The following is a 72,089-nucleotide window of genomic DNA, read 5'->3' as shown; positions in this document are numbered from 1 at the left end:
CCTTATGATTAAATTTCAGTTTTTACTGAACCTATGTCCCTAGGTTGTGACTTTCAAAAGTATTTCTTAACTTACTTGTCTTGGGTGAGAAAGGAAGGCTAGAGATAGCTGGAGTGGGAGAATGGCCTTCCCCTCTTTGGGACAGGGCTCTGGTACAGTCCTTTCTTCTGCACAGTAAACCTTTGTTGTGAAGAACACTCTGGGCATATTTAATTAAGGTTACTCTTCCTCTCCCCATGCCAGAGCCTCAAGGGCATGTTTCTCAGCTCTTCACACTGGGAGAATTTCTGGAAGTAAAATTCGTGAAAATGTGGGGGTGCCTTAAAATCCAAGGATTTTCTTACTGTCATGCTAGTTCATACTAAGGCTCCAGCAATTAGTCAAGATTACCATTTAGCTGTTTCTACTACCAGTTAATGGCCCATTGGCTTCTGCTCTAGGTAAAGAAATCTTGACTGTGACTATTTCCATTCACCTGTCTCTCAAGATTTTGAAATGGTGGTTTGCATTTTGACCTCAGTTATCTGATGGGTTCATGAAAAATTGTTGACTTTCAGTATACTCAGCTAAAAGGACAGGAGTTGTAAGGACAGGTGTGACAACTTCCAAAACTTTTACATTTTAGATCTGAAACTAGAATTCTCCGCATAGTTTTTCTGTAAATGGCTATATAGTCAATCTTTTCAGATTTGTATTCAGAGTCATATAGTCTATTTTGCAGCTGCTCAACTCTGTTGTAGTGCCAAAGCAACCAGAGATAATATGTAAATAAATGACTGTGGTGGTGATGTTCCAATAGAACTTTATTGACAAAAACAGGGAATTGGCTGGATTTGGCCTGAAAGGCATACTTTGCTGACCTCTGGTTTAAAGCATAGATGAAAAATCCTGAAAGCCAGAAATCAGTTGAGTCTAATTTGTTGAATGGATCAATAAGTGAATGAAGCAGTCTGCATGTTAAAAATGTCTTGAAGAGATTTGATGATGCTACAAATATGCTTATCTCTTAAAACTATCAAATAAGAAAGTTTCAATCACTGTATACACTTTTGCTGTTACAACCTTAGTCACAAGATTTACTATATGTACCCAATTTCAAATGGAAAGAGGAAAACGTTACTTCATTTTCTCTTGAATTTACATTTATTCTCTACTTTGCCAAAGAATAATATTTGGATCTAAATAATACAAAGCAAACAATGAGCTATTTCTCTTCATTACAATTCAAAAATGATAATTTTCCAATGCCTGAAGTAAGAAATGTAATAAAATCTTAAGCACTTGGGATTCAACTAAGTGTATCCTTAAATAAATCAGCACCTAACAAAATAAGAGGCCTTCACGGTGTTAAAGAATTAAAGCTTCACAGGATAAAAGAAGAAAACAGCAGTATCTAACCTCATGAATTTAAACTGTTTGAAGTAGAAGAGTTATGGGAGTGAAAAGCATAAATTTTAGCTACTATAATAACGTAACAGGTTTAAAGAATGAGTTAACCAATTTAGAATTTTCATTACCTAAGTTAAAACTGTCTAATGCCTACAGTAAAAATGCAATATTTTCAGGAAATTATTCATATAATGCATTTCCTAAAAACCCATAAGGTGAAGATGCTGCCCCATGAAATATGTAAAACAGTATTCCCAAACATTTCCCATTCTGAATCTACAAATTTCTCCTCAAATTGCAAATTAGGAACAGACAGAACTGATCTCCTCAGGTGAATAGTATTTAACTAAAATATTTTATGTAGGCAATGAATTTACTGTCTGCCAGCTTTTTAGACTTGGATCTCACTTTGATTTATTGTTCTCTGGCTTCTGGGAGCTAATCTGTCTTTCCTGAGATTGCCTAAATCCTCTCTTACTTATTCATTACTTCAACAATTAGTTCTAGTTAGTAACCTATATAAAGGCAGACGACAGTGTAAGTCAGCAAATGAATATCTGCTGTCTGTCTCACTGAGCCTGGGTGGTTCACTTCAATGACTACTGTCACTTTTTATCCAAGTTAGGGTAATAGAGGCACACAGGATAGCAGTAACTGAGTTTCAGAATTCAGTGTCTAGCAGACCAAAATTAGATATTTTGCCCTTTTATTTCAATGGCTTATCGTTTAAATTATGAAATTTTCAGTCTTGTACATTCTTGTTAAGAATAATCTTTATGGGCCACACGTGGTGGCTCACGCCTGTAATCCCAGCACTTTGAGAGGCCGAGGTGGGCGGGCGACATCAGGAGTTTGACACCAGCCTGACCAACATGGAGAAACCCTGTCTCTACTAAAAATACAAAATTAGCCTGACGTGGTGGCGCATGCCTGTAATCCTAGTTACTCAGGAGGCTGACGCAGGAGAATCACTTGAACCTGGGAGGTGGAGGTTGCCGTGATCCGAGATCATGCCATTGCACTCCAGCCTGGGCAACAAGAGCGAAATTCCGTCTCAAAAAACAAAGAATAATCTTTATTTAAATTATGTCTTTTTATTATTAATGTGAATGAGCTCTGCTTTCCCACTTCTTGTTGTAATTGTTTACTGCTGGTATGTAGGTAAGATTTTAAATGTATATCTAGAATTATTTTTATCAATAGTAAACTTTCATGTTAATTTTTATTGGTTTCCTCCATAGACAATCATTATTGGTGTCAATGGAACATGAAATGTATGGAGGAAGTGACAAGAGATGAAGTTGGACAGGATGTTGGATCCATAGCAGCCATGTTTTAATACATGACTCCATCTCCCTGGCCACAGTTGGTGAAACCATGTATAGATACTTTACAAATGCTGAGTCAGTTACTCTCTTTCTTGGGATTTTAGAATTGGAACAAACAGCAAAATATTCTCTGCCAGCATATACAGCTATAATATATAAACTACAGAGCCTTGTGGCAGTCATATCGAAAATAATATTCTGCAAAATGGAAAATAGAGGCAGACCTTCCGAGAAAAGAAAGGAGAAATAGGAAGCTCTGCCTTCTGTCCAGGTCTTTCCAAAGCTGACTACATTCCTATCCTTGAGCTCCAGGAAACACCTCTGTACCCTTAAAACATATTCCTCCATTTTGCTTACACCTGGTTTGATTTGGTTCTGTTACTTGTAACCAAAATAATCTAAGATAATATGCCTTATGATTATCACAGCATATTCACCAAACTCTACTATAATTATTTACCTCCCCATAGAAACTATTAAAAGATGTGACTATAATTTAATTTTTTACGTAGCCCTAGTATTGAGTCAGCACTAAATAAATTAACTGCAAAGCAGTGAAAGAGAAAAGCTTGTCTGAGTGGGAGACACAGCATGATAAAGCTTGCGACAACAGCCGTTCCTTCTCAAGTGGAAATGTTTCTTTATGAACTATTGTTTTCTTTTTATTATACTTTAAGTTCTGGGGTACATGTGCAGAACGTGCAGTTTTGTTACATAGGTATACACGTGCCATGGCAGTTTGCTGCACCCATCAACCCATCACCTACATTAGCTATTTCTCCTAATGCTATCCCTCCACTAGTCCCCCATCCCCTGACAGGCCCTGGTGTGTGATGTTCCCCTCCCTGTGTCCATGTGTTCTCATCTTTCAACTCCCATTTATGAGTGAGAACACGCATTGTTTGGTTTTCTGTTCTTGTGTTAGTCTGCTGAGAATGATGGCGTCCAGCTTCATCCATGTCCCTGCAAAGGACGTGAACTCATCCTTTTTTTATGGCTGCATAGTATTCCATGGTGTGTATGTGCCACATTTTCTTTATCCAGTCTGTCATTGATGGGCATTTGAGTTGATTCCAAGTCTTTGTCATTGTGAATAGTGCCACAGTAAACATACGTGTGCATGTGTCTTTATAGTAGAATGATTTATAATCGTTTGGGTATATACCCAGTAATGGGATTGCTGGGTCAAATGGTATTTCTGGTTCTAGATCATTGAGGAATCATGGCACTGTTTAAAAACAAGACAAAACAAACAAACAAAAAAACACTTAGAAGAGGTTTTCACAAATTGCATTTGATGGTTGCCCACTGGCTCAAGGTGGGAATAAGTGTTCAGTGCAAAACGGTTTCACAGTAGTTACATATTTTTTTAAATCCCCCTTTTTTTTTTTAATAGAGTTAGCAATTTTCTTTACAGTAATAGCACTCAGAGCATTTAATATGATATAGGTGCACTGCAGATCTTCAGGAAGGTGATAAAACAATCATGGTTTCCCAAACTCTTTGACCGTCTGATTCTTTTACCACAAAACTTCACAAAACTCAAGTCAACAATGACAAAACCTTCCAAACAACCCAAGTTTTCTAATGGACAAAGAACTTGAATAGACATTTCTCAAAAAAAATAAAAAGATACACACATGGCCAACAGACACATGAGAAAATGCTTAACATCACTAATCACAAAAATACAACAGTGAATACCACAACATACCCATTAGGATGGCTACTATTAAAAAGTAAATAGCAAAGAAGTGAATAAATTAGAATCGTTGCATACTGTTGGTAGGAAAGCAAAATGGTGTAGCTGCTACGGAAAACAGTATGGAAGTATCTCAAAAAAATTAAACACAGAATTACCAAATGATCCGGCAATTTCACTTCAATGCAATATTATTCAGCCTTAAAAATGAAGGAAGTTCTGCGACATTCTATAGCATGGAAGCATGGATAAACCTTGAATGCATTACGCTAAGTGAAATGAGCTAGTCACAGAAATGCTAATATTGTATTATTCCACTTATATGAAGTATCTAGAGTAGTAAAATTCATGAAGTCAGGAAATAGAACATAGTTGCCAGAGGCTGGGGGATAGGGGGAAATGGGGAGATGTTCTTTAATACATACGGGATTTTTGTTTTACAAGATGAGAAGAGTTCTGGAGATTGGTTACACAGTGATGAGAATATATTTAACACTATTGAACTGTACATGTAAAAAAAGGTTACAATAGTAAATTTGATGTTATGAGTAGTTTACCACAGTTGAAAATTAAAACAAACAAAAAAACAGTGTCCTCAGAAAAAATACTTATAGAAACAATGCCAAGACAATTCCCTGGTGTGTTGCTCCCAGAGTACATGCATGGAGGAGTAAAGCCACTCCTTCACTAAAAACAAGTGATGGTTAAGTTATTTTCTGTGCAATTTCTAGCATAGCAAATTGCAGTAATCAGTGTTACTTCTTACTTGAGAGTGGGTAAAAATCACCCAGTTACCTTTTATTTCCTGATGAATAACTATTAATGTTGTATTACTCTCTTGTCCTCTGCTTTCCACTTGAAATAGTGTCAGAGAATAAGGACGTGGAGAGAAGGTTCAGGGCTGATAAAAGCAACCATCTACCTCTACCTACTCCCCCAGTTTAGTAGCCTCAACACAAGATTAGTAGCCCCCAGAAGACCTCTAGGGGCAACTGTAGACTTCTAAGGATCTTTCCATAGCGGGTAAGGTGCTAACTACCAAGGTTTAGCGGGATTTATCTAATCTGAGAAAAGTCTTCTAAATTTACAAAGTTTCCTTTTGATTTCTGATCGTATAGCGTAAGAGACAATAAAAACTTAGTTGTAATCCTACCACTGCCACTTCCCAGCTTCCATTCCATCACATAATTTTTCAGTGTCTGTTGTCCTCTCTGAAACCTGGGGCCAGTATCAGAGCAGCCTTCTTGAAGCCACCCTGAAGAGTAATGAATAGAAATGAGTTATACATATAAAATGCTGTATAAATCTTTTAGCACCAGAGACTTGAGATGTTTTAAATACACAAAGGACAGACTAATAAGACTATCAATCCTGTCTCCAATGTATAGACATTTAGAAAGTGGGATACCATCCATCTCTGACTCTTAAAGCCTCAGTTTAAAAAACTCTATGATTTCCATCAATGTAGAGAAACGTGCCCTTTTGCCTTCCTTTCTAGAGCTAATATAATGAATTTTCCCGTATATACGAAGGTCATGTGAGATTACATTTTATCTACAATATAGCTATCTAGACTCATTATGAACAGTTTTCTTAATTCAGAGAGGGTTCGATTCTACATTCCTTTGCTAGCATTTGTCTACATTGGGGGCATCAAATTGAGTGAATATTAATGATGAGATTATTTGCATATTATATGGCTAACATACTGAAAAAAGAACAATTTTAAAAGAATCATGGGTGGCAGTTTTAAAACCTCAATGGGGTGCTGTTTTCAACTGTGGGTTTTTTGTTTTTTTTTTTTAAGAGTTTAGGTCTTGCTCTGTTTCTCTGGCTGGAGTGCAGTGGTGCAATCATAGCTCAATGGAGCTTTGAATTCTTTGGCTGAAGCAATGCTTCCACCTCAGCCTCCCAAGGAGCTGGGACAACAGGCCATGCCTGGCTAATGTTTTTATTCTTTGCAGAGACTGGGTCTTACTGTGTTGCCCAGGTGGTCTTGAACTACTAGCCTCAAGTGATCCTTCCACCTCAGCCTCCCAGAGCTCTGGGATTACAGGCATGAGCCACCACACTCAGTTGTATTGAGTTTTAATATTAAATAAGTTGGTCTTCATTGAGGACCCATTATTTTAAATTACATTTCACTGGGGGTTCTGAAAATATCCATAAGTTTGACTGTCAATTTGTTGTTGAAGTAGTAACTCTCAACTGTGCCCAATTCCATTTATGTGATTTTTCAAAACAATCTATTAGCTTTTATCCACCAAAATATGACTTGTAAATAAGAAATCCATGTTAAAGAGAAATGTGTGCTTAGGTACACACATTAAGATTAAGATCCTTTGGACAGAACCTTCTGCCATAGAGTTGTAAGAAAGAAAACCATTTAGTTAGAAGTCCTGAAACGAAAACAACCTGCATAGTCTATTAAAAGAAAGATGTGTTGGTCCGATCAGCTGGATCAACCATGCTGATGCAGTGCTTTGGTAATTTGTCTTCAATGTCCGGCACCATTTTTTTGAGGAAATAATGGGAAAAAGATACATGTCCGTGCAAGCCTAGTCCCTGTAGCAACATTGGTCCCACTCCAAATAAATCTTCCTCTCCACCTGCCATTCTCATGCTGCTCTGGATTCCTAGAGGAAATGTTTCAGCAGTTTAGGAACATAGGACAGCATTAGAGACATTTTTCTCTTCATTTTCCTTTATGAGCCTGAGAAACAGTGTTCCTACAACCTTCTTAGGTGTAAAAGAAATAATAAAGTAGACCAGCCTTCTTTATTTTTTAAACTGTATATCAAAATTGAGCTAATAAAACTCTTTCCAGAAGGAATACAGATTCCTGACTTTTCACTTTCCTTTTCTTTCTCGCAGTCCCCCTTTCCCCTGGGACTACTTTACTCAACATGAGATATGTGCAAAGGTACATCATATAGACAGAACACTGACTGCATTTAAGGAAGACACTTCAGAGAAGCCATCATTTTACAGATTACCAAACTTATCCTCAGTTATCAAGTAACTTCTCCAAGGCCAGGTTGAGCCAACTTCTCAATTGAATCAAATCCATTTGTTTCTGTATATTCATAAGCACATCCAACAAAGGCCACATAAAAACTTAAAACATTGTTAAATCCTCAGCTTCTTTATCAGAAAGACAGCTAGATACTCCCTTGTTGAACATTATCAGAGGCCATTTTGAGTGAAATATATCTTGTATTCTTTCCCCATCTCAGCATTACCACCCAGGTTGATGAAACTACCCAATCCCCAGTAATTTTTCTCATCAGTGACTATTCTTCAAAAGAGCAAGTCTTCTTGTTATAATTTCAAACCACAGATCTTATTAAAAGACCAGCTCCTTCTCTGCAGAGATGGATCAGGAGCAATAGCAGGTAAACTCTGACCTCTAGATCTGAAAGAAGAATTTCAGTGATAACTGTAAAAATATTTTCAGTTATTAATACATAAGAAAACACATCATTTGTATTTACGGATCATCACTGCCATTTATAGTTACGATGTTCTTCTCTCTAGTGATTTTTAACTGGAAAGGGGTAAATGGAAATGTGTAGACAAACACATTCCCAAGAAACCTTACTTCTGAGCCCGTACTTCTAAAGATTTTGCTGGGTAGTCTTGAAGACAAAAGTTTCTTTTATGAAAGGCAAAAAATCAACTTCAAAACTCAGGCATCAAATCATCAAGGGTTACTTCCTTCTCTTCTAACTTGATTAAACTTTTGGAGTCCCAGCAAAAGGCTTATCATGTCCCATTTGGCAAGAACTAGTCCCCTGTAATTACAGTTTGAAAGTGTTTTCTAGGCTTCATACATTTGTCCAGAAAATGGGCAGTTTAAGGAATCATAATAAGGCATCATTCAATGGGAAAAAGGACTTCACCTGAAATTCAAGCCTTCGTGGCTTTTCTCAGACATCTGGCTCTTTCTCACTTTTTGTGGTCAGGGCAAAATCAATTATTCAATGACCTGGGCATAGATATGGTTCTCTCTAGTTTCAAGGAGGGAAGAATGCCAGAACCACAAGCACTCACATGTGAAAGGCTGTGCTTGATGCGTTTATCATAGAAGTTGGATGATGTCTGAGGGCACAGATGCCAGGAGTTTTGTTTTGTTTTTTAATTTAATTATGCTATTAAAACCATTTTTCTTTCCATAAGCCCCTATACTGCCTTTGAAAATATTCATTCTCCTGAGTCATCCAAGAGGAGGGAGAACAGTATGAGCTTTGAGCTGAACAGAAGACTCTCCCTCCCCTGGCTGGTGGGAGGTGACTCTCTGAGTGCCTCATATGTTCAAACTTGAATTAATTCCACTCACACTGTACCCCCACAGGTAATGAAGACAAATAGTGCTGCAGTCTTTGGGTACAGTTTCACTGTTTACTTCTGGTAACAACCAAGCATATATTGCTCAGACTCTGGAAACTACAAAAATCATTTTGGAGAAGAAAATTTTGACTCTCCACCTCCTCGTTCTTTGCTACAGAGGAGAAAGAACACAGTAATAGTTAAGGCAGCTGAAACAAGAAAGGGTGCACAAAACCCGGATTCCCCCTTCATCTAACTTCAGACACCTTATTATGTAGAGTTAATTGCAACTGTTACTTATCAAGCATAGCAGATCCCCACACCTCCTCCCCATTCGTGTCTCCTCGGCCTTACTATTTCAGCACCCTACTCACTCCAGCATCTGCCTCTCTTTGCCTTTGGGCTTTCTTCAGCCTTAGGATCCTCACTGCTTCTATTCCCCTACACAAACAAGAGGCCAGGAATGCCAGGAAATAAATGCCTCCCCATGAGAACAGCCTTTGACCGATGACTGATGGAAGCTGGTATAAATACCTTAGTGCCCTTGTCCCTCAGGTGGGATAACTATTGTCCTACTCTGAGTCCCTCGGGTCCCCAGTGGAATTAAGCTCCAATTGACCACAGTAATAACAACACAATCTTTATTGGCTGGATTCCCTTTCTTCTTTTACTTCCCCACAACCTAAATAAAAGGCTCACGCTTGAATCTATGGCTATGGGTCTGTTTTTAAGGCACAAAGTGTTGAGGTGTGGACTTTAAAAGAAGAGGACGAGCTGTTTTGCTGGATGAGGTTCAGATACATACAGCCCATCCTTTTCTCTACACCTCCTCTGATAGATGTTAGCCTTTTGTAATAGCTTTTCCCCTTGTGGTTATACATACATAAAAGCTCATGAAACTTTAACCCTTATCACTTCTCCTCACTTCCCCCATAAAGCAGTGGGGCTGATAATCAAATCATGATTTCACACAGTTCCTGACTTCCAGAGCTCTTCAGGCTCCCCATTGCCAAGATCAGAGTGAAGATTTGGGGTTCCAGAGGACAAGTCCTTATCCATGCTGCCCCTAATTTAATGTCTCTCTCCCACCTTTCCAAGGGAGGTCCTGCTCACATTAGTGCCTCTTCCATGGACTGCTGACTTGCCTGGCTAGCTTTCTGCCCTGACATGAGATTGTTCCCTGCCTTGGATCTCTGTTTGGTTGTGGTGACCTCAAATCTTTCAATATTTTGCCCAGCGTGCCTCCTCATTATACCTGTAGCTCACTGGCTAAGGCCGTCTTCGTTATGAACAGAGATATTCTTAATAAGGTCTGTAACTTTTTCTGTTTTCTAAATTTATTTTTAATTGACAGATAAAATATTGTGTATTTACCATATCAATGCGACATTTTGAAGTATGTATACATTGTGAAATGATTGACTCTAACTAATTAGCATGTGGATTACTTCATGTAGTTATTTTGTGGCAAGAACACTTTATATTCACCCTCTTAGCATTTTTCAAGAAAATAATATATTGTTAAATTTAGTCACCATGTTGCACAATAGATTTCTTGAATTTATTCCTCCTATTTGACTGAAATTTTGTATGCTTTGACCAACATCTCCCCTAAGCACCATTCTGCTTTCTACTTTTATAAGATCAACTTTTTTAGATTCCATGTATGAGTGAGATCATGTGGTGTTTGTCTTTCTGTGTCTGGCTTATTTCATTTAACATAATATCCTCGAGGCTCATCCCTGTTGTTGCAAATGACAGGATTTCTTTCTTTTTTATGGCTGAATCGTATTCCACTGTGTCTATATACCATATTTTCTTTATCCATTCATCCAATGATGGGCACTTAGGTTGTTTACATATCTTGGCTTTTGTGAATAGTGCTGTGATAAAAGTAGAAATGCAGATATCTCTTCAGATGTCTGTAATCTTCTTTAAAATATTTCAGAATGAACTGTCTAATACAGTATTAGTTTTACTAGAAGGAACAATCAGTGATCCTAATCAGGAATCCATATCCCAGGAATGAGGAGGTAACAACAACAAAAAAAAGACGTAGCTGGGCATGGTGGCTCACACTTGTAATCCCTGTCCTTTGGGAGGCTGAGGCAGGTGGATTGAGTGAGCTCAGGATTTGAGACCAGCCTGGCCAACATTGCAAAACCCTGTCTCTCCAAAAAAACAAAACAAACAAACAAAAACAGGTATGGTGGTACACACCTATAGCTCCAACTACTTGGGAGGTAGGATGGCTTGAGCCTGGGAGACACAGGTTGCAGTGAGCCAAGATCACACCACTGTGCTCCAGCCTGGGCAGCAGAGTCAGACCCTGTCTCAAAAAAAAAAAAAAAAAAAAAGGAAAGAAAAGACACTCCAGAGATGACTGTTACAAATGTCTCTACTTTCTTTCTCTCCCATCAACACTAGATATTTCTCTAATTAGCATAATTAATAGTAGAAATAAAGTTTCATTGACAAAATTTATAGCTTGCTAATTAGGGTAAGATATGTCAGAAATGAGCTTGTATAGGTGAAATTAGTTATATTCAAGATGTATTTATTGGCTAAAATATTTTCAAGAAATCACCCATCTTTGAATAAACAGGGTATGAAAATCAAGCAATTTGTCTGTATTTACCATTAGTTTTGGCACATTATGTTTAACCCTAAACCCAGAACCCAGCTGTTGTTCTGAAATATTTTTGATCACCTCTATAGTGGATGGTTTGTGAAATCCCATCACTACAATAATACAACATTTGCCTCAGATAAACATTTTATGAAAATTCCTTGTGAAGCACCAGAAAAGACAGAATTCTAGGATTTCTTTGGTTTGGAATCACATGGCTCTTCTTGCCTGCTTGTGTGTATAGCAGAATTTGATCTGAGACTTGTTTTTATTACCAAGTTGCAGGGGATATGCCAACCCTCACCTACCTCTACATATTTGGTGGTTTCTGAGATCTTTCAGAATGAGCCTATGAGTTGTGATGATCAAATTGCCTTACACCATCTCCCCCTACTCCCTAATCACAGAATAGTACAGATTTTCCGTTATACATGAGACGAATAGTACAGATTTTCCGTTATACATGAGACGAATAGTACAGATTTTCCATTATACATGAGACTATCATGTTGAATGCTCTGGTGCCAACCATTTTCTACAATGACAACTGATATTCTTTCATCTCATTGGGCTGACCTCTTTGGTCCCAACTCTGGTCTTGAGTGAGTCTTCCCTAACCCCAATCTTGTCCTGCATGATAGCTTTGGCACTGTTATGGCTAGTTCCTTACCATTATTGGTATCAGATTCATTCATTGAATCATTTATTCATTCAACAACTATTCAACATTTTCTATGTATCATGCAGTGTTGTAAACCCAGGTGATATTTCAGTCAAAAAGACATACAAGATCTTGTGAGTAAAGATGAGTAAAAGAGTGAACAAATTAATAAGATAATTTCAGATCATAATAAGTACTGTGAAAAAAATGATAAAAAATGAAAAAGGGAATTACAGCAAGGAATTGGCTGTTTTGGAAAGGATGATCAAGAAAAGCCACTTAGAAGGATAATAAGAGGTATACTGAGCCAAGATCTTATAATGCTTTCCACTGAGACTTCCAGAGTTTTGATAGAATTGGTAACCAGTGTGATTTGCAACGAAGGGTGGCTCTGAGGTCTCTACAAGTTCATTTTTAACCTTTTAGGAACAGCCAGATTGTCATTAGTGTCCGTACCTCACCTCATGGCTAATCAAAATGTGAAAGAATCCCTTAAAGAACCAAGATACATTTAGCTATCTTGAAGCAATATAATGCACAATTGGCACTTTGACTTTTTTCATTGAACTGATCGGTTGGATCAGTTTGTATAAACTGATTGGTTTAGCATTTTGTAGTCCACAGATAGACAAAGAAAATCATTCAAAACCTAGCTTCACTTGTTAGTACTGATGGAGCACCGAGAATAATAAAATCTGAGATTGATTAATAGAAGGGCCTTTAGAGATCAGTGTATCCAAGAAGAAAACAAGTTCTGCAAAATTAACCCAAAAATGCACACCTTGCACGCTGAACGCTCTCATGTTTATTTTGCTGCTCACTTATAAAGGTTTTTCAAAGATCCTTAGCATTGATATTTCACTTACTGTAAGACGGTTTGTCATGAACTGTTTTTAATTTTTTATGTATGAAAAATAATATGAGAACATTAAAAATATGCATATAAATCACCCACCATATTTACAAATGGTCCCTGACTTAACGATGGTTCAGTGTAAGATTATTCAGCTTTACAATGGTATGAAACTGATATGCATTCAGTAGAAACAATATTTTGAATTTTCATCTTAGGCTGGCAATACATAGTACGATACTCTTTTTCCATGTTGGGCAGTGGCAACAAGCCACAGCCAGTCAGCCACGTGATCAGGAGAAACAACCAATACTCTACAGTGTACTGTGTTGCCAGCATTTTTGGATATTGTGTTTTGTATTTTCACATCTCCGATACCAAAAATGCCCGTTTTTGACTTATGATATTTTAGACTAATGATGGGTTTATCAGAATGTAACACTGTCCTAAGTCAAGGAGTGTCTCTATTTACCTTTCACGGTTGGTGCATAAAAATATTTACATTGTTGTAACCATAGAATTCGTAAAATGTAATATATTGCTTTGAAACCTAGCATTATATTTTGTGCCTTTCCCATATTGCTATATAGTGTCTTTGTTATATTTAATGGCTTTAAAATAATCCATTGAGCAGTTATACCCCAATTTAATTAGCTACTCTCCTATTTTAGCTATTTGAACTGTTTTTAATTTTCACTGTTATTTGAAAAATATGTAAATGCATAAGACTGTTTCAGAATTTGGGTTACTTCCTTAGGCTAAAGTCCCAGAAGGAAAATGGCTACAGCAAAGTATGTGAATAGTTTTACTTTTCTAAAAAACTAACGCTGTTACTTTCTGTAAAGTTTTTGCTAATATTCAAAGTAGCAGTAATAAAAAGGAGTATCAGATTCAAAGTATTCTTATCACCATTCAATAGCCTTGCTTTTAAGGCCTTATTAAGGGGGTAAAAAACATTACCACTTTTTGAGAATAAATTTACTTGTTGAATTTCCTCTTTTGTGAATTGTCTGTTCACATCTTTTTCTTGTTTATTTATTGATCTTAGAATTGGTCCATTTGTTTGGACACTGTATAGAGATACTCACCTGCACACATTTTTGCTGCAAATATTTTCCCAGATGGCTTTTTGGCATTTTTTCCCTGTTATAGAGTATATACAAAATTATGTATCTTTTTCTTTATGACTATTTCTATCTCTCCAATGCTTTTGAAAGTCAGCATCTTCTGCGAAGGTTTTGATAAATGATCACCACAATTCAATTTCTTCCCTTTATTTGTTAGTTTTTGTTCCTTTACTTATATTAGAAGTTTATTTATGCTAAACTCTTCATTCATAGTGTGATATATGTTCATTTTATTGTCCATTTACTAACGAATTATCACTATTATTATTATATGTCCTTCTTTTCCCATCTTAAAAAGGTAAAATGACTTTTTGTTTATATTTAAATTTATATACAATATGTTATACACATTTTAGTAGCTTTATTGAGGTGTAACTGACATGCAAGAAATCAAGCATACTTTAAATGTACCACCATCATAATCAAAATGAATATATATTGAATATATATATATATATACACCACTCCCCCAAAGTTTCCCTGTACCTTCTTTAATTCTCTCCTCCTTGTCACTCTTCCCTTCCCAGCCTCTTTCTCCTATCCCCAGCCAACCACCAGCCACTCTAGATGAGATGGCATTTTGTTAGAGTTCTGTATAAATGGAATCATATAGAATATTCCTTTTTGGTGGGGCTTATGTTACTCAGCATAATTATTTTGGGATTTATCCATCATGTGGTACATATCAATAGTTCATTTATTTTATTGCTCAGTAGCATTCCCTTGGATGATTATACCCCTGTTTGTTTATCCATTCAATTATTGATGGACATTTGATTTATTTAAAGTTGTTGGCTACTACAAATTAAGCTGTTGGGAATATCCAGGTACATGTCTTTCTATGAATGTATGCTTTCTTTTCTCTTAGGTAAATATCTAAAAGTGGCATGGCTGAATTGTATTGTCAGTAGGTATTTGACTTTTTAAGAAACTGCCAAATTGTTTCCCACAATGGTTGTCTCCTTTTACATTCTTACCAGCGGTGAAGGAGAGTTTTAGTTCTTCCACATCTTCACTAACACTTGGTATGCTCAGTCTTTTTGATTTTTGCCATATTCTAATGAATGTGTAATGGTATCTCATTGTGGCTTTAGTTTGCATTTCTCCTGATAACTAATGATGTTGAGCATCTTTTCATCTGCTTATTTGCCATCTGTGCCTAAAAGTTTAGAATAATTATGTTCTCTTGATGAATTGACCCTGTTATCATTATGAAAGAATCATCTTTTTCTAGTAATATTGTTTTCTCTGAAATGTTTTATCTTAATATAGCTACTAGGCTTTATTTGATTAGTGTTATCATGGTATATTTTTCCATTCTTTTACTGTTAACCTATTTGTGTCTTTGTAGTTACAGTATGTTTCTTATAGGATCTTCAATTTTTATCTATTCTAACAACTCTAAATTTTAATTGAGGCAATTAGAATATTTATATTTAATATAATTATTACGGTTAGGTTTAAGCCTATTATCTTGCTATTTCTTTTTTATTTGCCCCACGTGTTCTTGTTCTTTTTCCATTTGTTTGCTGTCTTTTGATTTAACTGAACTTTTTTTATTCCTTGTTATCTCCTTTTTTGGATTTATTAACTTATAACTGTTTTCTTATTCTAGTGATTGCTTTAGGGTTCATGTTATACGTCTTTAACTTATCTCTACTTACCTTCAACTGTATAGCACATCAAATATAAATGTATATACCACCTCACATGTAGTATAAACACCGTCCTATAGTTTATATATTTCCCTTCCTGGTCTGTGTGTGTGTGCACATATGTGCACATGCTGCCACAATATGTTGTTATGACTTTTAATATATTTCAGTATCTTTCTTATTCTGGGAAAATAGACATAATGCAAAATTACCATTTTAACCGTCTCTAAGTGTACAATTCAATGGCATTAAGTACATTCGCATTGTTGTGCAACCACCACCACCAGCCATCTCCAAAACTTTATCACAACCCAAACTGAAATGCTATACCCATGAAACAATAACTCCCCATTCCTCTCACCCTCCAGCCCCTGGTAACCACTATTTTACTTCTGTCTCCATGAATTTGACCACTCGAGGTACCTCATATAAGCAGAAGCATACGTTGTTTGTTCTTTTGTGTCTGGCTTATTTCACTTAGTGCACTGTTTTCAAGATTCATTTATGTCTTAGCATGTACCAAAATTTCATTCATTTTTTAAAGCTGAATAATATTCCACTGTATGTACATACCCATGCCACATGTTGTTCATCTACTCATCCATCAGTGTTCATTTGGGTTATTTCTACCTTTTGGCTATTGAGAATAATGCTGCTGTGAACACTGGTGCACAAATATCTGCTCAGGTTCCTGCTGTCAACACTTTTGAGTAGATATCTAGAAGTAGAGTTGCTGGAGTTTGTTATAATTTTATGAAAAACAGTTAATGATCTTTTGAAAAGATTTAGATACAAATTTAAATTGTGATTTAAATGGTGATTTGAATTGAAGATCTTCTATATTTGCACATGTAGTTCACATTTCTGGATCTCTGCATTGTTTTGTGAAAATCTTTATTTCCAAATGTATATTTGTAAAGGTTAACTATTTGTTCTAACATTTGAACTTTAGAATAAAATCGTCAACTTTCAGAAAAAAATTATTTAGGATTAAGGATTTAATTCCAGGTCATCTGAAACAGAACGACTAGAAAACATTCAGTCTTTCCATCCCGTAATATGTCACAGTTTTCCACTTATGCAGGTCCTCTTTTCAATACACCAGTGCAGTTTTGCAATTGTCTTTATTTAGCTTCTATACATCTTTTGTTATGTTTATTCTTTATAGTTTTTAAGAGCATTATATTTCTGTTGGATTGACCTTTTTGAAATTGTTTTATTTCTTTTCTGTGAATGCACAGAATACTATTGACTTCTGCATATCATTTACTGCTCCCTTGATTAAACTTTCATTAAGACTAAAGATTGTTATTTTTAGCTGAACGCCTTGGATGTCTAGGTGTATAATCTTGCCATTTCAAAATAATAACGTGTATTATTTTCTTTTACATGACTTGCTGTATTAATAAACATTTCCAAAATGCTCCTATATAAAAACAGTAAACATAGATATTTGTTGTTGTTGTTCCTGAGCTTATTCTCTAGCAATCTGCTGTTGACGATAATTATGACAGGTTTTTGATAAGGGCTATCAAAATATATATATACATATATATGGAAAAATCTTCAATCCCTTTTTAAAAATGCCTTTAAATGTTCAATTTTAGCAAATGCCTTTCTTCTGTTAGAGCATTGTCAACATAATTATATTACTGCATGTCCTTATATTTTATCATTCCTGCATTCCTGAGATAAGCCCTGCTTTACTGTAACAGATTATTCTTGTGTTAAATTGTTATAATCTCTGTGTTAGTATCTTCTTTAAGGTGTTAGTTAATGTGCATTATTGGTTTTAAGGTAGCAAAGAAGCAGAGAATCTCCTGCTACTCCACAACTAGTAATGAGTGAGAAAATCCATAAGAATTAAAAGGGTGATGGCCTCGTTAAACAGCAAAGGAAAAGATATTCTTTCCAGTATTTTTCTTACCATAAGGCCTTAGAGGCTGCATTCCTTAAAATCATGATTATTAGCATGATGGCTGGCAAATACAAAGTCCAACTTAAACATTGGAAAATTCGGTAAAATATTAATAAAAGAACATTAAATCCATTTTTAGGACTGCAACAGGCTCCTCTCCACCCTACCCACATCGACCTATCGATACAGTCTGGATAGAGTAGAAAGCAGTGGCAAGAACTTGTTTTAAGGCTTTACAATATACATTTTCAACTGTACTGTCTCAAAACTAAGCTTCATAAAATGACTTTATTGAGACGTTTCTCTAGAAGTGAAAAACTCTAAACAATCCCTCCTCTTAATTGATAAAGTGCACCTTTTTGTCCATGTTTTCCTATCACTCTGTGCCATTTTTTCTTGGAAACAAGAAATGGGGATGTGTTTGTGTGTGTTTTTTTTTTCTTCATATCCCCAAGGCCAAGTAAAAATTAAGAATCGTAGAAATACCTGAATAAATTAAGAGAAAAATTGAAGAATAATAGGTGTGTACTAGAGTTCAGCATAATGAGGCTCGAAACACAGCATGACAGCAGGGGAAGCGATTGGCAAGTAATTTTTTGTCCTATCAAATAAAATTAAATAGGGAAAAATACAATTTTCTGTACCATAACTTTAACCAGTTAGATTTAGCCAGCACTTGTGTCCGTTTTCTTATACTGATAATTCAGGAATGTTTTTTATAATCCAAGCATCCCTTTGGCAATTGAAATTGCAGGGATAACATCTCTTTTGTTGACATAAACCATGGGAACTTCAGTTGCATGATCTCATTATCTGATTACAGCTGTGACTTTGAAGTAATCTCTCAGAATGAGTACCTCTTTTTGCTAATAGACTTTATTTTTTTAGAGCAGTTTTAGGTTCACAGCAAAATGGAAAGTACAGAGATTTCCCATATACCTCCTGCCCCCACACTTGCAGACTCCACCATTATCAGCATCCCCCACCAGAAAGTACATTTCTTACAGTTGGCGAACCTGTACTGACATATCATTATCACCCAAGTCCATAGTTTACATTGGGATTCACTCTTGGTGTTGTACATTCGATGGGTTTTGCTGTATAATGACATATATCTAGCATTATGGTATCATATGGAATAGCTTCACTGTCCTAAAAATTCTCTGTGATCTATCTGTTCATTTCTCCCTTCCCCATAATCTCTGGCAACCACTGATCATTTTACTGTCTCCACAGTTTTGCCTTTTCCAGAATGTCATAGTTGGAATTGTACAGTAGGTAGCCTTTTCAGACTGGCTTCTTTCACACAGTAATATGGAGTAAGTTTTCTCCATGTCTTTTCATAACTTGATAGCAGAATGTGTACTTTGGGAGGAGCTGTTGCTTACAGGCCAAGCCCAGGATTATAGAAGAGGATTTGCAATGATATTCATTAACACTGTTACTTTGCTGTTGGCTTTCTCCTGCTTTACCATTAGTGCTTCATTTAGTTTCTCATTGGACTAGAAACTACAGTGGGATTTATTTTAGGTGTACATGCAAACAGCACTCAGCCAATGTTGCTTTCCTAGGTGGTCAGGGGTAGAACAGCAATGGACTGAACTGCACACTTTTCTACAAGGATCCCTGACACCATGTGGAGTTCAATCCTATAAAGTAATCTTAAGAGGAATTCCAGAACAATCGTGTGAAAATCACTGTTTCACCCACATCTTTGAAAGAGTAACTTTTTGGCCCTTATTAAGTAACAACGTTTGAAGCAATTATCCTAGGATCCATGGATTTTCACTCTGATTTTTAAACACTGGTCTATGAAACATCATCAAAATCTCCCACAAAGCTATTTCTAGCATCAGCACTATGCAGGAAACGTGACCTAAAGTGCTCTCTGTTCCACGGCAAAGGAGAAGGCTAGAAGAACAAGCAGAACTGTACCATGTTGGCAGGCTGGTACCCAGAAATTTCCCCAAGGTCACCAGTGCAAGAATATGACTAAGGGAGAAATGAACCACAGCTTTGCAGCACACGGGTTGGCTTGTGACCTAAAACATCCCCCAAAACTCAGTGGGCAGACAGATTAGTGGCCAGACAGGCACTCATGGAATCAGTAAACTTCAGAGACGGAAGCCAAAAGTGACAGAAGTTTGCCAGTAATGGGGAAGGCTGACGGCTGGAAGGACAACTGGAGACATAGCACATAGGCAGGCTGATGGCCAGAAGGTTCTCTAGGGGGACACGGCAAAGACAAGACTCTGGCCAAAAGGAGTCACAGTTCCTCAGCATGTCTCCCCAGGTTTGTACCCCAAGAAATTGCTGAGGGAAGGCAGGCTAGTGACCAGATGGGTCCCAGAGCAGCAGCACACTGCAGGTGAGGTGGTCAAAACTTCACCCATTTCCCCAGCAAGGGGGAAGGTCAGTGAGCTTAAGAACAAAAGAAATCCAGGCATGCAGGCAGGCTGATACCTGAAAAGTTCTCTGGCGGCACTAATTGGAGTGTAACTGGCTCAAGTCCATGTGCTTGCCACTCAGAGGCTGAAAACACAAGAAGCCAGGTGTGGTAAGAAGGAAAAGCAACTTTATTCAAATGTTAGCAGTTGGGGAATGGCCAGGTTCATGCCTTTAAAAGATCATTCTAGCTTTCTGGGCTGAGTGAAGGGGTTTAAGAATGAAAACGTGGACTAGTAAACATGCAGGAGTGGTGTCAATGGCTATCTTGAGTAATCGCCCATCCATCTGGAGGTCTGGTTTGGTAGTGGTGGACTAACTGTTCATAACTCTCCGTAAGTGGGAGGATTTCACAGCTGGGTCTCCATGCCTGATTTGTTTCAAAATTAGCCTCCGAAATTTCTTTTTTCTTTTCTTTTGAGACAGGGTCTCGCTCTGTCACCTAGGCTGGAGTGCAGTGGCACGATCTCAGCTCTCTGCAACGTCCGCCTCCTGGGTTCAAGCAGTTCTGCCTCAGCCTCCCGAGTAGCTGGGATCCCAGGCATGTGCCACCATGCCCAGCTAATTTTTGTATTTTCAATAGAGACGGGGTTTCACCACATTGGCCAGACTGGTCTCCAACTCCTGGCCTCAGGTGATCTGCCAGTCTCGGCTCCCAAAGTGCTGGGATTACAGGTGTGAGCCACCCCACCTGCCAGCCCCCGAAACTTCTAAGCAAGTGCATAATTAGGTAAATGAGCCCTGTGCATGGATGTGCCTGGTGGGAGAGAGAGAGAAACAAAGAGTTTTAAAGTACAAGGCTACGTTATGCAATTAGGAAGGAAAGGAAAGAAAAAGGTTTCAAAATGCATTTCAAGGCTGAGATACTTGGTTACAGGAAGATGTGATGGTGGCTGAAAGAAATTAAGATTTTCCATCACATGGTCAAGTTTGTGGCAAAGGATCACAGCAACCTCTGCAAGTGGACAGGCTATAGACCAGATGGGCACCCCACACCACCCTTCTCCCCTCCAAATCAGCACACTGTAGTGAAGGTGATTGAAAGTCCCCTTCCCCAACAATGGAGAAGGCTGATGCTGTGAAGCTGACCAGAACCTTAGCACCGGGGAAGGCTTGTGCTGGAAAAATTGCCCAGGGCACCCTCAATAAGGTATTATGGTGGCCAAGAAGAGCCACGTTTCCCAAAAACACCAGCATGGTTGTGGCCTAAAGTATCTCCCACAACCTAAGCATACCGGTAGGCTGGTGACCAGATGGCCCACGTGGCATCAGATCACTGGAAGAAAGGGATCTGAAAAGTTTCCATTTCCCCAGCTCAAGGGAAGCTTATGGCCTGAAGGACCACCGGAAACCAGAAGGTACCTCCAGGGCACTACCTTGAGGGAACTATGATGAGCAAAAAGAGTCATAGTTTCCCAGCACATGGGCAGGCTTGTGGAACAAAGAGTGACAGGAATCCCGGCAGCCAGACTAGTGACAAGATGGGCTCCCCAGACAGCAGCGCTATGCGGGAAAGTGGCCTAAAATGCTCTCCTATTCAGCAGCAAAGGGGAAGCCTGATGGCCAGAAAAACACCCAGAACCATAGCACTTGTTCAGGTTGCTGCCCAGAAGTTTCTCCAGGTGGCTGGGGGAAGGATAAGGTGGTGGGTAAAAGGAGCCACAATTTCCCAGCACGCAGGCCAGCTCGTGGCCCCAAAGAAACCCAAAACTGCACGGGGAGAGCAGGTTAGGGACTGGATGGATGCCAGTGTCAACAGTACCACAGAGATGAGGTGGCTGAAACTTCAGTTGGTTCCTCAGTAAGCAGAAAGGTTAGCAGCCTTAAGAAGACCAGAACCCTAGTCCTAGAGCAAATTGGTGCTGGGAATGCCCCCAAGGAACAATCATATATAAATGACAAAGGCTGAGAGGAATCTCACTTCACCAGAAACCAGGACTAATTTGTGGCTGTAAGGATCCTCCCAACTCCAGCAGACGGGTATTCTAGTGATTCCGTGGGCCCCAAGTTCTTCAGCACAGTGAAGGAAAGGTAGCCAAAATGGTTTCAGTTCCACAGCCAGTTGGAAGGCTAGTGGGCAGGGGGAGCCTGGAACCCAAGTGCTAGGGAAGTCTAGTGGCCAGGAGGAACTTCAAGGCACTGATGGTGGCTGAAGGGGGCAGGGATTCCCCACACTAAAATCAGGCCGGTGCACACACACACTCCCATTTCCTGTGTGCCCTCGAGACCTTGTGGCCCTGACAGCTCTACTTGCCAGCAGGACTCTATATTCATGGGCACACAGGATGGTGGCCAGAAAGCCCTCGAGACCTTGAAAGGGCAGTTGGTGTGTGAGCAGAAGATTCCGCTGGTCTGCACCATGAGGGTCATACGGTAGCCAAAATGACTTTTGTTTCCCCAGCTTAGATAGAGGCTGCTGATGGTCTGAAGGAGTCCATAACCTAGTGTGCAGACAGGCAAGTTACTCAAAGGCCTCTGGGCACCCCCTCATTGGAGGGAAGGTAGCCAAAAATGCCCTTGGCTCCCCAGCAAGCAGGATGCAATGTGGTCAGAAGGAATACCGAGACCCTAGCACATGGGCAAGTCAATTCCTGGAATGTTTCCAGGAGCACCCAATATGAGGCTATAATGGTGGACAAAAGGAGTCACAGCTCTCTAGCACTTGGGCAGACTTGTGGCCCAAAGGGTCCCGGAATCCCAGCAGGCAGGCAGGAAAGGATTCCAGGGCCCCAGTGCATGGGGGGACAGATGACCGAAAGTGCTGTCGCTTCCTCAGTAAGTGGGAAGGCTGGAACCCTCGGGTGCACAGGCAGAGTGGTGCCTGGAAGGACCTTCAGAGCACCATCTGCAGGCACTGATGGTGACTAAAGGGAGCCAAATTTTCCCAACTTGTGGCCTGAAAGATTCCCGATTTCTCATTCTGCCATTCAACCAGTGACCAGAGAACTGACTGATGGCCAGAAGGTCCACCCTTAACTTAGTGGGAGGGGAGGCTAGTGGCTCAGAGGGACCTCAGCTCTCTGTGCTTGGTCTGGCAGGTGACTGAAAGGGCCCCTGGGTCTCTATCACAAATACTTAAGGTGGCCCAAAGGTCGTGGGTCCGCGACATGATGGAAACAAGGGATTGGTGTCCTTGAGCAGAGCCTGGCTGGTAGCCAAAGGGGCCCTTGGTTCCCCAAAAGGCAGTTTTTTAGAGTTCCTTACTCCAACATTTTCACTGATGTCACCCATGTCAATGTTTTTAAGGAAGCCTGCCAGAGAATTCTGACATGCAGCCTGGGTTTGAGAACTGGATTAAAAGGAGTCAGGAGTCAAAAGGTGTGGCGAAAAGTGTATTCCAGTTTCTGCTACTCTCCCACATAAATTAAGCAGAGAGCTCCAGGATCTCAAAAAAGGAAACTAAGCCACCTATTCAAGTAGAGATATCAAAGAAGGAAGAAGTACATCCACAATGCAATTCCCCCAAAAGGTCCTCTCTTGAGCATTCTTTTGGGAGCTATTGTAGCTGGTGATGATTCTTCTTAGACTGGAGCTCCCATTGCAGATTCATGGAAGAAGCCAAGGTGGTGACTCAGATCTCTATTCCACTGGTCCATTTTCTTCAAGTTTCTTCCATCAGAAATAGAGACATCTTTCTCATTGAATTGTTTTACTCTGAATCCATTCAAAAGGAGTGGAGCAAGGTTTCTCAACCTGGACACTACTGAAATGTTGGGTCAGATAATTATTTGTTGGGGGTGGGGAGTGGGGGCATCCTGTGCATTGTAGGATGTTTAATAGCATCCTGATTTGTACGCGTTCAGTGCCTGTAGCAGTTCTCCACAATGTGACAACCAAAAATGCATCCAGATGTTGTTGCCAAATATCCCCTGGGATCCAAGATCACCCCCTCCTGAGAACTACTGGAATGAAAATATAGTTCTTCAGTTTAAACGCTTATCTTTTTTTTTCCCCCTGAGGCAAAGCTTAGTAATAGTTTTTGTTTTTGTTTTTGAGAGGGAGAGTCTCGCTCTGTCACCCAGGTTGGAGTTCGGTGGCACGACCTCAGCTCACTGCAACCTCCACCTCCCTGGTTCAAGCGATTCTCCTGCCTCAGCCTCCCAAGCAGCTGAGACTACAGGTGTGCGCCACCATGCTCAGCTAATTTTTAAATTTTTGGTAGGGATGGGGTTTCGCCATGTTGGCCAAGCTGGTCTTGAACTCCTGACCTCATGATCCAACTGCCTCGGCCTCCCAATGTGCTGGGATTACAGGCGTGAGCCACTGCACCCGGCCAAAACTTAGTAATATTAAGAATTAAAATGATACTGAAATCAGTGATTGTGGACCAATAGAAACTTTGCTTTTTTATAATACAGATTATTTAGACTTGAACACTTGCTCTCCTTTCCTCATCTATGAGCTCCATATGGGCAGGGATTATGTCATACTCACTACTGTATTTCCTGTCCCTAGAAGATTCCTGCCACATCACAGTTATCAATATGTATTTATGGAATCAACTGGGGCCAGGTCTCAAGGGAAGATCTTTATAATTATATATGTTGTATTCTTTGTTTGCTCAGAACTCTTCTCTTAGAAATGGCCACCTATTGTCCACATATATAATAGATTCCTTAAGTATACAGGCTATGTTTAATTCAACAAATAGTTACTTAGCTATCTGAATGTTTCCTTCCCTCTAGGTGCCTGTATTATAAAACTTGATATGAAATATGGTTTTTGAAAAGCCATAAACTACTGCTAACAAATGCTCTAGAGAAGTGTTTCTCATACTTCAATGTGCAGATGAATCACCTGGAGAACTTGTTACAAATTCTGATTTAGCAGGTCTGAGGTAGAGCCTGAGATTCAACATATCTACTAACTTCCCAGGTGATGCCAATGCAGATTGACCAGTTTTGAATAGCAGAAATCTAGAGCTACAGATCCACTAGACCCATGCAGCTAATTACCTTTAAATTTAAGTAATTAAATTTAAATAAAATTTAAAATTCAGTTCCTCAGTCCTACTAACCACGTTTCAAGTACTCAATAACCGCATGTGGCTAGTAGCTCCCAGGCTAGAAAACAAAGATAGAGAATATTTCCATTTTTCACAGATAGTTCTGTAATGAATAAATGACCATGTATTGAGTGATTCAAGAAAGTCTTTGTGGATTCTGGCTGCACCTGCAAATACGAGTAGGATTGTGATAGAATAAACATTCAATGTGGAAATACTGGAAGGCGTTTTGTGCACCAGCAACAAATGGGGCTCTAGATTGAAAGAGAACAGGTATTAAAACCTGCCTCTTACACTGTCAAGTTTGTAACTCTGGGAGACTTACTTAAACTTTCCCAGCCTTGGTTTACTCAGTATAAAAATGTCTGTCACGATGTAGGCTTGGCAGCCCTCATTTTTCTTCTCACGACTGGGGTCGCTTGATCCCTACTTGTAGTCTCATTCCTGTCCTTCATTACCAAGCCCAGAGTTAAGAGTCACCGAAGCAATTCTGGCCCCACATGTTCTTTATTTGGAACTATTTATGAAACTTCCATCATGAGTGGTAAAATCCCGGAGTTGAGATGGAAAACCTTGAATTCCAAGGCTGAAAGGTCAGTCTCCATTCGATAGGCAATAAGATGATGATGCTTTTGAGCATATTAATGTAAAGAGTGAGCTATGCTTTGGGAAGATTAGCAAGAGCATTTAGCATAAATTAGTTTTTGAGTAATATAACTTGATAAGAGGTTAGAGATGAGAATAGAGAGGTTGGTGGGGCCACATCAGCGACAAGCCTTGCTTGCCTTTTATTAAGGAGTTTGTACTTTTATCCCATGGGCCATGGGAAAGAGCTAAGGAACTCAAATTAGGGACATACTTATAGCCAGGCCATCTGAAGTGGGAGGAGATATTTGAAGGGAATAAGGTTGGAGGCAGGAGGGCTACTCAGATACTGTTGCAATAGTCAAAGAAAATGAAGATGAAGCCCTAAATGGGGGCAGTAGGTAGTGGGCCATGGTGGAGTTGAAGGAAGAGGCTGAAGAAATTTTTATGAGGCAAAACCAGCAGGATGTGGTGATTAAACAATGTGGGGAAGTAAATGGAGGTAATGATCTAAATCTGATGGTTCTATCTTGGGTGTCTACCAACTGCCAAAGTAAATACAGTGGAAGAAAGAGGTTTAGGCATAAGACAATGAGTTCACCTTTGAAAATCTTGAGTTTAAAGTATGTGAGGGATATTCGAGTAGGTGTAAGGATCCAGTGAACGGGTGGAATTTGGGAGAAAGGTCAAGACTACAGCCTGAGATAAACAAGTCCCCTGTATGCAGAAATAGTTAAAGCCATGGGAAAAGACTAAAGCATTCAGAGAAACCCACGGAGAGGAAAGTTGTAAGGATAGATGCTTGGGAAGCAATGACGTTTGAGACCTGGTCAGAAGAGAAGCCTATAACTGAAATGTAAAAGGAGTCATCACAGAGATGAAGAGAATCAAGTTTTTAAAGGATAAAAATGATAACTAGTGTTAGTACAGAAGAAAAATCTAGCATTATAAGGTTTAAAATATGTCCACTGTATGGGTTCCTGGTGTCTTTAGGAAGAATGCATCAGTGGAATGAAGACAGTGGATGTCTTAATCTCTCTAGCTGCAGATGACTGAGATCCAGTGAGGGACCAAGCAGAGGAATCAGAAGTGGCAGAGGGAGAGTTACCCAGGAGATGGAGTAACAGGTAGTACTAGGTGACTGCATACGCTGAGGAGTAATTTTATTTTTCAGAACACAGGAGTTTAATAGAAATAGATATATCACAAGGTGGGCCCGGATGTGAGGGAAAGAACATGGGTTTGGTTTTGTACACTGGAATTTTAATGTTTCAGAAGGACATCAGCAAAGGGATGCCCAATGAGCAATTGGACATGCAGAATTAGAAGTCGCTGAAAAGAGTCTGCCTGAATTTATTAATTTAGATATGCTTGACATGGAAGTGATCATGAAGCTCTAAGGATGAATGGCATTGACCAGTATATGAATATATTGTGAAAGAAAGAATACGAGGAGGAAGTTTGAGTAATGATCCCTGAGTCAGTCAAGATACACCAGGTTGCTTTAACTAAAAAGCTATGAAGTTTCAATGATTTAATACAACAAAATGTATTTCTCACTTGTGCGATGTTCCATGGAGCCTCAACAATTCTCCAGGGTATCTTTCCTCCATAGGGGCCTCAGAGAACCAGGATGTGCTTCCATCTTATGGCTGCAACATCTCAACATCTCACCAAGAAAGGAGAAGAGAGAGTTAGAGGGTCTCACAGTGACTTTTAACTTCTTCAGCCTATAAGTGACAGCCATCAGTTCCCCTCACAATCTTTTGGGTAGAACTCATGATATGGCCTTGCCTAACTAAACTTTCTGCCTACTGGTTGGATTTGGCCAAAGCTAAGCATTGGCAAGAAGTTCACACATATAATCCTTCAGAAACCTGGGATGAAGTTGAAATCTGAACATGAGTGAGAAGTGGTAATGTCTAACACATCCATTTAATAAATTAGAATAAGATCAAGAAAAATGGGAGAGGGTAGTATAGCGGCAGAAGAGTGTGGGCTCAAGAGTGCCAAGAAAGAGGGAATCACAAAAAGAAACAGACTGTTGGCAAAATGCTGCGAGGACTTCAGAGGAAGGCCTACAACTTTTGATCAGTGAATTTGGCACCTGTGAGGTTACTGAAGAACTTTGAGACAGTAGTTTCTGTACACTGATGAAACCATGGATGACAAACCTCAAGCCTAAACCTTTTCTCCTTCACTTGATTTGGCCGAGATGAACATTCCCATTCCTGGCTTTTCCCCTCATGGAATGTTATTATAGGCTAATCAGTAAGAAGGAAATAAAAGCAAATTCAAGGATAAAATTGGTGGGGGGTGGTGCTCAAGAATCAAGAAGATATGAAGAAAGGGTTACTGAGAGTGTTTTGGCTAAAACCATGGGACATACATGATTTCCAGTTTCGGTCAGCATTCTTTCGTGTTTTTTCTCTAGAAATATTCAGTTGCCTATTAGTAGGAACTAGGAAAGTATACTGCCTACCAGAGGCTATTCCAATGATTCAGATTGCGTTAGTTTTCTAATGCTGTGTGACAAAAATACTTCACCTTAAAACAACATATACTTACTGTATCAATGTTTCTGTGGATCAGGATTCCAGGCATGGCTTAACTGAGATTGCTGCTTCGGTGCCTCACTGGGTTTCAATTAAGATGTCTGCCAGGCTCAAATTCTCATCTGAAGCCTCTACTGGGGAAAGGTCTGCTCCCAAGGCCACTCGCATTTTTGGCAGAATTCAATTCCTCATAGCTGTAGGATGGAGGCCCTCTGCTCCTACAGACTGCTCACAATTACTTGCCCTGCAGACCATTTCATAGTTCATATAGCAGTTTACAACATGGCTGCTCATCTCTTCAAAGTGAAGGAGGGAGAGAGAAATAGAGAACGGGGAGGAGAAGGAGAAAGAGACTAGCAAGACAGAGTCTTATATAAAATAACTGTATTAGTCCATTCTTGCATTACTGTAAAGAATACCTGAAACTGGGTAATTTATATAGAAAAGAGGTTTAATTGGCTCACGGTTCCATAGGCTGAACAGGAAGCATGGCTTGGAGGCCTCAGGAAACTTACAATCATGGTGGAAGGCAAAGGGGAAACAGGTACATCTTCACATGGCCAGAGCAGGAAGAAGAGAGAGCGGGGAATTGTGCTACACACTTTTAAGCAACCAGATCTCATGATAACTCACTCACTATCGTGAGATCAGCACCAAAGGGGAAATCCGCCCCCATCATCCAATCACTTCCTACCACGCCCTACCACGCCCCACCTCCAACATTGGGGATGAAAATTCCACATGAGATTTGGGAAGGGACACAGACCCAAGCCATATCAATAACATAATCACCAGATTCACATTCCCGTCACCTTTGACATATTTTGTTAGTTAGAAGCAAGTCACAGGTTCTGCCCACACTCAAAAGGGATAATACAAAGACATGAATATCAGAAGGCAGGGGTCATTGAGGGTTACATTAGGGTCTGTCTACCACAGGAATTGATAATGGCATTAAAGGAGCAAAGGATTTAGTGCTATATGGAGTTTGTCAATCATATTGCCAGCGGGAAACAGATGGGACCCTAAAACCCTGTAACCCTCTAATTAACTTGTGGGGCAGCTGTTAGGATATGTGCTCAAAGAACATAGCTAAATGTGGTGACCTGACAAAAATGGAAGTGAGAATAAATACCCCATTCTCACTCCTCCTCCCTTCTAGCTTCTTGCCAGTGCTTCTCATTGACCGTGCCCAACCAGAAGGCAGAAAATTCAGGTCAGCCTTCAATGGCAACAGAGCAGGGTGGAAAAGGGTGAGACATGGATTTGTGGAGGTATTTGAAAGACATTCAGCACACTGAGTAGTCACTGAAATCTCTGATAGAATGATGAATGAAATCAGAATGGAGGAGAGTGAGCTGGGGAAAGATAGAATAGGAGTCAGGAGAAGAATAAAGGAACAGGTTCAGGAGAAGTGAACACAGAGCAAGAAAACTTTCTAGTAAGAGGTGATTTCAGGTTTACAGATTTTAAAATTAGATTGCTCTTCAGTAATGACAAGAGTCCTGTGCCTGTCCAGGAATTAGAAAGGAGTGAAATCAATTTAAATATAAGCCTAGAGACCCCTTTATTTGAGAAGGTAGGTGAAATGTGCTTATTTTGTTTTATTTTTAATTGTCAGGGAAAGACTCTTTCCAAGGAAATTTCTTATGTTAGGCTTAAGGTACCTGAATTTCAAGCACTGTAATTTGAAGCACTGGATTTTTCTGAGATAAGATGTGAACGTATCGTTCATGCTCTATCTGTGCTTCTCATCCATTATGATGATGAAAATCGTTCCCAAAATTAGTTTTCTTAGTCACAGAAAGCTGAATGCCTTCACATTTGGGGAGGAGGCTTACTCATTTAATGGGTGCTACTGGAATATATATCATCAGCAAGTTGACCTCCAAATATGTGTACACGGATATGTGCCACTGGGAGTAATGATGGCAGATATTTAATTACTGTTGGCCATTTTCCTGCTCCCTGAGCTGTTTGGTTCCCTCCAATATCACCCTCAAATTTGTCCCCCTCCCTTTAATTGAATAATCCCTCATGCTAATATCAGCCTGAAAGAGGTACCACTGAGAAGGAAATACAAAACTATAAAGAGCCTGCAATGTACTTCTAAGCAAATAAAAATGACTTGGGGATCTGTCTCTAGTGGCATTATCTACCCGACATCTCTTCCACCATTGAAGAGTGACAAGGTATTTCTTTCTGCCTTAGTCTTCTTTGCAATCTTCCCTTCTCTCTCATTTCTGAGCGGTCACATCATGCTGTAATACACTATACCATTTAAACAAATTGGAAGAAATACAGTAGACTTACTGTCAAGATTTGTTTTTGTTGTTGTTGTTGTTAGTAATGTAAAAACCAGTGACTAGTATGTTCATGATTACTTACGGCCTCAGCTTTAAAATATACCACGACAGCATTTTTTCTGTCTCAAATTCTAATATTTCAGCCCTATTCCAATTTTATATCCAGGACTATTATCTGGAATTAAGCAGAAAAATGGAGGTGTTAAGAATTTGAACACCAAAATAGTGATTTCCAACTACTGTTTTATATGAGTTTTTAAATAGCCAAGGAAATTTTCAACACTTTATCTTTCAACTTTTATGCTTTCAAAGTTGATTTCCAGCCTCTCTCCAACCCTTGACTATCACTTTCTCTGAATTATTAATGCCACACATACACTTACATGAATATAGTTGTATTTTCTACACAGTGCAGAGAGGCTCCCAGGCTCATTTGTGTTCAGCTGCAAAAGAAAAAAAAATTTGAAAAGCTACTTTTCTTCCTGGGTTTCCCACACAGAAGTCACTGCTCTGTGAAGATTACCATTTGTAAGCTAATTCTGAAGTTGTTAATGGCAAGAATCAGAGCAATTGGCATCTGTTGTAAAACACACATTTAAGACAATCTCTCCCACTCGTTTGTGAGAGCTGTGTGACATAGCAGTGTGTTCTCTCTAGGGGGTTCCTGCAAAGTCTTGCTTCATTTGCTTTAACTGGCTTTTGGAGAATTTTTAGAGAGTGTAGATTAACTCCCAAACACAAAGCAGATCTGTGGCACTTGATTTGTTGTAAAACCATAACCTGTTTTCCATTGATTTCCAGCCTAGCCACAAACATTTTTCCGACTTGCCCTCATTGCCTCATTCCTGAGCTCAAAAAAACAAACACACAAAAAAACTTGAATGGTAAAGAAGCTGTGTTTTCTCTCTCTTCAAGAGATTCTGATTCCAAGTGCCTGTGGGATGAATGACAAGAAAAGGAATTTGTTTTTAAAATAATAGGATTATTGAAGAGTCACAGAGGTTCTCAAATAATTTTGTACAAACTGCAATAATCTGTTAACAAGCAAAGATTTCCCATAGCCTACAAAATACCCTGAAACATTCCCACTCTTAACAGTACCTCAAGGCAAAAACCAATAATGGCAGTGAAAAGCTAAGAGTTAAAATATTGTAGAATACCAGAGGTTTTCATACCTATTTTAATTAAAACCTTACCTTTCTGTTACCTAAATTCCTTAGGATTTGCTCTCATTTTTGTTTCAAGCCCTGGAGAATCTTTGCTAGTTTGTTCAGCTCTTCTGCAGGGGAAAAGGATCTCACTAGCATTGGTAAAGTTAGGAATAGCACATATAAAAGAACAGGTTGTTAATTTCCTCAGTCTTCTCCCCTCTTTAATCAGATTGCAGAGATCTTAACTAGGAGTGCTTCCATGATGACATATGTATCCAGATTTTACATACCAAGATTTCAAAGAGCAGAATGGGCAAAGATTTAAAGCTGAAAATGTCACACAGAAAGTATATGGAAAGTTCCAGAAAGCTTTGTCATTGTTGAGCCCTAGATTTGACAATCATTAATTTCCTATTAATAAGTCTTACTGTTAAGAGGACTCATTTCACTAGCCGCAGGAAGAGTTTGTTCTTTAGACAATCATTGCTTTAGGCGGTATGTCAAATCCATGCAGACATTCAAGGCAAGAAAGAGATGTAATTAAATATTTTCAGTAAACTGGCTAAGCACTCATCTGCTGCCACTGATAGATACAATTTGGGGGTTTCTAGGATTTCTTTACCCTCTCCCTTAATACATTTTAAAAAATAATCTTTAATGCCCTAAACACCTGTCATCCTATAGCAGAATTGGTATTACTTGGTAATGTTAAGCCATTTCTCAGATGAATAAAGAAAATTCACCTCAAAAAGCTAACTGGATTGTTTTTCCCAACATGAACAGTGTATGACATATATTACATGTATGTATGACTTATAATTACATTGTATATGTATGTACATGTATGTATTACATATAACGTAATGATGTAATTGTATGTAATATATGTGATGTACAACATGTATATATGTGATATATGAAGGTGAAGGTCACCTTGCTCCCTGTCCTGCTTGATCTGTGCCCTTCTGTGAAACATAATAGCAAATATATCAGCCCTTAGCCTTTGGGCAGTTCTAAATACCAGATTCATGGAGAAATGCAATGGGAAAATAGTGCTCTCTTCATAAAAGCTTTTTCAGACCATGTCCTCCTGAAATCAGCAATTTTACCTTGAGAAAAATGGCCTTTTCAGTTATGTGCAATAACTGTTCTACCATGAATGGAAAAGTGTCTTAAAATGCCAGCAATGTCCCCAAATGAAGAATTCTCCACTTGCTCAATTTCACTGATTATTCTGTTGAGTTACTTAGCCTCTATGCTTCTAAAACATATTCTGAGATTGCTACTGAAATGCAGCATTTGTCATTGAGAGCTATCAATGGTACAGTAAAGACTTACTCCAATGCACGGTACAAGGAAAACATTGGTGACTGCAACTAGAATATATTGAGTGGTTATAGTGGTGTGTACTTTGGGGTCCAAATAAGTTAAAACATGGATCAAGCTGCCCAGGTGTCTTTCAAACTGATTGGGAAGGTAAAATATAGAGAAATGGAAAATCAGTAAAGATTTACAAAGTAACAAATGGAATAACATATGGGACAACTATTGTATCAGTCAGCTGCTGCTACTAACAACCAAAAAATCTCAGTGGCATACAATAAGAAGAATTTCTTATGTGTGATTCAGCTGGAGTTTAGCTGACATAGGCTGAGCTCAGCTGGGCCTGGCTTCAAGCCACGGGGTTGATTCAGGCCTGTTCCACTTGTCTTTTATGCTTAAGCCAGGGGACTGCCTACGTGTTTTTCTCATGGTGTCAGTGGTCAAAAGCTCCCAGAGAAGAGAACAAAACAAGTAACGCTGCTTAAGGTGTAATCTTGACTTAGCACACAGTCACTTGCACCGACATAAGATTGGCTACAGTAAATGACATGGCCAAGTCCAACATCAATGAGGCATGGAAATATAATAATATATATGGAAATATATGGAAATATAAAATATAAATATAAAATATAAAATAAGGGAGGGGAGGAAGGAGTATTTACTGAAAAATAAACTACCACAATTATTAATTTTTCAGTGCAAAGGTAACATGGAATACTAGAGGAAGCAGCATAGTTGGTAGTTAGGAGTTCTGAGAAGCCTGGGAACTACAGTTCCTTGGCAGTTATAGGTATCATCTATGACTCAGGGCCTATCTATAAACCATCTGTAAAATTTTTCATGACTTTTTCAGTCAGTGAGAAGGTAAGTTACAGTTTTTCTCATCTTCAATGAAAATGGGTAAAATACAGTAAGTTCCCTAAACTAGAACTTATTAGAAAAGAAGACCTATTTTGTCATCATCAAATTAGTGTTTAGGTATTTTTTTCCAGTGGTATTTTTATGGAGAAGTTTGCTGATATTTTAATCTGTTCATGAATGCTTCCTTAGTAGAACTTGCTAAATGTTGCAACCAGCCTCCAGGTTGCACTGTCTCTGGGTTAAAATTTGTGTTCTGCTCACCACCACACTGGCTCTTTAAGTAAGCGCTTCCTGAAATTTATAATCACTTGATATGGTATGAATAACACCCATGGATGCTTATCTAGGGGACTCTTTCTCTGATATTGCCACATATTCAGCCTGTCTTCATTTAACCCTGTCAGTGGGGTATGCTTTATAAGTCTGCAGGATATAGTTTAGAATGGGTATGTGTGTAAGGAAGATAAAGAAATATGTGGAGAGAAACTCTCACCCTTCTCTTTAAACAGCTGAAGTGGGATTAATTCATCTGGATGACAAAAATCCATTAACAGGAGGAGGCCTAAATATGAAATTGGGACACCAGTCGGTGAAATGTTATTGTAACGAACTATTTCTAACTGTGTGACCTTGGGGAAGACACATTTTTCTGGGCTACAGTTTCTTCATCTGTGAAAAAAACTTTGAACTGCATGGGACTTTAGAATTTTAGTGCTAGCATTCTGGTTCCTTTAAGCAGTGACATTTTATTTTCCAGGATCAAGTTAACATATAATATAGGTAGCACAGAATCCAAGATGACAAAGGGAGAGAAAAATATGAACCAGGTTTCTACCATCGAGGACAAACGTACTATATACAGAATAAGAGAGTTCAAGAAGCAGCGTCAGACATACAGGACCAGAGTTTCAAGATGAGCCCAGGGTTGCTCCTAGAAGGGCACTAGCTTCAGTACCATAGGCAACAACAGGTTGAATAACAGGGCTTCGCAAATAAAGTTATTTACCTCACACATTTTTGTTCGTAGCTTTAGATAATGCATCAAGTCCCTGGCTGCATATATCATAGGCAATGTTTTTTTTAAATCTGTTAGAAAAGCTTTATTTTTCCTCATTGTAAGATTGGGTAGATTCAATCTTTGAGTCTCCCCAGAGTTAGGATTTCTTAAAGAAAGTAGACATTAGCGTCACTGAATCCTTGAAATGATATGGAAAATGTTTCCCATCAGGAACTCCTTACTTTGATTTTCAATATAAACCACCTGCATTTGGGTTTCTTTAACAATTGTAATAATTCCACTTTTATAAAGAAAATTATAAGAATATTCTGAAATTTGTATGACGCTGTCTTCCTGCAGGAAAATGCAGGTGATGTGAAATATAGTATGGTATGGATTTTTCTTTTCTTTTTTAAATGTCCAGACTTTATTTATTGGCATGAATCTCTAAACAGTACAGTATAAAAACTATTTATATAGCATTTGCATTCTGTTAGGTATCATAAATAATCTAGAGATTATTTAAATTAAATGAGAAAATGAGTGTAGTTTACATGCAAATATTAGACCATTTCATATAAGGAACTTGAACATCTTCTGATTTGGGGCTGCATGGAAGGTTCTGGAACCAATCCCCTATGGATATGAAGGGTGAGTGTGTACAATACTTATTTATACTTCTGTTGTATATAGCTCCCCTGAATGTAAATTTCACAGAGGCAGGAGTTTTTGTCTGTTTTGTTCAAGGGTGTCCTTTCTCCACTTTACGTTTTTGTTGGCTTTGTCAAAGATCAGTTGGCTGTAAGTATTTGAGTTTATTTCTGGGTTCTTTATTCTGTTCCATTGGTCTATGTGCCTATTTTTATAGCAGTACCGTGCTGTTTTGTATTTCCAGCACAGTAGTACCTGTACATATTAAGTGCTCTTAGATATTTACTGAATATGAATCAATATATATTTAGAAATGAATGAGTTTTCTAAATATTTATGATTATTTAACGCTTATTTTTAGGTTTGGGGTATATGTGCAGGTTTCTTATATAGGTAAACTTGTGTCGTGGAGCTTTGGTGTACAGATTATTTCATCACTCAAGTACTATACTTAGTACCCGTTAGTTATTTTTTCTGATCATCTCCCTCCTCCCACCTTCTACCCTCAAGTAGACTCCAGTGTCTGTTTTTCCCCTTTTTTGTATCCATGTATTGTCATCATTTAGCTCCCCCTTATAAGTAAGAACATGTGGTATTTGGTTTTCTGTTCCTACATTAGTTTGCTTAGGATAATGGCCTCCAGCTCCATCCATGTTCCTGCAAAAGACATGAGCTCATTCCCTTTCATGGCTGCATAGTATTCCACAGTGTATATGTACATTTTCTTTATTCAGTCTACCATTGATGGGCATTTAGGTTGCTTCCATGTCTTTGCTATAGTGAATAGGGCTGCAATGAACATACATGTGCATGTCTTTATGGTAGAACAATTTATGTTGCTTTGGGTATATACCCAGTAGTGGGATTGCTGGGTTGAATGGTAGTTCTGTTTTCAGCTCTTTGAGGCACTGCTATACTGCTTTCCACAATGGTTGAACTAATTTACACTTCCACCAATGGTGTATAGGCATTCTCCTTTTTCCACAACCTTGCCAGCATCTGTTATTTTTTGACTTTTTGATAATTGCCATCTTGACTAGCGTGAGATGGTGTCTCATTGTGGTTTTGATTTGCATTTCTCTAATGATCAGTGATGTTGCACTTTTTTTTATTATTGTTTAAGTTCTGGGATACATGTGCAGAATGTGCAGGTTTGTTACATAGGTATACACATGCCATGGTGGTTTGCTGCACCCATCAACCTGTCATCTGCATTAGGTATTTCTCCTAATGCTATCCCTCCCCTAGCCCCCCACCCCCTGACAGGCCCCGGTGTGTGATGTTCCCCTCCCTTTCTCCATGTGTTCTCATTGTTCAACTCCCATCTATGAGTGAGAACATGCGGTGTTTGGTTTTCTGTTCTTGTGTTAGTTCACTGAGAATGATGGTTTCCAGCTTCATCCATGTCCCTGCAAAGGCCGTGAACTCATCCTTTTTTATGGCTGCATAGTATTCCATGGTATATATGTGCCACATTTTCTTTATCCACTCTATTATTGATGGGCATTTGGGTTGGTTCCAAGTCTTTGCTATTGTGAATAGTGCTGCAATAAACATGCGTGTGCATGTGTCTTTATAGTAGAATGATTTATAATCCTTTGGGTATATACCCAGGAATGGGATTATGGGTCAAATGGTATTTCTGGTTCTAGATCCTTGAGGAATTGCCACACTGTCTTCCACAATGGTTGAACTAATTTACAATCCCACCAACCGTGTAAAAGCGTTCCTATTTCTCCACATCCTCTCCAGCATCTGTTGTTTCCTGACTTTTTAATGATCACCATTCCAACTGGCATGAGATGGTCTCTCATTGTGGTTTTAATTTGCATTTCTCTAATGATCAGTGATGACGAGCTTTTTCTCATATGTTTATTGGCCACAAAAATGTCTTCTTTTGAGAAGTGTCTGTTCATATCCTTTGCCCACTTTTTGATGGGGTTGTTTGTTTTTTTTCTTGTAAATTTGTTTAAGTTCCTTGTAGATTCTGGATATTAGCCCTTTGCTACAAAGAGAATAAAATACCTAGGAATACAACTTACAAGGGATGTGAAGGACCTCTTCAAGGAGAGCTACAAACCACTGCTCAACGAAATAAGAGAGGACAAAAACAATGGAAAAATATTCCATGCTCATGGATAGGAAGAATCAATATCGTGAAAATGGCCATACTGCCCAAAGTAATTTATGGATTCAATGCTATCGCCATCAAGCTACCATTGATTTTCTTTACAGAATTAGAAAAAACTACTTTAAATTTCATGTGGAACCGAAAAAGAGCCTGTGTAGCCAAGACAGTCCTAAGCAAAAAGAACAAAGCTAGAGGCATCACGCTACCTGACTTCAAACTATACTACAAGGGTGTTGCGCTTTTTTTCATATGTTTGTTGGCCACATGTATGTCTTCTTTTGAAGAGTATCTGTTCATGTCCTTTGCCCACTTTTTAATGGGGTTGTTTGTTTTGGCTTTTAAATTTGAGTTCCTTATAGATGCTGGATATTAGACCTTTGTCAGAGGCATAGTTTGCAAAAATTTTCTCCCATTCTGTATATGTTGTCTGTTTACTCTGTTGATAGTTTCTTTTGCCGTGCAGAAGTTAGTTGAATTGAATCCCATTTGCCAAGTTTTGCTTTTGTTGCAATTGCTTTTGGCATCTTCGTCATGAAATCTTTGTCAGTTCCTATATCCAGAATGATATTTCCTAGGTTATCGTCCAGGGTTTTTATAGTTTTGAGTTTTACATTTAAGTCTTAAATCCATCTTGAGTTGATTTTTGTATATGGTGTAAGGAAGTGTTTCGGTTTCAGTCTTCTGCATATCGCTAGCCAGTTATCCCAGCACCATTTATTTAATAGTGATTCTTTCCCCATTGCTTTTTTTTTTGTCAGTTTTGTGGAAGACCAGATAGTTGTAAGTGTGCAGCCCTATTTCTGGGCTCTCTATTCTGTCCCCTTTGTCTATGTGTCTGTTTCAGTGCCAGTACCCTGCTGTTTTGGTTACTGTAGCCCTGTAGTATTGTTTGAAGTAGAGTAATACGATGCCCCCTCCTTTTTTGTTTTTGCTTAAGATTGCCTTTGCTATTTGGGCTCTTTCTTGGGTCCATATGAATTTTAAAATAGTTTTTCTAGCTCTGTGAAGAATGCCATTGGTAGTTTGATAGGAACAGCGTTGAACCTGTAAATTGCTTTGGCAATGTGGCTGTTTTAATGATATTGATTCTTCCTATCCATGGGCACGGAATGTTTTTCCATTTGTTTGTGTCATCTCTGATTTCTCTGAGCAGTGTTTTGTAATTCTCATTGTAGAGAACTTTTACCTCCGTGATTAGCTGAATTGTTAAGTATTTTATTCTTCTTGTGGCAATTGTGAATGGGATTGTGTTCCTGATTTGTCTCTCAGGTTGGCTGTTGGTGGTGTATAGGAATGTTAGTGATTTTTGCACATCGATTTTGTATCCTGAAACTTTGCTGAAGTTGTTTATCAGTTCAAGGAGCTTTTGGGCCAAGACTGTGAACATTTTTTAGATACAGAATCATGTTGTCTGCAAACAGGGATGATTTGACTTCCTCTCTTCCTGTTTCAATGATCTTTATTTCATTCTCTTGCCTGATTGCTCTGGCCAGGACTTTGCAATACCATGTTGAACAGGAATGGTGAGAAAGGGCATCCTTGTCTTTTGCTAGTTTTCAAGGGGAATACTTCCAGCTTTTGCCTGTTTAGTATGATGTTGGCTGTGGGTTTCTCCTAGATGGCTCTTAATATTTTGAGGTATATTCCTTCAATAACTAGTTTATTAAAAGTTTTTAACATGAAAGGATTTTGAATTTTACCGAAAGCCTTTTCTGCATCTATTGAGGTAATCATGTGGTTTTTATCTTTAGTTTGGTTTATGTGATGAATCACATTTATTGATTTGCATGTGCTGAACCAGCCTTGCATCCCAGGGATAAAGCCTATGTGATTGTGGTGGATTCGCTTTTTGATGTGCTGCTGGATTCGGTTTGCAAGTATTTTGTTGAGGATTTTTGCCTCTGTGTTCATCAAGGATATTGGCCTGAAGTTTTCTCTTTTTTATTGTCTCTCTGACAGGTTTTGGTATCAGGATGATGCTGGAATCATAGAATGATTTGGGGAGGAGTCCCTCCTTATCAATTTTTTTGCAATAGTTTCAGTAGGAATGGTACCATCTCTTTGTATATCTGGTAGAATTCGGCTGTGAATCCTTCCGGTCCTGGGCATTTTTCGGTTGGTAGGCTGTTCATTACTGAATCAATTTTGGAACTTGTTATTGGTCTGTTCAGGGCTTCAGTTTCTTCTTGGTTCAGTCTTGGAAGGGTGTATATGTCCAGGAATTTATCCATTTATTCTAGATTTTGTGGTTTGTGTGCATGGAGGTGTTGAGAGTAGTCTCTGATGGTTGTTTGTATTACTGTGGGGTCAGTGGTAACATCCTCTTTGTCGTTTCTAATTGTGTTTATTTGGATCTTCTCTCTTTTATCCCTTTATTAGTCTAGCTAGCAGTCTATCAATTGTATTAATATTTTAAAAAAAAAAACAGCTCCTGGATTCCTTGATCTTTTGAATGGATTTTTGTGTCTCAGTCTCCTTCAGTTCTGCTCTGGTTTTGGTTATTTCTTGTCTTCTGCTAGATTTGGGGTTGGTTTGCTCTTGCTTCTCTAGTTCTTTTAGTTGTGATGTTAGGTTGTTAATTTGAGATCTTTCTAACTTGCTGATGTGGACATTTATTGAAAAATATGGAATGCTTCATGAATTTGTGTGTCATCCTTGCACAGGGATCATGCTAATCTTCTCTGTATCGTTCCAATTTTAGTATATATGCTGCTGAAGCGAGCATGGTATGGATTTTTCAAAGTGTATAATGAGTCACTATTAATTTTTATATTGAAGACAATATCATTATCATGCTCAAGATCATTTGTAGGGCTTTTATCCAGAGATGTGATGAAACAGTGCTCCAAATTCTAGGACTCCTTATGCAGTGATAGGAGAAAAACAATGACCAAACACTTATGAAACATAGGTAGTTAGATTTCTTTGAATAAAATTACCATTTTTTAAATGTGAAACATGTCTTTAAGACTCCCGCATGTTAAGGTCAGCAGTGATTAATTTAGCAACTGTGAATGTTAATTGAAGGCACAGTTTCTTCTGAAACCTTTTAAATGTTTGACTCATGCTGGTTAATTAGAAGGGCAAAAATCACTCCATTGTGTAAATATAGGGAGAGCTTCTTTTCCCCACTAATGTGAATACATATTTGTTGGGTTGTATGAAAAGAGAGGAAGTAATTAGCCGGGTGAAATGGGTAAGGCGACAATGACTTTGAGATTTCAAATTATTTCCAATCTTAGGTTTTACTGAGCTGTACCAGTGTACCTGGTCCTAATCCAATAGAGAGTTAAAAGCCAATGTTCTAATGTTTTAATAAGGTTGGAATTATATAGCATGGTTTTGTATCCGTAGATAGGTAGCCAAAGCATTCTAGGATTTCCTCCTGCCATAGTTTTTAATCTAACTAGTAAAGTATATAATCTACAAAAGACTGCAATGGCCAAGTCTTGGAAGTATCAGTTACTCAGATGAAGCCATTTCTTTGTATTTATTGTTGGTTTGACCAAACCTAAAATTGAAGAATTTTTCAGAATTGTCCTTGCTTCTCTTTCAGATAGGCTTTATAAAATGGAAGACATTTATAGAGTATCTAAGATTTGGGATGAAGTTTTCACACCTTCTCCAAATCTTTCTCATGAGGTAGGTGCAACCTAAATAATCAAAGGGAAATAATATCAGGTTGAGAAATGTATAACATTAAATTATTACAGTGTTTGTGTATAAAGTGAGATACACTCACATAAGAGTTGTTACGCTTACATGGCAGACCCCTGGGGCCCTTCCTAGGAAAATTCACGGCAAATCACAGTAGTTCAATATCCCTCCTCATCACTACCATCCTAAAGAGGTAAAATCTATTAAAATCAGCACTGAGGGCAATAGTGGCAGGGAGAAGGCTGAAAGAGATCATGGCTGTAATGCTATGGTAATGGAGATGAGGGTGTGGTTATGAATTGATGAATTGTGTCTTCTTGCACCAGTGCTTTCTTCTTTCCTCTTTTCTCTTCTGTACACTCCCATCCTGAGTCACTGGAACTCTTTGAATGCCTGGTTTCCAGAGGAGACAATCATCTCATAGTGTCTCGGTTTGTCATAACTAGACATAATGACTAAGAACCAATTTCAGTTTTCTAGCTTTTGTTTTTTGTTTGTTTTAATTCACAGTTATGTAGATATAGCCATTGAGTAGAGGTTATAGAGTCAACCCACTTCTATTTTGGATGTGTTTCCTCCTGATAAGTTGAGCATGAAATCTAAATCTCATGAATTTTGAGTAAGTTATTTTGAAGTCTATGTACTGTTTCGAGTTTTGACCAAAATAGTTTGTTACAATATGCTTTGTTTTACTTATTTAAGAGACTATATTGCCAAAATATAAATATACCTAAAAGTATAATTTCTAAGTGCACCCATTAGGAAAAAAAGCATTTATCAAATATTTTCACATATATTTTAAAATCTCACTTGATACTAGAATGAAATTCCATGTATTTTATTCCCTCAATATGTCATTAAAGCAGAACATGCTGTGAGGAGGAAACAAAAAGAGTAAAGCACGTTTTCATTGTGGAGTTCCACTCTCTATGTATAGAACTCTATATGATGGTCATGGAAATTAAAATGAATTTGATGTTGGCAGTAATTAATTTGCTTATTCTAATAATATAATGAATTAACAGAGATTTTTGTTCTTATATCAAGTGGGAAATGATTTTATCACTATGTAAATATAATAAAATTTAAAAATTTTAAGAAAGGACTGCATTTAATAATGATTTAGATAAAACAATGGGGGTTTTTATTTGATTTTGGGGGGTAAAGATTTTTTTGTTTTGTGGTGTTTTTTGGTGATTTTTTAACATTTTAGGTTTGAGGGTACATGTGAAGGTTTGTTACATAGGAAAACTCACAGGGGTTTGTTATACAAATTATTTTATCACCCAGGGATTAAGCCCAGTATCCAGTAGTTACCTCTTCCGTTCCTCTCCCTCCTCCCTCCCTCCACTCTCAAGTAGACCCCCAGTGTCTGTTGTTTCCTTCTTTGTGTTCATAAGCTCTCATCATTTAGCTCCCACTTATAAGTGAGAATATGTACTATTTGGTTTTCTGTTCCTGTATTAGTTTGCTGAGGATAATAGCTTCCAGCTCCATCCATGTTCCTGCAAAAGACATGATCTCGTTCTTTTCTATGGCTGCATTGTTTGCTTTTTAATGTGGAATGAAACTATTTTTTTGCCTGTCGAGTTCTGTTACATAGGTTCACAGGCTAAACACATCACCATCACGGTGAGTTGTGTGCAAGCTATGAGTAAAGGAAGGCACCAAATCTCTGTTCAAGGTTCCTATTCCTCCCATGAGTTAGAGATGGAAGCATAAAAGTAGTCCTTGAGTAACGGAGAGATTCGTGTATACACCTTATGCTCCTAGAACCATACCACATTCATGCCTAGCCATCTATATATCTAGATTTTTAATGAATCATCTAAGTGAGCAATAAGATAGAGGGCTGTAGTAAAGGATTCTTTCAATCAATGTGAATAATTACACTGAAAGTATTTGCTTTGTCAAACATATTATTAATATATCATAAAAAGTTTTGGGCGGGGGGGGGCGTGGTGTCTCATGCCTGCAATCCTAGCACTTTGGGAGGCCGAGGCGGGTGGATCACCTGAGGTCAGGTGTTCGAGACCAGCCTGGCCAACATGGTGAAACCCTGTCTCTACTAAAAACAAAAATTAGCCATGCGTGGTGGTGGGTGCTTGTAATCCCAGCTTCTCGGGAGGCTGAGGCAGGATAATCTCTTGAACCCAGGAGGTGGAGGTTGCAGTGAGCCGAGATCGCACCATTGCACTCCAGCCTGGGTGACAAGAGTGAAACTTCATCTCAAAAATAAAAGTTTCTGAGAACATATGTGAATTTATAAGACCTGTCAGGGAAAATGTATGGTCATAAAAGGAAAAAGCATGTGCAATTATTGCTTAGTGTTTTTGGTGTTTCATGAGTAATGGAAAAATAACTGTACAAATATTAATGTGATCAAATGAAACACATTTAAGCAGACTAAAAAACCATAGCAAGTCATCTTTTTCATTAAATAACAGAAAAATTATGTCCTGACAGTGATCTCCAAACATTTTTCTACCCAAGTATTGTTTAATTTTATGTCATGTATGCTCAGTAGAATTCTTCATTTACACTCTAAATTTTCTAAGTGGGTTTCCCTTGGAATTTTATGGAAAAGGGGAAATATCTTGGGACTATTTTATTATTTCCAATAGAAAAATGCATGTTTTAGCACTAATACTTTTTCCCCAGGAAAACTTAAGGTTCTGCATAATAAAATATTGGGGAAAAATTGATGTGAGTTTATATAAAATATTAAGAAATCAAGATGGTGGGGCATAATTTAGGGGTTTTGAAATCCACATGGAGTAGTCAGTGTAGAGTCTCAAGTTGTGTCACAAAATGACGTTGTCATCCACAAAGCTAGTTGAAAATGATTATTTAGCTCATAGACACACACAAAACTTCTCATTTGCCCTTCTGAATGACTGTAAGAACAAGCCCATGCTGCCCTCGGGGCAGGAAAATGGTCCTGATTCTCAGGGCAAAAAGGTATTGTGAACCTCTTTGGCACAGCTTTAAAGAGCACTCCCATTACCTTCTTAGTCTTCCAGGCAGGATCTTCTTTTCTCCCACCACCTCCTTAATTAAAGCAGCTCTAAGTTTTCAAACTGTGCCTCCCACCAAGCTTTGGTTTAAAGGATTCTGACGACAAATATGTAAAACTATTAAATCAACTAATCACCAGCAGCTCATTCCCTTGCCTTCGTTTCTTCAAGGAAGTATTAACATATATATTTTTGACGAAACATTGTATAAAGACATCCTTTTATTTCTTATTTAATTTTAATGTTGAAGTCTACACATCTTCAGAGGTGAATTGTAATATAAGTAAAAAATCTAAAAGATTGGAGATATTTTTACTAATTCAAGTATGTTAGCCCACACAGATTATTTATCCCTTTCTAAATGAGTATGTATGGGTGGGGAGGTAACTCATCTTTTCATCCTTCATATATATTCATTTAAGTATTTCAGGTTCAAGCATAGCACAGCTGTGAAAAACCAAGTCCTAATAGTATTATACATGGAAATTAAGCTTTAATATACCATATACTTTAGAACTTTTACTAAGGCTTTTACTTTCAAAATGTTTGGCCTATTCTGTAAAGATAAAGACAAAGTGGAGAAAGTGGCAGAAAATTCAAATGGTGAGAAAGCATGAAACTTGTTAAGTGTTTATGAGTGTGCTTGGGTGTCTAAGGCAGAGGATTTGCATGAGGAAACAATAAGATATAATATTGGAAAGAGGGCTTAGAGCCAAATTGTGAAATCATTGACTGAAAATTAGAAAGACCTGAAAAGGTCATGTACTTACACCTTTTCTCTGATACACAAAGCTCCTCTCCAGCATCACTAAGAAGCAGTCATCCAGTCTGTTACATATTTCCCATGTCATCCAACACATGACTTCAAAGGCAATCTATTTCATTGTTTGACAGCTCTAATAGCTAAAACTTCCTTCTATTAGAACTGTAACTCCCACCATTGCTCTTAGTTTTGGCTCTGGAATGCCGAATTTTTTTATCAATTATTTTGAATGTTAAAAATCATTAAAAATAACACTGTGATACACTTCTGTGTGATTTATGTCAAATTCCATAAGCTATAACAATTTGAATTCATTTTGCTTATTATCCAGAAGAGATGTATGTATTTCTTATTATGTGTCAAGCACTGTAAGTAATTTTCATATGCAAATGTATTCATCCTCATAACCTATGAGGTAGGTACAATTATTATCACCAATTTTTCCAAATAAGGAAACTGAGATACAGAGAGGTTAAGTAACTTACCCAAGGCTATATAGCCAGTGAGTGGCAGAAACAAACAGGGCTACAAGTTAGCATACCGTAGTAGGAATGACTTATTTACCAACTCATTTCCAGTGTCTTTGCATTTAAAGAGGGAACTAGAAGAGATAAAGTAAAATGCTAATAATGGAAAAATCCTTCACTGGATTGCCATAAGTTGAGCTTAATGCTTTTTTTTTCCTCATTTCCAGGTAACTCACCAGTCAATCCAATTCTTCCATCTTATATATGACTGCATATCCTTGTTCTCTTTCAACTCATATTTCCATTTAATTTCTTATTTTCGGTTTCAAATAAAGAGTTGGGAGGGCTACTTTACTATGTCTTAAGCATCTTGTATACTGGTGTATTCATTTTCTTTTCTTTTGAAATCAACAACTCAATATTTATATTATGTGTAACTCACAGATCTTGGTAGTGTAATTTTAGGAAATGGTAACATTTTGGAGTAGAGAATGTGTTCTTTCTCCAGATATATCTGAGTTGCTTTAACAGTTTCATTTGAGTTTTCATACCTATCTTTATAGTTTCAGCAGTTGTTCAAAAGATTCCATCACCATAGATCACTATTTACTAATGTTACCAATATACAATGGACACAGCCTTGACATTTGAATCTTCTGGATCCCAGTAGGCCGATACAGAGAGATAGGTTCAAAAAGATGGAAAATCTGCTTCATAGAGAGAAGTAACTTGTCTAATTTTAAGTAAAACTCTACCATTTCAAACTCAAAATACAGGTACAATAGATGTACTAACCATGTTAGGGTGTGTGTATATGCAGGAGTATCTGTCAGAACTCTGCTCATATCCTTTTGGCATTCATAGTTCCAACAACCACAACTGCCTGTCTCAGGGAATTCTTTGCCCAATACAGTATGCATGACCAAAGCCCAGGGCTGGTTGGAAGTGTCAGGAAGTTACCATTGGTTAACCCAGTAATCAATGACAAAGTAGAACTGGTAGATGAATACTCAACATTCCTTGCCCTTCAGGTAGAACAATGACGAGGCATGTTCTACCCAGTTTCCCAGAGGTTCTCAATAGGATTCAGTCCTAGTTTCCCACAGTGGTAACCAATCATTAACACACTCCATATTGACCACTTTTGTTTTTCTTTCTTGTTTCTCCACTCCCTGCTGGTAATTACCTCCTAAATGTGAGCTGAAACCTTAGTCTAAAGTTTTGGTTATGGGGAACCTAGGCAGATATTCTCTTTACAGAAGGAAACTCTGTATAGGCATAGTCATCTGGAGATAGACACTGCCCTTGGAGACAATGTTTTCTCGGTTTTTCATGCCGGTACTTGGCAACTGTGTTTACAGCTATGTGTACTGTCTTTATAGATCCTTCCTTTTTCCTGCTGTCACTGTCATTAGCACCCAGATTTTTGTTTTCTTTACTTCTATTTGTTTTGTATTTTCTCCTATTGTTGCATTCTAAACACAGAAACACTCTGCTTAGTGGGGTGAGGCTCTGGGCATGCAATAGTAAGATAGGCATTAATCTTTCTTCTCCTCTGTAATTTACTATTATAATCAACTCAGTCCCCAAATTGATTCTTCCCTCACCCTCATATCTGTTAATATTGCTACGTTCTATCAATTAGGCCACACAAACATCTCCTAAACTCAGCCACCTACCCTCATAGACACACTCCCTGCTGCAGACCTTATTGTTCCTTGAGAACCTCAGTTTCTACACCAGTCCTTCAAATCTCTAACTACCCTCACTCTCTTTACATTTCAGTCCGTCATCTACCCTACTTCCAGAGTATTTTTCAAGATTATAAATTTTACTGTGTTATGCTCTTGTCTTAAAACCCTTCAGAGGTGCCATATTACCTTGATAACTGTTCAGTTCCTTTGCGTGGAACACAGTATCCTTCATTATCTGGCTCCTGATCACCTCTGCAGACATGTCATTGTTCACACACCCAACTAAGCGCTACTGTCCAGCCCCGGTGAGTCATTTTCAGTTTCCTGAACACATCATGACTTTTCAAAGGGCCTTCCAGGTATGCCTGAGTCTGAAGCCTGTTCTCTTTCACCCATACCATGGCACCTCCCATGTGCTATTTCACAAATGCAGCTTTAAGCAACAATTTCCTGGGAACGAGAATGAGAAGGAAGGGAATATTATTTCAAGACTTTTACAAAATAACTGTAGACATTTCACTTGGGAATTTCTAAGTGCAATAGAAATCTGAGTGAGTAGGTAAAATAGCTACATAAATAAAATGCACACCTTTTAGGTCACATGGGGAGATTGCCTTGAGGTTTAAATGGCTGAGATCATTTCCACATTCCTCACAGCTAGCCATCTATAATTAAACAGCGATACCAGTTGGCACACATTCATCACCTCCAAAGAAAAGGAAAGTCACCTCCATAAATCTCAAAATATGGGATATTAAAAGTTGGTTTTTATAATAGCTGGTGCAAAACAATTTGTGCAAACACCATTCAAAAGTAACTTCTACTTTAGCTGAATCCATGTCCCAAGATTCAGAATTTACTCCTGTAATAAAATCTACTACTACTCTTTTCCTTACTAAAAGCAAACATAAATAGACTGTAATAATTTAAATCATTTTTAAACAAAAAAGTTTGGGTTTGATTGGCATGAGTAAATTCACTATTTAATATATTGGGTACCAATCAGCTTCTTATAAACACTTCTAGAATGTTATGCTCTAGTTCACACTTTCACCTTATGCAATTCTCCCTCTCATTACCTTGATTGACTGTGGAAGAACAATGCTTCTAAATATAACTCCCCTTCTGAAATGCTCTTGGAATTTCTTCTATCTACCGCCTATTTTCTTTACCAAAAAACACTCTTTCTGCCTCAAATAACAACAGGTCCCAAGATGTCAAATTTCTAGAAAGAAACAGAGGACAACACACTCTGTGTTGCTTGTTCCTTAGTCATTTTTCAGGGACTAATTATATATAATTAATTGTCTAGGCCTATGGTTGGTAAATTTTTTTCTGTAAATGGTCAGATAGTAAATATTTTAAGCTTTTCAGGCTGTACATTTCTGTTACAACCACCCAACTCTGCCACTGTAGTACAAACACAGACCTAGACAATGCATAAATGAGCATGGCTGTGTTCCAATAAAACTTTATTTACAAAAGTAGGCAGCAAGTAGATTTGGCCCATGGAACATAGCTTGCTGACACCTGATCCAGGCCACTTAAATCCTCTCTAACATCCCTTACACCAACAACGAAAGGTCATTCAAATTATTTTAATACAATTTTGTTGAGCAAAACTTATAACAATCGCCATCTTTCTTTGAGGACTTGTGATCTCAAGGTAGATATAATAATGATAGTTACATCCACAGCACATGAAATGATTAGAAACAAGACAATAGAGAGATTGAAGTATACACTATCAATTGCACGTCAAAGGGAACATATGATTAGAGACAGAGCAGAGACTGGGAAAATTCGTTCTGGCTATTCCCTGTCAAGACTGAATGGGGATATGTTAATCCAGTCAATCAATTTGGAAGAGTGGAAAAGGATGAGATTAGGTTACAAGGCTGGCTTCTTCCAGTTACCAATGACCATGAGAATTTGAAAAAGTCGTAGCATCTCTCAGACCTCCATTTTTTCTTCTGTAAAATAGAGGTAATACCTGCCTTGATGTCTTTATCAAGGCTGCTGGAAGATTATATATGTGAAAACACTCTTTAGATAGTAATTGTCAACTACAAATGCTAGCTTTATAAACTCATTGAAGTGTGAAGGAATCTATAAGTTTGATGATTCTTTTGAAGACTTTTACTTGATTCCAATACACTGTGGAAGCCCCCTGATCATTTTAGTTGCTACTCTTTTGAACTTTTCCGTCTTTTTTACATCTTCCTCCAGGAACAATGACCAGAACTAAACTACATAGTACAAATGGACTTCCTATTCCAAATAGCAAAACCTTTTAGGGGTTATGGTTGTTTTTTTTTTTTTTTTTTTTTTTTAAATGGTGGTATCCTAACTCGATTTGTAGTCATTCCTGCTAAATAAGAAAAGAGGGATGGAGTCACCTTAAAGCTAATACCCAGACAACTCCTTCTGCATAAAGGAGAGCAAGAGAAAGGCAAGGCTATGAAATTGAATCTGTGCTCTTCCTCAGCTCTCATTTTAAACCTTATTGGCCAAACCTTATTAATTAAAACTAATTTATTTATCTATAGAAAGATCAGCTACTGGCATGTAATAGTTCCTCAAACCGACTAGGAGAAGATATGTGAGTCAACCAAAATACACAAATCATTAGTGGGGATGTTAGGGCTTCAACCAAGCTCAGTCAGTTGAAAGTGTGGTTAATTCAACCATTCCTGGATGCCTCACAACATCTACCTTGGTAAAACCTTAAAAATATTTCAACAAATTTCTCTGCTATTTCTTTTTTAATCCTGAGTACCTCTTGTTCAATGATTATCTCTGCATATCATTGAAAACATTACATTATTGGTTTTAAGAGGCTCTTGAAATTATGTTTTTGGGCTTGTCTAATTTCTCATTTGCTCACACCTGCAACCATTTCTGAACTTCCATATTCCTCACTTGAGGAAATCTTTAAAAAATAAAAAAGTTAATCTTCTTCTTCAGCTCAAAACAAGGTTCTGATGTTTCACTCTTGTATCTGTTATATAGGCAATCTCTTTAGTACAAGGCACTGAACTCAAATATAAACCAGAGGGGAGGTCTTAGAGAAAACTTCACTAGGGCCCTAGAACCCTCTATATCTAGAAAAGGTAGGTTTAGTTAATAGAAATGGAAGATTACCAAAGTCCCTTTAACAAGAGACTCTTGATTTTAGGCTTATAAATTATATTTCCCTCCTGTTTTATCATGCACATGAGTATTGCAAGAAAAGCCTAGGCAGTCTCTTTTAAAATATGCTAAATAAATCTAAGATAGATATATTTTAGGTATGCCAGCCTTCATACCTTATAGTAAAAGGCAAGTCCATCTTAAATTTTCCTCCAGGGGCTTAATTATTGAAGTACCAAAATGACATGGCTACGAAACAATACCATGTGTAAAACTGTAGCTTGAAATCTGAGGAAAAAGACAACCTGAATTTCAGTATCTCACATTCAGTAGGTTTGCATTTTCTCTCTTTGACATTTCACTGCATAGCCATGTTTTGTCTCACTGAATTCAGATTCTCCTTACTGCTCTTACTCAAATATTCTCGCTAACCATCTTTTGTTTCTCTTGGGGCCTTGAAAGACCAACAGTCTGAAAGTGCATCTTCTTCACATCTGTTCATCGTTCTGTGACAGCTGCAGCATAACCTGGGTGGCATACTCGTATACATCATATCCATGTTGATTGCAATGTGTTTCAGTAGCTTAAAAGCACATTAAAATTAAAATGATCTTTGTCAACCCCCCAGAAATTGTGCTGCTCACCAAGGAACACTTTACCAGTGACGAAAGGTTCTTATTTTGCTCTTCCCCTCGTGATACACTGGGGAGTTTTTTCTGGTAAGCTGAGTGAACGAGCTGCCAGACATATCTCCTGGAAATGCCTGGAAGAGAAATGAGCTAAGAGGAAAACAGCAAACTTTGAAAGAGAGATCTGCCAGCCTGCATCAAATCAACCAGCCCAACCTGGGCTCCTCACAGGGACTCAGTAAGTTCAGTCTACTGGCAAATCATACACCATAATTAACTATCCTTAAATCAGATGAACATTTTTATGGGTCCACAGGGTCTAGAGAGAAAATCGTTAGTTTCACTCACTAATTTTCAGTTAATCAGCAACAGTTCACTCAGCAGAACACTATTAGGGCAGCCTTGATTAGAAGTATAGGGATATGATATTAATTGGCTTCTTCTAACAGGGATGAGGATGCTAAATGGCAAAGACCATCTGTAGCTCTGGAAAGGAAACACTTGAAAAGCACTTTTTGAAGGTAAATGATAAGACAGGAATGCTTTTTAATTTGTAACTCAGTCTACAAAATATTTTATGTTTCTTTTGTCATTATTGTTTTGATTCTTCCCTTTAGAGGCAAAATCTTCTTTTGAAACCTATGGTTTTAAGTGACATACAAACGCTGAAGCCAGTTGCTATTTGACTAAATATTTTAGATTTTGACTTGAGGGCACAGTTTAAGATTATTGAATATATGTATAAAGCTTATGCATATATACACATATTTACATATATGTGTGTGTATGTGTGTGTGTGTGTGTGTGTATCCTAGCAGAACACCAAATACACAGAATTTCTTGAACAAAATCACTTGATAAAAAGATGAAGCAAAGGCATTCTTCATAGTTGCTTTGTATTAGATATGTCTTTGAAAAATTAAAAACAGATGCTAAATAGCATTTATACCAAGCTTTGAATGAAAGCACAAGGAGAAATTTCCTATTCAGTAAAAATCCAGTCAGAATTTTATTTATTGCAGTAAAATCTCAATTATCCAAAGTACTTTGAGAATGGAGGATTTAGTTCATTTAATTTTCCTACTAATTAAAATTTAAATCTAGTCTCCCCTTACTCTAATTCTAATTGTTAGATATTTTCTTAGTAAGTTGAGCAAAGGGAATGTAATTGAATCATTGATCATTTAGGATTTTCACTAGGGTCATTAGGAAGATGGATTTTCATACTATAATACAATAGAGGTAGGTAAAACTGGCAGATTTAAATGAGTAGTAACTTTCTTCTGACCCTAGGACTATTAGGTGAGCACATTCCCTCTGTCTCTCTGTGTCTGTCTTGTGCTATCTCTGTGCCTCTCTCCCTCTCTTAACTAAATCTCTGAAATAAACTTGCTTTATTCTCCTTCCCCTTTAGTTTTTTCTAATGGATTAAAAACGTACTATTATTTGAAAATGTCTTTATGGTATTTTAAAATTAATAAAAATAGTAATTTTGTAGTTCCTAAGGAAGATAGCTCTTTGTCTCAATATCTTGCATAAAAATAAGTCAAAGAGCCAAGGTTTTAATCTGTTATTCATTTGAGGGGAACAGTACTTTAACACAGAAATTAGAAGATAACTGGAAACCGAAGAATCTATAAGATCCTTTCCAACTGTAACAACTAGAGTCTAGGACCACGTGTTAACCTCTCTCTTTTTACCTAACAGAATGTGGGATTTCTAAGGATTATTGACGTCTTCATTTCTGTGTCTTTTGAAAGGAGAAATGATCTTGTTCAGATTCCGTAACATGGCATTAAGCTAATATCCACCCCTCAACTAAAGACACACAGAAATTCTGAATAGAATGTGAAGCAAAATAAATCTACAATCATATCAGAATATTTAACATAACTATTAGAAATGAACAGATGAAAAACAAAATGAATAAACATATAGAATATTTAAAAATTTCAAACTCAATCTAATACATATGTATATGTGTACACACATATACATCGAGGTATGTGTGTACATATGTATATATGTATATATGTGTGTGTATATATGTGTATATATAACCCTGCATCCACTATAAAGGGCTATAAATTGTTTCTAAAACACATTAAACATCTAAAGACAAAAGAAATCTTAAGAAATCCTCCCCCAAATTATATAACACAAACAAAATTCTCTAACTACAAGTCATTTAAATTTAAACTAATAAGCAAATGATAGTCACACAAAAGACATACAAATTTGGAAACTGAAATAGGCACTTTTAAGTAATACGTGAATTAAGAGTGAGTCCGAATTTTTAAAAAACTGTGAGTATACAAAAAGACAGTGAAAATCCTCCGTAGTAACACTTGTGAAAGGCAAACAAAACCATACTTAGAGGTAAATTTATAGCTTTATGTGCTATAAATATGTGCTTATATTTTTTTATTATACTTTAGGTTCTGGGATACATGTGTGGAACGTGAAGGTTTGTTACATAGGTATACATGTGCCATGGTGGTTTGCTGCACCCATCAACCCATCATCTAGGTTTTAAGCCCTGCATGCATTAGGTATTTGTCCTAATGCTTTCCCTCCTCTTGTCCCCCACCCCCCGACAGGCCCCGGTGGGTGGTGTTCCCCTCCCTGTGTCCATGTGCTCTCATTGTTCACCTCCCACTTATGAGTGAGAACATGCGGTGTTTGGTTTTCTGTTCCTGTGTTAAGTTTGCTGAGAATGATGGTTTCCAGCTTCATCCACGTCCCTGCAAAGGACATGTACTCATTCTTTTTTTATGGCTGATTGTTTAGGTTTTTTTAAAAAAGAATTCAATTGGCATGATACGGAAAAAAAATAGTGATGATGATGATATTAGTTAATACAATAAAGCTAATACTGTGCTATTATTACATACTAGAAAAAAAATTAAGAATTCAAACTTAAGAGAAAAATATGTAGCAAACTTAAAGGAAGAAATAGGAAGGAAATGATGACAACAAAAGCAAAATATATATTTAAAATACAATAGGGATAAAAAGAGAAATAATATAACCCAGACTTGGTACTTTTAAAAACTGAATGAAATGGACAAGCCCATAGCAGGCTCATTCAATAAAAAAAAAAAAGACTGAAATTTTTAAAAAGTAAGAAAGAATTTTTACAGATTCTTATAGGGGGATACAACTATAGTTAGAGTGGGGATTTTAAAAATAAGAGAATCATAAACAATTTTATGCCAATACGTTTTTAAACTTAGAACAAAATAATTTTCTTAAAAAGCACGTTACAAAATTGGTTAATGAAGATAAAACCTAATCAAATCAACAATTTTTTTAAAATTAAATAAGAAATCAAAACTATTCCTCATCCCTACCCAAGGTATCAGTTGCAGTTTCACAGGAAAAGATACTCATCTTATACAAGCACTTGCAAAAATATAAAAGGAGGTAAATATATTCAATTATTTTTATAAAATATAATAAAATATATTAAACCAGAAATATATTAAAACAGAAAATTTCAGTACAATTTAAGGCTATTATAAGCAAATATAACTTAAGATGCAAAAATACAGATAATTTATTACAAAATATAATTCAGCTATGTATTAAAATGTATAATGAACAAGTAAAGGAGTGTGTATTCCCCAAATTCAAGAATAGTTCAGGTTTTAAAATCTTGAATATAGTGAAATATAATCTTTTAATAAAAGATTAAAGTAGAAAAGACAATCATCCCAATAAAAGTAGGGAAAAATAATTCAATAATATTCAAAATCCTTTGTTGTAAACTTTAACTCTTATAGTAAATATTATAGCTAACATTAAAATTTTAGAGTTGTCGTAACTATTTTTACTATGATCCTTAACACTTATTGTAATGAAGATCTTAGCCAATTCAATTGCTCTAGAAGTAAGATGGATAAACTCTGAAAATAAAAAGGCAAAATTGTTTATCATAAATAATATGATTGGCGACATGAAAATTTAAGACATTTCTAAACTCTTAACACCAACAGCAAGGCTTCTGTATGTAAGATTAGCGACAAAAATCTATGGCATCGCCATAGTTCATTAAAATAGAAAATATCAGAATAAATATTTCATCCATGATAACAATTACGTTTTTAAAAAGACAAGAAACAGCTCCACCAAATTTTGTATAATGATGTTTCTAGAGACTTTAAAATGTAATTCAACAATATAAAGGATGATATGATTGAATGGAAACCCATACAATGTTTTATGGTGGTAAAATTCAACATTGAATAGATTTTTTTTTTTTTTGCCTCAGAGTAATCTATAAATTCAGTGTAATTTTAACAAAGTCCTGAGAATTTGGCAAGTTAGCTGAAATTCATATGGAAAAGGAAAGGACCCAGAAAAAACAATTTGGAAAAATAAAAGAGTAAGAATAAGATCAGATTCCTTCCTCCCTTGCCATGTATCAAGGCTGATTACATAAACATCTATTAATCAAAACTCGATGATAGTGACAAAGTGCTAGACAAATGTTAATGGAATAGAATAAAAGGCCTACATACACACACACACACACACACACACACACACACACACAGTGAGCGAGAGAGGTTAATGTTTTACGTAGATGACTTTCAAAGAAATGCTTATATAGAGTATGCTTTCATATCTTCGTGAAAATAAAATCAAGTCACTATAGCTCTCATCATAAAATGTTTTCCAGTTGGATTGAAGTCCTAAACAAGAAAGGCAAAACATTATGACATGATAATGAAGAATTACTTAAGATACAAAATCCTATATTACATATTCTATAAATTTAAAAAGTGGATAAAGTCCATGTTAAAATTTGTAAAATGGCAAAAGAAGTAATAAAATTTAAAACCAGGAGATATTTGCAGTACATATGACCAATAAATAAATATCTTCAAGAATATCTTTTTTAAATTCCTAACGTCATTACAGAATAAGTTACAAACCTGGTAGAGGATTGGACAGAAAATTCACAAGTGAGAAAATCTGTATGACCATTTAATAAGTGAAAAGATACTTAGCCTCACTGACCATCAGTGGAATTGCAAATAAAACAAAAATGAGATGTAACTCCCTAATTACCCGATGAGCAATTATAAAGGATAATCAAATAATACCAGGCATCTGAAATGTGGAGAATAGAAACTTTCATATACTTGTGGGGAAAGCGTAAGTTGGTATAAACACTTTGGAGGATAATATGGCAATAGCTAGTGAACTACAGGAGATTATCATATGTCTTAGCAATTATACATCTGTTTATATACCTTGTGTATATTTAATCTACTTTGGAAAAAGCCAGTTTCAACCTACTACAAAGAATTCACATAAAGTTCCAAAGAAAAAAGAGGAACTCACAGTTAAAATAAATTACAAAATCCATGAGGAAACAAGGCATAATGGATGAGAACCAACAAAACACAAGCAATAGAAACAGATCTAAAAAACTTTCAGATATCAAAATTATCAATACAGAATATAAAAGAGCAATATTTAATCTTATTAAAGAAAAAAGCTCAGAGCTATGAGCAATATACAAACTAAAAAAAAAAAAAAAAAAAAAAAAAAAAATTAAGCAGTCAGGCACAGTGGCTCTTGCCTGTAATCCCAGCACTTTGGGAGGCCAAGCCTGGAGGATCACTTGAACTTGGAGTTTGAGACCAGCCTGGGCAACATGGTGAGACCTCACCTCTACTAAAAATTTTTTAAATAAGCCTGGCGTAGTGGCATGCACCTGTGGTCCCAGATACTTGGGAGGCTGAGGTGGGAAGATCGCTTGAATCTGGGAGGTCGAGGCTGCAGTGAGCTATGATCAAACCACTGCACTCCAGCCTGGATAACAGAGCAAGACCTTGTTTTTGTTTGTTTGTTTTTTTGTTAAGCAAATTTGGCCAAGATTCAAATAGAACATTTTAAGTAAAGTAGTTAAAAATTGAAGTGAATTTTTGATAAACAATAGATATGAACTAACTGAAAATAAAAGATATTGAATAAAAACATAGACCTAAGTATAGCCATTGTGGAAAACAGCATGGAGTTTTGTCAAAAAAACTAAAAATAGAACTACCATATGATCCAGCAATCTCACTATTTGTACTCCCATGTTTATTGCAACACTACACAATAGCTAAGATGTGAAATCAACCTAAATGCCCCCATCTAGAGATGAATGGGTAAAGAAAATGTGTGTATACATAATGGAATATTATTCGGCCATAAAAATGAAGTCCTGACATTTGCAGCAACATGGATGGAACAGGAGGATATTAAGTGAAATAAACCAGTCACAGAAAGACAAATATCACATGGATAGCACATGTTCTCACTCATACATGGGCGCTAAAAGAGTGAATCTCATGGAGGTAAAGAATAGAATGGTAGTTGCCAAAGGCTGTGAAGGGGAAGGGGGAGAAAAGGATGAAGAGAAGTTAAGAGATGCAAAAATACAGCTAGATAAAAGAACTAATTTGTTATATATTTCAAAATAGCTGGAAGGTTTATGTTCCCAACACAAAAGACAAATATTTGAGGTGGTGCATATCCCAATCGCCCTGATTTGATCATTACACAGTGTATACAGCTATCAAAATATCACATGTACCCCCAAAATATATACAACTATTATATATCAATAAAACATAAATAAATGATATATGGATCTAAGCAAATGGCACAAAATGTGGCCTAAAATGATCAAAGTTGGAAAATGTGACAGGTTAAAATACATGAAAGAGTGAAAGTTTGTGTAAGAGATCTAATTGGTAATCCAGAAGGAGATAGTAGAAAGTAGAAAAGGCAATATTCAAAAATACATGGCTGAAAATTTTCAAAATATGGTTAACAAGAGAACACCAATTCTCTAATCTGGAAAGCCCAGTGAAGCTCTACAGAATATGTAAAATGAAACATATATCGAGACACATCATAGTGAAGCTGTAGAACACCATAAAAGGGGGAAAATCTTAAAATCAACCAGACAGGAAAGACAGATAACCTACAAAGCAAGAGTAATTAGACAGATAGCTACCACCTGAGTAGCAACAATGTAAGCTAGAAGACACTGGAATAATATTGTCAATCTGCTAAGTGAAAAAACAACTATACCAAACAAATATGTATTTTGGGAGAAACAACCAAATGAAAACATTTTCAAACAGGACTGAGAGAGTTTACTTCAAAAAGACCCTATCTAAAATAAAATTCAAAGCATATATTTTAGACACATGGAAATGGTCCCATATTCAAGGTCCAAGATTGGAGATGGTATAACTATAACATCCAATTTGTGCTTGTGTGGCCAAATAGGTAAAACCAGAACACTTGACAGGAATAACATACCTTAGGAAGGATAATCACATTAGAGTTTTCTAAGGTCCTTGTCTTGTTTCAAAAGGATAAATATTGATTGCCTCTATATTTTCTGAAGAAAGAATGTTAAGGCCGGGCGCAGTGGCTTATGCCTGCAATCCCACCACTTTGGGAGGCCGAGGCGGATGGATCACGAGGTTAGGAGTTCGAGACCAGCCTGACCAACATGGTGAAACCCCGTCTCTACTAAAAATATTTTTAAAAAAAATTAACCAGGCATGGTGGTGGGTACCTGTAATCCCAGCTACTCAGGAGGCTGAGGCAGGAGAATCGCTTGGACCCGGGAGGCGGAGGTTGCATTGAGCCGACATCGCACCCCTGCACTCCAGCCTGGGTGACAGAGTGAGACTCTTTCTCAAGAAAAAGAATGTTAAAATAATTGGGGTAATAAGTTAAAAAAAAATTGAGCTTATTGTCTCCAAAAGGTAGGGATAATGGAATGAGAAAAAAGGTACAAGAAGGTATGAAATAAAAAAGAAACAAAAAAGTAGAACAAAGTAAATAATTTACTTAATTTACTTATATAAATATAAATGTCAGTAATTATAAATTTTTTAAATGTTTCAATTAAGAAACAAACACTGCCAGATGGATTTAAAACACATACATTTATAAAACTCTGTTCTATACTATTGACAATAAACACATCTAAAACATAAGGACATGGTAAGGGAAAGACATACCAGGCAAATACTAAGTAAAAGAAAGCTGATTTCATTGTATTCACAAAAGGTGGGGTGGGAGAACAATAAGTCTTTTGGTAATGACAGAAAGATCAATTTGCTAGAAAATTTAACAATTTGAAACTTGTACATTCCTAAGAATGCCATCTCCAAATAACCACAGCAAAAATGACCAAGCCTCAAGATAAATTGATAAATCTACCATTATAGCAGTTTATCTGAACACTTCTCTATCAGTAATTGATAAATGAATGGGAAGCAAAAATAGGGCCAACAGAAGCTCTCATTTACTTTTAGTGGAAATTTAAGTTGGTGTAAATATTCTAGAAACCAATTTTCCGCATTATGTGCACATATCCTGTGACTCAGCTATTCTATATTTGGTTGTATGTCCTAGAAAAAATTTTGTACATATAACCAGGTGATATATACAAATATGTTTATAGCTACATTGTACACAATAGCAACAACCTGTGGGAAAACAAATGTGCACAGAAGTAGAGTGGATGAATATATGATGATATATTCATGCATTGGGATAACATAGGGCAATGAATTACTGCCACACATCAGCATCTGTAAATCTCAGAAACATAATGGGAGCAAAGGAAGCAAGTCACAGAAGAATAAAATATTGCATAATCCCATTTATATAAGGTTCAATACCAGGTAAACAATGTATATTTTAGCTATGTGTATATAAAAAAAATAAAAGAAAATCCTCATAAGCCTCAAGTTTAGGATCCTGTTACCCCTGCTGGAAGTGACAGGAGAGGTAAATACAATTGGTGAGAGGCACACTGGAAGCATTTAAGATACTATAAATGATTTTAACTTTAGTAATAAGTACAATGCTGTTTATTCTTATTCTTTAAATTATATAGATTTTTAATCTAAAATATTTAATTGAAATACAACATATACACAAAAGTATTCAAACCATAAGTGTACAATATGGTGATTTGTCATATGGTGAACAAATTTATGCATGCATATGTACAAACATGTACAAAAATACCTATAAGATACATTTTGTGTATTCTTTTAAGGTATAATATATTTCAAAATGTTTAAAAGGGCAATGGTGTGCAAAGATATGGACACACACATAGGTAATTATAATAAGCATTTACTGAAAAAAATTAATGATTAATTTGAGACATGGTTAAAGCACAATGGCAGGCTAGCTAGCCTGTAACTCCAATAGTACAAACAAGCAAAACTAGGGAAAAAAACAGTGTGTAAAAATGTTTTAAGATCTGTTTAAAGGTATTAGAGAACTGCCAAGGCAGAAAGAAATGAGGAATCAAGAACCCAGAGAGAAAAGAAGCCCATAGAGAAGAGAAGTCTTACAATTGGTGCCGCTTTTCTTCTTGAGGTGTTTTCCAATTCTAAACTTGGACAGACTGAGAAGCTATGCATAACTACTGTTATCTCATGAAGATGGGGAGAGAAAAAACGAGTTCGAAGCCCACCAAGGTAAAGATGCCCTGGTAAATACGCAAGAATTTAGTTGAGGTTCTCAAAGGGTATACCCTAGGATTGAGAATAAAATGAAAATTAGAGGAGCTCTCGCAGCTGTACAAATTCAGCCTTGAATCAGCTCAACTCCTAATTGCATTAATATGATCTGTTCCTGCCTAACTTACATGCCAGGGGGGAGAAAAAGCATATCCTTTTTGAGGGACAATAACATCATCCCAAAAGTCAAATTATATCTACAATTATTCGTATACAATACCTCGTATTTAATCAAAGCCACCTAGCCTGCAAAAGACCAGAATTCACCAAAATTCAAGGGAAAACATGAACAATAAGAACAGACTAATCTGAGACCTAGCTAAGTTACTTAACACAAACTGTATCATTACTTTGATAACTATATTCAAAAAATTAAATGAAAATAAAATATGAACAGACAACTAGTAGGTCTTAATTAAGATTCTAAAATTTAAAAATACAATAACAAATAAAAACTCACTGGTTAGGCTTATTAGGAGATTAGATACAACTGAAGAGAGAATTTGTTAACTGTATGTAATACAGGGCAAGAGTAAATATCCAGACTGGATCACAAAGAGACAAAGGATGGAAAGTACAAAAATAGCATAATAATATAATAGTGAAAAGGTGGTGCATGAATTCAACGGGAATCCCAGGAGAGGAAGGAGTCAAATATGGAAAAGGCCATGCTTAAAGACACAAAGGCACAGAATTTTCCAAAATTGATTAAAGTTATGAAGTGACATTCAAAACAAGCATTACAAACTCCAAGCAAGTTTTATGCAAAGATAACCATATTATTATTTAGAAATAAAGCAACATCTGAGCACATCATAAAATTGCTAAAAATGAAACTTAAAAAGAAAATCTTAAATCTGAAGCAACCATAGAAGGAAATTAGATGTGCTTCCTTCAAAGAGCAAAACAAGACTGATAGTTAACTGTGTAACAAAGTATTTCCTCAAAGTGCCAAAGAAAGATAATTGCCAACCTAGAAATCAATATCTAATCAAGATGTTCTTCACGGTAAAACTAAATGCAGATATACACTATAGAGACTACAAAAGGAAAATCTTCAAAGAGAAGATAAATAAATCCCACAGAGAAGGATAGAGATGCAATAAGGAAAGAAAAACAGTGGAAAGAGTAAATATATGGGTAAACCTACATAAATCTGACTGCATAACACAATAGTAATGTCTTAGACTGTTTTGAATATAAACAGAATTAAAATTCAAAAAGAACAGCATAAAAGGAGAGGAGTAAAAGGAGTTAAAGTTTTATAAGGTCCTTCCATTATTCAGGGAGCTATAAAATTACTAATTTAGAGTTTAAAAAGTTATGAATGCAGGTTATAATTCCTGGAGTAAATTGTGAAGTGATACTAAAAGACAGCATACTAATAAATTAACAGAAGGTAAAAAAGGAAATATTAAAAGAATTAACCCACAAGAAGCATGAGAGAAGAGCAAAGGGGACATACAACAATGACAAATAGAATAAAATAGTAGATTTGATACTAAATATATCTGTAATCACATTAAGTTATGTGTACCAAATACTTCAATTATGCACGAAAAACTTCAACTGAAAGAAAACAATGACTAAGCTACTTATAAGAGATAGAATTTAAATTGAAAGATACAGATAGGTTGAACATAAAAGAGTGAGAGGGAACATTTTAAACACTAACCAAAAGAAAGGTGAACTAATTTTACTAAAATAACTAGAGAAAAAGAAGAACAATTCATAGTGGTGAAATATTTAGTTTACCATGAGGATTAAACAATTTCATATTTGTGTGCATCTAACATTTTTTTAAAAGCACTGAGATAAACACTAGGAACAATAAACAAATCTACAATCATGGCAGAGAATTTAAACACATCTCTGTTAGTAACTGATAAACCAAAAGAAAATCGGGTAATATGTAAAGTTAGAACACATGATTCACAACTTGACTTAATTGACACATAGAGAATTTAGCACTCAACAATTACAGAATACACATTCTTTTCATGTGCAACACTAACCATATACTTGGGCATAAAGTAAGTCTCAACAAATCTCAAGAGGCTGAAATGGCACAGAGTATATTTTCTGAACCTAATATAATTAAGCTAGAAATCTGAAACGGAAAGTATAACCAAAAAAGGGCCCATGTGTTTGGAAATTAAGCAATATAATTTTAAATAACACATGGATCATTGAAGGAATTACAATGGATATTAGAAAATGGTTTGAACTGAAAGATAATGAAAATACTACATATAAAACTAAAGCCATACATAGAGGAAAATGTATAGCCCATAAAGACGTTATTAGAAAAGAAGCAAAACTGCCGATCAACAATATAAGTATTCTTCTCCAGGTATTAGTAAAAGTAAACAGCAGATTAAATTCAAAGGAAGTAAATAACAAAAAGCAGAAAGTACTGAAATGAAAGTAAATGTTCGATAATGAAGAAAAAATGCATAAGGTGGCTCTTTGAAAAAACAAATGATAGATAAACCCCTGGCAAAGTGAATGAAGAAAAAAGTGTGAAATAATAAATATAACAAATATATAAGGGGGCATGGCTACAGAAATTTCAGATAATGAGAGGGTATTTTGAACAACTTTTTGGCAATGAGTAGAAAATCTAAATAAATACATGCTAAAAATTGAATTGCAATTTAAAACCTTCCCAAAAAGAAAATTCCAGGCCAAAGTGATCTGTTCAAAGATTTAAGGAATCAATGTAATAACATGTCTTCCAGAGAATAAGGACAAAAAGATATTTCTCAACTAGTTTTATGAGACCAGCATAACTTTGTTACCAAAATCTGACGAAGAACTTTCAAGAAAGAAAAGTTGCACAAATTCTCTGTTGTAAATATATATATATATAAATCTTAAATAAGATATTGACATATCAGATTATGTGATATATAAAACGAATATCATAACCAAGTAGAGTTTCTTGTATGAGTGCAAGGTTGGCTAACGTTAGAGAAATCAGTCAATTCATTCACTAATTTAACAGAATAAAGGAGAAGAAAAATTCACAATTATCACAATAGATGCAGAAAAAAATTATCAACTTTAAATTTTAATTTAAAAAATCATTCGGAAACTAGGAATAAAAAATAATCTCCTTAATCTGATAAAGGGTATCTACAAGAAACCTACAGTAAACCTAATACTTTGTAAGCCTGGGTGTAATGGCTTACATTACATGCCTGTAATCCAAGCAGTTTGGGAGGCTGAGGTGGGAGGATCACTTGAGGCCAGGAGTTTGAGATCAGCCTGGGCAATATAGTGAGATTCCCATTCTACAAAAAATAAAAACTTAGCCAGGTATGGTGGCACATGCCTGTCATCCCAGCTCCTAGGGAGGCTGGAGTGAGAGGATTGCTTGACCCCATGATTTCAAGGCTGCAAGGAGCCATGAGTGTACCACTGCACTCCAGCCTGGGCAACAGAATGAGACCTCATCTCTGCCTAAATAAATAAATACTTGATAATAAACTAGTGAAAGCTTTCCTTTTGACATTAGGAAAGATGAGCAGTCTGCTACCACCTCTTCTATTCAACATTTTATTAGAGGCCATAGCAAGTGCAGTAAGGCAAAAAAGTAAAATAAAATAATAGTTGGAAAGAAAAGGTGTTATTATTTTTAGGTGACATAATTGTGTAAGCAGAAAATACAAAAACAATAATAGATATCCCATTAGTATTATGCATGAATTTAGAAAAGTCACCAGATTAAAAAAATCAATCATATTCCTATGTACCAGCAACAATCAATTAGAAAATGAAACTTAAAAAGGATAGACTACAATAGCACCAACAAACATAAAATATCTAGGAATAAACTTAAGAAACGGTATGAAAGAATTCTACCACAAAACTATAAAATATTATTGAAATTGAAGACCTCAATAAATAGAGGAGTATACCATACCATGCTCATGGTTGATGTAAAGATATTAATTGTCCCCTGCTTGATCTAATTAAATGTCATCATAATCAAAATCCCAGGAAGGGGTGTTTGTGTGTAAATTGCCAAGCAGATTCTAAAATGTATAATGGAAAAATCCAATATGTGATATGTAAAATGAATAACATATCATAACCAAGTAGGGTTTCTTCTATGAATGCAAGATTGGCCAACATTAGAGAAATCAGTCAATTCATTCACTAATTTGGCAGAATAAAGGAGAAGAAAAATTCATGATTATCACAATAGATGCAGAAAAAAATTAAAGACCCAATAAAAGTCAAGACAATCTTGTATGAGAGAAACAAAGTTAGAAGCTTGTCACCAGTAGTAATCAGACTTACTGTAAAACTACATTAAGACAGTGTGGTATCTCTGCAAGGATAGACAAATAGACCAATAGAAAATAATAGAGTTAGAAATCGACTGACAAATACATGGACATTTGATTTACAATAAAGGTTGTAATATAACAGTATGAGAAAAAGTCTGGACCTTTTAATAAATGGAAAAAAAATCATCTTAATCACCTTATACCACACACCAATATCAATTCCATGAGAATTGTAGATCTAATGATAAAAAGCTAAATAAATCATCCAGAAAAAAAATAGAATAGCTTCATGATATTGTAATAGACATGATACTGTAACGATTTCTTAAACAAGACACAAAAACACTAAACCGAAAGAAAAAAGTGATAGTCATTTTTTTAGAGATGGGGTCTCGCTATGTTGTCCAGGCTGGACTGGAACTCCTGGGTTTAAGTGATTCCCCCACTTCAGCTTCCTGAGTAGCTGGGACTGCAGGTGTGTGCCACCACACCAGGCTATATTTTTTAAGGTAGTAATTTCATCACAAGAACCATTAAGAGAGTCAAAGGGCAAGCCACAGATTGTTAGAAGATATTTGGAATACATATAAGTATCAAAGGGCTTGTTCATAAAATTCAGAAAGAACTCCTACAAATCAATTAGAACAAGGGAGACAACTCAGGGAAAAAAATGCAAAAGTCTTGAACGGGCACTTAACTAACAAGAATAGCCAAATAGCCTATAAGCGTATATAATGATGCTTAATTTCATTAGACCTCAAGGAAATGCAAAGTAAAATCACAATGAGTTCAGACTATCCAGAATAAGTAGAATTAAAACAATTAATAATACCAAATGCCGGTGAGAACATGGAGTAACTGGAAGCCTCACACACTGTTGTTGGGAGTGTAATTTGATACACTTTGTTCCTTGGAGAACTGCTTGGCAGTATCTACTAAAGCTGAACATCTGCATATCGTATGCCCCATCAATTCCATTCCTAGCAACAAACCCAACAAAATGCATACATTTGTGATGCACAAAATATGTACAATGTTCATTACATGATTGTTCACAATAGTAAGAAAAACAAAGCAAGACAAAATGAAAATCCAGGGAGCAATCCAAAGATCCGTTAATACTAGAACAGTTAAATAAGTTGAAGTAAATTCATTGAAGGGAATGAAAATGAAAAAATTAGGGCTACATACAATATCACGTGTTTTATTTGAATCTCACAAAGGCAATATTGAGAAAAGGAAGGCAGACCCAATGAGTACACACAATAAGATTTCATTTACAGTAAACTCAGGAACAGGCAAATTAATCTATGGTGTTAGAAATTGGGAGAGTGCTTACCTTTGGGGAACTGAGGTTAGTGATTAGAAGGGAGCATGCAGACTTTATGGGGGTACTGCCAATTTTGTATCTAGTTAGTTACGTGAGTGTGTTTACTTAGAGAAAATTCATTACACTTACCTGTGCTCTTTTCAATATGTACACTATTTCCAGAAATGTTAACAGAATGAAAATAAGAGATAGTAACAGGGATTATATACCAGAGAATGACAGTTGGGTAGAAATATTAACTTTAGCATTTTCAAGTCAATTATACATATTTTTACATATATAAAAGCAAGAATCAATAATCTCCCTACTTAGAAAGCCTGGAGCAAATGTATTTCCTATCTCTCTCTCTCTGTCTCGCTCGCTCACTCTTTTTCTCTGTTATGGTGCTTGTTTCCACTTTGTTTTTAGAGAGTTGAAATCAGCACAAAGAGCTTATTCTTGTCGTAAAAATAAATATAGAAAATAAGCAGAACCCCTTCCCAAACCCTTCCCTCCACATATACACACCAAACTTTCCTATAAAGAAACGTTCTACATGGAACTAATGAAGTTCATAACTATAATGGTTTCAGAAGACCAAATAATTAAAGTTAATTTTCTTTCCAAACATACAGATTTTAATTCTTTGTGGCTCTTCAAGTCTATCTAATACCTCCCAGAGAAAATTCTCATAATCCAGACACTAAATTTCTGGTTTGGCAGGATGGCTGATTTGCTTCTCTTTGTAGTGTCTTCTATGTATACACAACACTGTGTCATGTGTCATGATCTCTTTGATTCCTTTGTGAAGGAGTCAAGAACAGTAAGCAAAGCCTCATGTTGGACTTCAGGTTTGGGATGTGTTAGAATCACTTTTTCATTTTTCAGACAGCTTCAGGGGTAAGAAACTACTGATGTAGGAGCTGTTTCGGACAATGCAAGTCATACTAACCTTTTTTTTTTTTTTTTTTTTACTGTATATACAGTCAGCCCTCTGCATCTGTGGATTCAACCAACCATGGTTAAAAAATATTTGGAAAAAGAAAACAATAAAAGTAACAATACAGGCCAGGTGTGGTGGCTTATGCCTGTAATCCCAGCACTTTGGGAGGCCAAGGCGGGTGGATTACCTGGGGTCAGGAATTCCAGACTATCCTGGCCAACATGGTGAAACCCCATCTCTACTAAAAATACAAAAAATTAGCTGGGTATGGTTGTGCATGCTTGTCATCCCAACTACTTGGGAGGCTGAGGCAGGAGCATCGCTTGAACCTGGGAGGCAGAGGTTGCAGTGAACCGAGATCGTGCCACTGCACTCCAGACAGGGTAACAGAGCAAGACTCCGTCTCAAATAAATAAATAAATAATAACAATACAACAATTTAAAAATACAAATTTAAAAACCAACACAGCATAACAACTATTCAACTATTTACATGCAATTTACATTGTATTAGGTATAATAAGCAATCTAGAGATGCTTTAAAGTATACGGGAGGATGTGTGTAGGTTATATACAAATATTACACCATTTTATATAAGGGACTTTTGAGAATCTTTAGATTTTGACATCCACTAGGGCGGGTTGGTGGTAAGGGGGCTGTCCTGGAACCAACTTCCCACAGATACCAAGGGACAACTGTATTACATATTTATGGGGCACAGTGTGATGTTTTGTCATATGTCTACACTGTGGAAGACAGTAACCTTTTTAGAGAGTTACTGGAATGAAGAATTCAGGTTGGGGCAGAAAAAAATCCTAAAATATAAGCAATAAGTTTGTCTTAGGTTTTAATACAGCCAATGTTTTTAAAAAGTAATTAATGACATTAACTGTCACTGTTTCCCACATTAACCATATTTTATGACATTCCTAAATTATTTAAAACTTTTTCTCACCAACCATGATGCCTACAGAATGATGTGTGTTTGAAATTCAGATGGGTAAGACAGGTTCTCATTGCAAAACAGTTTGACAGCAAGAGAATCTCTTTACAAATAAGAAAAGCTCAACAGAGAAGTTTGTGAATTAAGGCAGATAGCAGAGTACAGCGTAATATTCAGACATTTGCTTCATCCTGATTAGTTACCTTTTCAAAGCAACTTCTTAGTTTACCAGATTATAAATTCACCGTTCTTAACATCACAGTCGAAGTTATTTGCAGACCCCATCTGAATAATTGAGGCTCTGTATTTTAAGCCAAAGTGATTAGCTTTATTTTCTTCTCTAATTAAAACTACTTATTTTATTAGAGACATTTCTATTTTCATATTTTTCTTAAAAGGGGCATTTCTACATGCCCTTCCCCCAACACACACACCTCTTGGCTTTTAAATACCCTCTTGCTTTGAATTTGATTCTGCAGTGAACCTGCAGATAATTAAACCATGAATACTTTCTGCACTATTTGAAATGTATGCATAATTTTTTTTTCAATTAAAGTACTTTCTTTTTTAGAGCCCTGAATATTAAAGGCACACACCCAATATTTAAAATCATTTGTATAATGAATACTGAGTAGAAAAAGGTATATCATTTTGATCTTAGTTAATCATTCTTTGACATTTACCCCCAATCCGGAATGACAAAATCTTGTACCTTAGAATTGAAAGGTAGTAATTATATTAGCAAATCCAGGGAGATCAACATAGTAACTTATGGTGATTTTTTTTAGGTTTAATTACTTTAGTGGTTATTATTCCCTCTCCTCTCTCCTCGCTCTCCTGTCTTTCCTCTCTCTCTCTGTCCTCTCTTTTCTTCTCTCTCTCTCCTCTCTCTCTCTCCTCTCTCTCTGTCCTCTCTTTCCTCTCCCTCTCTCCTCTCTCTCTCTCTCCTCTCTTTCCTCTCTCTCTCTCTCTCTCCTCTCTTTCCTCTCTCTCCTTCTCAGCAGAAGACACTTACTTGTAGTGTATACTTTAAAGTTAACTCTTGATTTTGTTCTTGAAGTGGTCCAGGTCAAATCTTATTTGCGACGTCAGTGCCTTCTAGCCGAAGACCATCAGAGACATAGTTACAGTTGAAAAAAGTTGGGTTTATTGGCCCAATGTAATGAGGAAGACAGTACATGATAGGAAACCATGAGGCAGCTCAGGAAGAGGGTGTGAGAAGAGTCTTGTTATAGGATATGGGCTTTTTGGTGATTTTGTGGGGGAATTCAAGGAAGCATGGTTTTCCTGAGGGTCGGTTGTTCTCAAAAGGCAAAGGAAAAGTCTATGATTATGATCTTAATTTTTATCTACAAGGTGAGCATTCTAAAGAGCAAATTTTGGGCTAGTAGAAAATACATACAATTTATTTTTATGGCTATAAGGTGATACATGAAAGTAAGAGTAAGGAGCTTTTAGTGAGTGCAGCAGACATCTTACAGGGGGAAATGAAGATTCAGGGCCAGAAAGCATGAGACCTTCTCATTTGGTGAGTGGTTAGAAGGACCACTGGATGGTCCCATCCAGTGCAATTGAAGTGACGTCCTTTCTGCTGAATTTTGAAATATTAATATATCCAGTCTCTAGGCTGTAGCCCAGTAACATCTATTTTTGCAGCCATGAATTGAATGCCTTGTTGCAGTCCATTAATATTTGTCATAGTGTACAAAATATCATCTAATTTATGAACATTTTCCACACAGATGGCCTTTGCATTGCAGCAGAAAATCTTATGATCATACCTATTAATATTTCTCTATTGATCATAGATCTCATGCTCAGAAATACTATTGACTACAATTATTATTTTCTTTTCATTATCCAGTGCCACAATTTGACCACTGGGAGACCCTTTAGGTTGGTTCCCTTTGATACTACTCCAGAACTTTTGAAAGCATCCTTGCATTCTTATAACAAAATAATCAAGACACAGCTTTGTTCTTTCTAGTAGATTGCTAGAGTCTACTAAAGATTTTCATTTGCACTCTAGAAATGGGGCTGCCACATGTGATTCTAAGTATATATGCAGTTGGAATTCCACCAAATTCCAGAAAGGGCAATTTGTAATCAGTGAGTTTATCATCAGTGCTGTCTTCATTTGATTGTGGTTTTTAATTACTGTAATCCTTGAATTTTAATTATAAATGCTGCCAATTTAGCTTCATCATTATTAATTTGGCTTGGGAATAGTTGTTTGTTCACCTTACAGTGAGTAGGGATACATATTTGCATCAACAATATTTTTATGTATAATTTTCCAATAACTAGAAGTTAAGATGTATATGCATTGAAGTTCAAATATGAATTCATTGTTCCTTCATTTCTTGGGAAGTTGTATTCCTAAACTTCAAAAATGTACAAGGACTCTCAGAATCTTTTTTAAAGACTCATATTTCTGAAAGTTAATAATGAGATTCGTATACATTGCCAACAAAAAATTTTTACTATAAGTTGTTTATTTTGCTTCTCTATAATTCTTGGTAATCATAGAATTCTTTTTCATTGTGGAAAGTGGGATTTCATAGTAAAGATGGGCCATAGACTGAAAAAGTTGAAAAGACTGCTCTTAGTGAAGTCTTTCTCGACTGGAACCTCATAAGTACCAGAGTATGTTGGGTGATTTTATTTTATAAAATATGCATATGACTTCCCACCAGCAATTCTGATAAGATAGGCATGTGTATTATAAAAACTGTCTCCCTTTATTACTCTTTCCAACCTCATCTTCCTTTCCTACTTACCTAACCTCGAGAGTAACCACTGTTCTTAGTGTCTAGTCCCTAAAGGTTATGAATAGCTGTTAAGAATAGTGCTCAGTAGAAGCAAAGATCAGCAATATGGGATATCTTTATAAAGAAGGGAGGACCCACTGGCTATTTATGCACCTTCAAGCTATAGGATATTTCAGAATAACATTCCTGGAGCCACAGATCAACCTTATGACTGTAAAGTTCTTTGTCTTCTCCCTCTGACTCGATGTCCTTTTTAACAAGTACTGTGCTACAGATCAGTTACCATGAAGGAAAGAAATATCCCTGTGGTTCAGGGTTACTTGAAATTGTGTGACCAGGAGAAATAAACAACAGGGTGTTTTTTCCTCCCAGCAGTCATGTTGTACAGGTATTTGACTCTAGCACACGTAGACTGCCCTTCCGTGCTTTTATGTGTCCACATATTCAAAAGTACAGTGATATTAGCTCTCTCTTATCCTGTAATACGAGCTACTAGACATAACAAGCAATCACAAAATCTCAGAGATAGATAGATAGATAGATAGATAGATAGATAGATAGATACAGTGTTTGATTTGCTTATACATCTGCAGTTCTACTGACTGCAGCTGGGCTTGCTCACAAATCACACATCTGTGGTTGGACTGGGTGGCTTACTGAGCTCAGCTGGGCAATCTCACGTGTCTGAGATTGGTCAACAGGTCAGCTGGAGTTTGATCAAAGACGTATCTGGGGGTAGCTCTGCTTCACACTACAGGTCTGTGAGTTGGCTCCAAATACTTCTCATTCTCTTCTTTGGATCACTGAGGGTCTGACCTCTTCATGGCATGGTGGAGGCACAAAAGACTTTTGCCTAGACTGGGAACTGGCACACCATCATTTTCATTCTCATTCTGTTGGCCAAAACAAGTCATATGGCCAAATTCAAACTCAAGAGATGAGGAAATACAATACAACTTGATATTGTTAGGCCTTGTGTCTCCACCCAAATCTCATCTTGAATTGTAATCCCCATAATTCCCATGCGTCAAGGCAGAGACCAGGTGGAGATAATTAAATCATGGGGGAGGTTTCCCGCATGCTGTTCTCATGAAAGTGAGAGTCTCGTGAGATCTAATAGTTTTAAAAGCATCTGGCATTCCCCCTGCTTGCACTCACTTCCTTCTGCCGCCTTGTGAAGAAGGTGCCTGCTTTGCCTTCTGCCATGATTGTAAGTTTCCTGAGGCCTCCCCAGCCATGTGGAACTGTGAGTCAATTAAACCTCCTTCCTTTGTAAATTACCCAGTCTCAGGTAT

At 36.9% G+C, this 72,089-nt stretch overlaps 1 non-coding gene across 1 annotated transcript; it reads right to left on the bottom strand.

Moving 5' to 3' along the window:
* Positions 1-40,222: 40,222 nt before the first annotated feature.
* On the bottom strand, positions 40,223-40,329 carry LOC112131082 (U6 spliceosomal RNA). The gene has a single exon (XR_002913230.1). It is a non-coding gene; the product is annotated as a U6 spliceosomal RNA (small nuclear RNA).
* Positions 40,330-72,089: the final 31,760 nt, after the last annotated feature.

The sequence above is a fragment of the Pongo abelii genome, chromosome X (assembly GCF_028885655.2).
Source record: "Pongo abelii isolate AG06213 chromosome X, NHGRI_mPonAbe1-v2.0_pri, whole genome shotgun sequence".
In the NCBI taxonomy this organism is placed as follows: Eukaryota; Metazoa; Chordata; class Mammalia; order Primates; family Hominidae; genus Pongo; species Pongo abelii.
Note: the sequence above shows the minus strand (reverse complement) of the source record. Positions and strands in the feature narration are given on the sequence as shown.